Below are 72,089 nucleotides of genomic sequence, written 5' to 3' on the forward strand. Positions count from 1 at the left end.
CCCATTTTTAAAAGCCCTCAGTAAAGCTAATTAAGGGTATATTACTTATTTTGGGAATTAGAGAAGTATCTCAACTTGGATTCATCTCAAAAATCCTAGAATATATATCAAAAGTGAGTTTGTTAACTTCCTCTTTCATTCCTTCTATCTTTCCTTCTCTCCCAGATACCATTTGATCCAAACTATCCAATTGCATTTATTTGACCCACATGAAAAAATAAAAACCACCCTCAGATTCTGCAAATACTATACTATCAATAATGTAAATTATCCCTATAAATGAGTGGTTTTAAATTCTCCCAACCAAGAGCAAAGAGTACTAACCAGCACAATCATTTGAGAGGGTTCCCACTTTAATGGATTATTACCCTTAAAATCAAAGTCTCTGGAGATTATGGGTATAAAACATACCCAGTCTTTTCATTGTGTTCAACTATAATGAGATAAAAGTACAGACTACTTTCTTTGCCACAAATAGAGATTCTCTGTGGTTTACTTATCCTCTTGAGGTAATTTCTTAGAGCAGTTTTCCATGTGAAGCTCAGGTTTGCCTTTAAAACACTAACCCAGGAGCCTGACCCTGCTCACTATTCCTAAACCTTCCTCTGACCCACAACCTAGATTAACTTAAAATCACTTCACTTAGGGATCTGAAGTTTTCTAAGGGCTCAAACTGCCTTGTCACCAGAACCCATTTATAGTTGACTGCTTTCTGCTCTCATCTTGACCTCCTCCTTCTCATTCTCACCCCAATACTCCTTTTCACTTGTCTTTCATGTCTTAGGGTATAATTTTCTGTCACATATGAAAGTTGTAACCAGATTCCCAAATACTATGGAGAGTGCCGCAGATTTCAGTTTTCTTCCATCCTGATTACTACCATGCAGTTTTTCAAAGAACGTTAGAAGAATAAGAATAATTTTTAAAGCCAATAAACCAGAAATTAAATTCATCACAATTCATTTTTATGCTCTTAAATAAAGGAAACACATCCAGGTGTGTTTATTTTATTATACTGAACAGAATGAAATAACAAGGACAAGAATTCATTACTTTTCACTACTTTTCTTTCTCAATTTAAACTATTTTACTGCTTATTTTTTCACATTTGGAAGAAAATGTCTATTCTAGTGCCATGTTTTCTTGCTACAGGTCATGAAATATGATGGAAGCTTTCTCTATTTGTTTTTTAATAGTACAACTAAGTGTTAATACTCACCAACAGTATTAAGTATGTAGTCAATTTCATTAATACATGTAGAATCCAAGCAGTTGAAAGGGTTTCAAAGATTCAATAGATGTCATTTTTCCTGCATCCTCCACCTCTTCAAATGCAAGGTGAAATAAAGTTTTTCAGACTTTATCAGTGGTGGGAGGAGCTGCTGGAATTGCCCTTGGAACTTGCGATAGCCACAGCACCAGTAAGAAGAGTAGCTACTAATCTTGTTTGGACTTAGTCTTCCTCATCTTCCAAAGCTTTCTTATACCAGCGGGAAAGGTACTAGGACTGGTATTGTTGATCTTAGCCAAAAATTCAAGCACTCTGGTTTTACTTGTTTCAGCATGGGCTCAAGGGCCTCACAGGAATTGGTAGCATGGAGGATCACTGTTGCACACCTACTGTTATTCTAAATATCTTTTCTGTACCAAATATTGAGTAACGACCTTCTTGACATTTCCATAGGCAAAGTGACTTACTTCATTACAGATCCCCATTGTATTAAGCATCTCCCAGATATTCTGTTCACTGGAAGTTTCCTTTAATGAAGATTACACTCAGGATGGACATCAAGAGGCAGTTTCTTGACATAATCTCACTATTTGGCCTTACATCACAGATGGGATGCATTTTTTTGACAAGGACAAAGTAGTGCCTGGCTGGATCAATTGCCTTCACATGAGTCCCACAATTTAGCACCATCAGCTCTGAGGCTTTCTTCAGGATTGCAGGGAAGTGCTCACGTCTTCTTGGATGAAAAAAATTGGTCATGTCTACATTTCTTATAGATTCCTTCACATAATACTTCTTCAGTATGCACTCCACCCATGATATTGCCTTCTCCTCTATCAGGGATAAGTTTGAAAAACATCAGTGTTGAATTATGCCTGAGAAGTGCTTGGCATTCCCTCACCTTGGCTGATGGCACCTTTATCAGGTTTGTGGTGTGAAACACCTGCAGGAATAGTGGTATCAGCCTTCTGGGACTGTTGGGATTTGCTACATGACCCAGAAGCAGTTCCTAAAAGAAAGGAAGAAAGGGGGGTTCTCATCTTCCTCTGTCATAGTGACCTGTGTACCCCAGAGACCATGGGCCTCTCTTCTAATCTTGCTGCATTTCTCAGTAGCACACAACTTCTGCCTCCAAGGCATGACTGTGGTAGATGCAGGTGTGCACCAGGAGGAAGGAGAATAAGACAGTATTTGTATCTTCACTGCAGAGAGACCACCTTGGTTTTTACATGACGTCTCTCCAGGTTTCTCCCAGATCACTGATCTGATGAGGTTCCTGTTGGAATCACTGGAGAAAGAGTGAGAGCGAGTGTGTCTTAGGCTGCAGCCTGACAGCTTTGTGTTTGACTAAAAGCAGGGGCTGGTAGGTCTGAGCTTTGAGAGGTAGGAGGAGGTCCTCTGAGTTCACATACACAAACAACATGTCCATTGGCCCCTACCCTCTGTATCTGAAGTTATATGGATGATCCCTGAGAAGGAAATGAAGGAGGGGCCCAACCAAGCACCCCTTCCCAGACACAACAACAGAAGTTACATGATTTTCAGTCCTCACTCCCAAATGTGTCTGTTGGACCAAGGCCTCTTCTCCTGAACCCCTTCTCCCTGACAACCTTGCCTGGGGGACCTCCCAGGGGGACCACCAGGGCAGTGGTCTGTGTATCTACCCTCTGTTATAGTGTAGTGAGTCCCCTCTTTCCTCACTCAGAATCCTCTCTTTTATTTTGTCTAACTCCTGAGACTCATTTTCCTCTCCTCACCTGAGTCCACCAGCCTCAGATAAATCTTTACTTCTTGGCAGTGGGCAGTGGAATAAGATGGGGTTGGGCTAGATCCTGTTCATACAGGGTGCTATCCATGCAGGGTGCAGTTCATGCAAGATGCTTTCCTGTGTGTCATACTGGCCACTCTGGCTACTTTTCACGCAGGATGGACTCCATGTGGGTGATGTCCATACAGAAGGCTGTGGACATGGGGTGCTGTTCACGTGGGTTGTTGTTTACTTGAGGTGTTTTTCAGATGGGATGCTGTTCATGTGAGATGCTATTCTCGTGGGATGCCATTCACTTGGGGGGCTGTACACTCTGAGGTTTTGTTCTTGTAGTGTAGAGAGGCCTGCTATTCTCTGTCCTCACCATGACTCTCAGTATCCCTTCTGCCTCTGAAGACCTGAGCCTGCCCTCCTTACACCCAGGCTATAATATTCCCAAGTCCCTATAGATGGAAATATCATGAAGATAGTTCAACCTGGAACCTTCCAGGGGTGAGGTTCTATGCTATTCCCATGGATTAGGGACTGGGAAGGGTCCCAACAGTTCTCAGGGCAGGGTGTGAATGCAGAGTAGGATGTTCTTATCTTGGCTTGTTTAAACCTTCCCTGGTAAAACACCAGTGCCTTGAAAACTCTGAGTTTCCCCTATTCTGAACCTTGCAGAGAGGGGCTCACAGTCCACATGCAGATCTGAAAGCTTCAGCACTAAGTAGATTCCTTAGGTGATTGCTTATAAAAAAAAATAAAAGTACCCTGGAAGTTAGCTCACCAGCCAAACTTAGATTTTAAGAACCTTCTGTTTTAGGTCTATTTTCTAAAATGAAAAACCTCAGGTGCAGAATTTAGTGAAACACAGATCTTTTGACATTATGCATGCTAGTCTATTCTATGCTGTGACTTTATATCTGCATTCCTAACAGATATATATGTTCCTGTGTATTTCTTTCTCATGAAAGAGAACTTAACCTTTATGTGTGATTTATTCATTATGTTTCTTATATTTGATAAATATTAACTTTTGAGGCAATTTTCAGCATGTATGAGGGTTCAGGTTGTCATCAACGCAATTTCTGAACTAATAGTCTCAGCTCACTTACAATTTTGTGCTGTCCTAATATTTCTCCCATGGTACTGGCTTAGGAGTTCAAGGTACAATCTCAGATTCTTCAGTGAGGCAGTAGAAATTCATTGTTCCATAGCAAAATACCACACATTGTGTGGTTTAAACAATAAAAATTTGGTTTTCACAATTCTGGAGGCTAAAAATTCAATATCAATTTGTCAGAAGGGGTGGTTTCTGGAGGAAGGTTCTCCTCAGGGTATATAAACACCTTGCTACCTTACTATGCCACTTCTTTCTTTTTCTTCTCTTTCTCTGGCTTCTTTTCTTCATGTATGTGCACATGCCAGGGCTAGGGCTTGAACTCAAGGCCTTGAGCTCTTCCTCAGCCTTCTTGCTCATGGCTGGCACCCTATCACTTGAGCCAAATCTCTAGTCTGGTTAATTGGTGATGAAGTCTCAAGGGCTTTTTCTGACCAGGCTGATTTCAAATTGTGATCCTCAGGATCTCAACCTGCTTGAGTAGCTTGGATTACAAGTGTGAGCTACTGGTACCTAGATTCTTTCTTTCTTCTCTGTCTAAAGACAGCAGTTGTTTTGGATTAGGGCCCCATTCCTACGACTTCAATTAACCTTATTACCTCTTCTAAAGAGCTTATTTCCAAGTAGTCATCTTGGGGGTCAGCGCTTCAAGATAATTATTGAGGGGACAAAATCCACCCAGTGTATAGATCTGTAAATAATAAAGTGGTATTTTTACATTAAGATCCCCCCATAAATCAACGTAGTGTATTAATCTTTTTATTTAAGACTTCTCTTCATTAAGTTTATTTTTATGATCATCTGCAAAAAGAGTGTATGCATTTGTTACTGGTGATTTAGATGAACTTTAGATATTTGATACTACTATGGTTAAATTATTTTCTAGTGGTGCTGGGGATATAGCCTAGTGGCAAGAACGCTTGCCTCGTATACATGAAGCACTGGGTTCGATTCCCCAGCACCACATATACAGAAAATGGCCAGAAGTGGCACTGTGACTCAAGTGGCAGAGTGCTAGCCTTGAGCAAAAAGAAGCCAGGGACAGTGCTCAGGCCCTGAGTAAAAGGCCCAGGACTGGAAAAAAAAAAGTTATTTTCTAGTCATTGTCCTATTATTGTTTTTTGTGACAAGGCTACTGTTTGTGAACATAGACTTATTATTCATTGTTACATTGAATATGATATGAATGTAATTATTTACTATACATGAGTGAGGTTGTCTCCAAGTCTCTTTTCTTGGGATGCCATTATTTGGTCTTGATATGAAGATCAACATAATTGCTAAAATGACTTTAGTAATTTCCTATCTTTTTGTAGAGTTTGGAAGAGTTTATGTGAAAGAACAATTTGTTACCCCTGGCCGTATTTGATGAATCTAGCCTCCACTTCTGGCGTGTCCTAGAAGTGTTTAAGGGAAGAATGTAAGTTAGGCTACAGTCTTGCAATTACTAAACTAAAAAACCGTCCACAGGAACTCATACAATTTAAAAAGAAAACACTTTTTTGCATCAAATGACACTTTTAAGAATATAAAAAGACAACATAAAAGATGAAAATTAATATTTTAAGTCAGAAATGTGAATTCATTCACATCAATGACAAAAAGACAAAAAATACCCAATTGAAAATGTGCAACAGACTTGAAGAGATGTTTAAAACTACTGATCTTTAGGGAAATGGAAATGAAAACCACAATGATTACCACTAACCAGAATAGTTTCAATTTCTTAAAGGTAAAAGGCAAGTGTTAGAGAAGGTGTAGAGAAATAGGAATCCTGACATATTGCTGATGGGATTTTAAAGTGTATCACTATGTAAAACAACTTAGTGGTGACTTAAATACTTAAGTACTTAAATACAGAATTACAGAAATACTTAAATACAGAATTAAATACTTTTTGAGTGATCAACTTCACTTCTAGGTATATATTAACAGGAAGTTTTACAGAAATATCAACAGCAGCAGTAATGACCAAAATGTCTATTGATAGACATATGCAAATGCAAAATGTAGTATATACAAACAAGATAATATTATTTAGCTTTAAAACTTATTGACACATGTCAGAATGTGGAGGAAACTTGAAACCATGTTAAAATATAGGATACAAAAGTTCATATACTGTATAATTATTTTATGTGATGTGTCTAAAATAGAAAAATCCATGGGAACAGAATGGGGCTTGTAGCTAGCAGGGGGCTAGGGAAAGAAGAATGGGGAATAATTACTTAATGGATACAGGATGGTTTTGGTGTGAGAACATTTACAAAAGATATTGTACAACATCATGAGCATGCTAAATTCCACCAAATTTTACATTTTAAAAATAGTAAACTGTGTATTATGTGAATTTTATCTCAATGAAATAGTACAAAAATACTTAAAAATTATGACATTTGGCATGGTTCTTAATGTATATCATCGTAAAATTTAATAAAACTGTAGCATAAATTGGGAAAGATAAAGGGATCAAATAGGCACTGAAATATCTACATTCTATGCAAAATGATTAAAGATCTATGCTCTCAGAACTAGGTAAGTTACATTTGACTAACATAGTTGCTCAGTCATTCATTCATATTTTATAAGAAATGTACTTGAAGTACTCTTCATTTTAATTAAATTATTTTTAATGTTTGTAGTAGATTTATTTAAATTGCAAAATTAAAATCACTCACAAAAATGCAAGAATAGGAAGCAGAGAAAAATAGAGCAAACAAACTTAAACAAAGATAAATGATAAAATGGCAGATCGTCAATAATTACATTAAATCTAAATGATAGAGTTACATAAATTAAAAGTAGTTGGTAGAATGGATAAATTAGATGTTCCAACCACATTCTCCCAATAAAATCGAATTCAAATTTGGTATTACAAATTCAAGTTTTGAATTAAGCATACAGAACTAGGAAAGTACGTCTTAACCAAACCATAACTAAACAACAACTGATGCATGATCTGGGCACTGCAACAAAATAAGCACAACAATAAAACTTCAAAAACAAAAACTTGTTTGGATCAGCTTTTCTAGTATCAAAATGCAGATTTCACAAGAAGGGAATTACCAATGATAAAGATATTTAATGATGACAAAGTGATAAATTCTTCAAGATATCTAAATATGTATGTAACTAAAAGCAAATTTTCAAACTGTCTAAAATAAAAACTGACAGCACTGAAAAGGGAAACAGACAAATACAAGTTTATACTTAGGATCTTAATGCCTATATCTCAGGAATCAAAAGAACCAATATAGGAAGGAAATCATCCAAGACATAATAATGAAAAGTGCTATAAGATCTAGTTAGTCCTCAAACAGCAAAATACGTACTTTTATGTACATGGAATATCTACCAAGAACATCCATGTATTGAGTCATAAAATTCTTTCTTAAATGTGATATAACATTAATTATGTTGTTTATCCCAGTGAAACTTGCTAGAACTTAATACCAAAAACCCAACAAGAAATTTTTAAAAAATTGAAAATGAGGCAACATAGTATAGATCATATGTTGGTTATAGAAGATTTCTTGATGAAAAGTTTTAAAATACATATGTATTTAAATAAAAAGGAAATTGAAAACATTTGAAAATCTTTGGAATGTAACTAAAAGAATCCTTTCAGGAAAATGCATAACAGTAAGTGTTCACAGTAGAAAAAATATAAATTGTAATGCTAAACTTCTCAGGAAACTAGAAAAGCAAACAAATGGACAGAAATACATTTTAGAAAAGATAAGAAATCCGCTAAATTTAAAATAGATAAACAATATAGAAAATCAATAAACTCAAAATCTTATTCTTTCAAAAGACAACATAAAAATGACACATGTCTAGCATGACTGCAATAGAAAAAGGCAGAGGAAAAAAATGAACAATATCAGAAAAGAAAAGAGAAGAGATTGCCCCAAACCCAAGAGATATTAAAAGGATTACAAAAAAATATTATGAACCACTCTACACACATAAATTTCACAACTCAGAAAGAAATGAACCAATTCCTTAGAAACCAGCAACTACTGAAAGTCATCCAAGTTATAATAGATAGCCTGAAGAATCTTATAACTGTTTTTAAAATGGAGTTTATCACTAAAAACTGAGAAAAAAAATTCTCTTGGCTCAGATGGTTTCACTGGCAAATTCTACCAAGCACTTAAAGAAGAAATGACACCAATTTAATTCAATCTCTTCCAGAAAATAGAAAAGAAGGGAGCACTTCCCAACTCAATAATGAGGCCAACATTGCTCTTTTACCAGTGAAAGACAACTACAATGCAATAAAGGAAAGCTTCGGAATAAAAATCTTTAACAAAATATTAGCAAACCAAATCTGACAATATGAAAAACAGCAAAGCATGAAGAGTGTTATTTATTCTATACAATTCAAGGTGGCTAAAATATTCTAAATTAACCAATGTTATCTATCATATTAACAGGAGAAAGAAGAATGCTACACAATCAAATTGAATGTTATAGAAAAAGAATTTGATAAAATCCAGCATGCATTCATTATAAAAAATTTAAAGCATATTAGAAATTGAAATGAAGAAGAAATGAACAGTAACTGTAAAAATATTATAGTGAATATTAGCCTCTATGAGAGAATGAACGCTTCTCCACTAAGTTTGGAAATAAGATGAGTTGGTTTATTCTCATCAGTCCATTTTGACATAGTACTAGATGTACGAACTACAGTATTACACAAAACAGAAATAAATCCATGCAGAATGGAAATAGGTAAAATAGAAGAGGTTTTAACTTACAGATGGTATGATTATCTAAGATCAATTCTAAGATTTTTTTAAATAATGCTATTTTAGCAAGTTTTCAGGTTGTAAGCAAGATGACAAAATCATCACAGTTTTGCAAATTATAATAATTAGTAATTAAGGGCTGAAAAAGTGGCTTAGCGGTAGAGTGCTTGCCTAGCATTCATGAAGCCCTGGGTTCGATTCCTCAGCACCACATAAACTGAAAAAGTCAGAAGTGGCACTGTGGCTCAAGAGGTAGAGTGCTAGCACTGAGCAAAAAGAAGCCGGGAACAGTGCTCAGGCCCTAGTCCCAAGCCCCAGGACTGGCCAAAAAAACAAAACAAAACAAATAATTAGTAATTAAGATTAAAATACACAATTATCATTTGTAATAACTAAGAACTAGATTTAATTTTAGGTTTAGGTAAAAAAAAAATCTACTGAATCTATAAACTGGAAACTTTAGAGCCAATGGAAAAAAAAGTATAAATAGAGAAAAGCCCTATAAGCATGAATTAAAAGAACTAATGAGTAAATATACTAGTTTGGCTAAAATTGATCTGCATGTTTAACATCTTTACTCTCAAAATATCCACTTTACTTTTTCAACACCTATTTTACTTTCAGAATATCTACTTGTGTAGAAACAAACTTTTCTAGAAATAGATTCATAACGTTTTAACTAATTCATTTTTGACAAGTTAGTCAAAGCAATTCTATTAGAGAAAGTGTAGTCTTTCTAACAGATGATGTTAGACAATTAAACTTCTAGATAATTAAAACAGGGGAATCTTAGCCTAAAGTTCTATACAAAGCATAAAATAGCAAAGGGGCTAAAGAAATACACTACAGAGATGAACTTGTTCTTAGTACACTGCACAAATCTATGTTATCACAACGAAACTCCTTGGTTTTTGTTTTAGTTTTTGTTTTTTTGCCAGTTTTGAAGTTTGAATTCAGGGTCTCATTTTTGCTCTATTGGCTTGCTTGGATGGCACTCTATTCCATGAGCCATGCCTCCAGTCTTGCTTTTTGATGGTTATTTTTGAGATAAAGACTCACAGGTATTTCTGGCTGGGCTGGCTTTGAACCTAGTCCTCCAAGTTTTAGCCTCTTGAGTAGCCTGAGCCAGTCCTGGGGCATGAACTCAGGGCCTGAGCACTGTCCTTGGCTTCCTTTTACTCAAGGCTAGCACTCTGCCAACTTGAGCCACAGCGCCACTTCTGGCCATTTTCTATATACGTGGTGCTGAGGAATAGAACTCAGAGCTTCATGTATACAAGGCAAGCACTCTTGCCACTAGGCCATATTCCCATCCTCATGTATTATTATTTTATGCTAATGAAACAGTAAAAGCAAAGTGACCCATCAAGCACCATACTTTTAGGACAATATAGGAGAAAAACTTGATGGTGATCTAGAATAAGTGCAATTTTTATAACTAAAACCAAAATAATGATCCGTAAAAGAAAATATGGGTAAGCTTAACTATATTAAATTTTAAAATGTCTAACTGTGAAGTACATTGTTAGAAGAAACCATTTGCAAATCACATATCAAACAAAGAACTCATAACTTTAAATTTTTCTTCAACACCATGTCAAACAAAACAAGTCCAATTTTCTTTTTTAAAAAATAGCATATAATTTGAGTACACAAATTTCATCAAAGATTTTGTACCAATAATAGGTAATGCTTTTAATATCATCATATTCTAGGGAGATGTAAAGTAGTGAAAATATAAAATGGCCAAGAAGTTTTGTATAATATCAAACATGTTTGTCATATAATCTAGCAAGTATCTTTTGAGTATATACCCTGGAACAAATGAAAAAAAATTCCTAGCTCCTTTAGTGCAATAGGTAAAATTACAAATCAACCAAATATATTTTCTTAGGCAACTGAAAAAATATAATATGATAATTTGTAAAATGAAATACTATCAGCAAAAAAGAAAAAAGAGAAAAATTGAGCAGGGCATCGTTGGCTTATACTTGTAATCCTAGCTACTCAGGAGGCTGAGACAGGCAATTACACCAGCCCTGGCACACATGTAAGACTTTCTCAATTGACAGCTGAGCATGGTGGAACATGGCTCTCATCATAGCTATGTGGGAGGATGAAGAAAGATTATGGTTCCAAGCCATCCACGCAGAAAAGTCTGTGAAGCCTCCATTTTAACGGAATAAACTAGACATGGTCTATACCTGTCACCCCAGCTAAAGCAGTCTATGTAAATAGGATAATGATTCACAATTGTCCAGGTAAAAACTGAGAGTTTTATCTACAAAGTAACCATAGAAAAAATGGCCAGAGGTGTGACTGAATCATTACACCTGCCTAAAAAAATGAGAGGTCCAGAGTTGAACCATGGTACTGCAAAAAGGAACAATTGGTATAAGAAATAATGACACAAAAATAACTTGGACAGATCTAAGTATATCTTGCTGCATGAAGAAATGCCAATCTCTAAAGGTTACTTTCTAATTCTCCACTTAAACAGAAATTCTGAAATTATAATAATTGAGGAGGAAAGATTAGTAGTTTTCAAGCTTAGTCAGATTACAGAAGAGTTGTGAGTGGGTCTTTCCTCTGGAATGTTGGAAAAATTTGTACTCTGATTATAATGATGATTACAGAAATCTAGATATATGACAAAATTTGAAAAGGCTATATACACCAAACACCCATGAAATAGAATAACAAAAACAATGAAAGCAATGATCGTATGTTAGTTACTTAAAAATCCAATGTATATGGTAACTCTTTATTTTAGTTGACTTAATAATATAGCAATGTCACTTTCTGAATCATCATTATTGTAATGCCATTATTTAAACTCTGGACTATGTTTGCAATATCTTTGAGTCTAACACACTGTCAAAACAAAGGGTGTTAAACTTTCTCATTTAACTCCAACAGCATGACCTCCATATTTATAAGAGATCGCTGGAAAAATAAAAACTCGAATGCTATTCTGGGGAATTTAGCTAACATATATAAGGCCAACTGCCACCTGGAAGATACAATACTTTGTCAGCAAATGTGTGTTTTTTGCTCATATGTCTATGCTAGACTCAAAGGAAAAATATATACATAAACACATACAGGATTACAGATATACAGATACAGATAGACAGAACTGTGGCCATCAGCTCCTATGGTACCGTTCTTTCAGTTCCCAGAGTCAAATCCCTCCAACGTATGGCAGGCCCTCACACTTCACCCATGATACCAACCTTACATAGTGTTGCCAGGACTCTTTGATCTACTGACCTGAAGCATCTGCATTCATCTTAAAATGAGTTGACAGAGATGAGAGTACAAAAAAAGGTCCTGTCTGTGATTCCTTCTTAGGCTGACCTCTTAGCTTTCTAAACTTGAGTACTGCAACAGCATTGGACTCCCTCTGCAGATTATAGACTAGGAGATTTACACTCAGCATTGCTTCAGCATTGCCACTCCCCCAACCCAAATGCAAGAGCGCAAAGTAATGAAGCATCTCCACCTACCAACTATAGCTGGAGTTACCAGAGTTGATACAGGAGGTCAGGTTCTAAGTAGAACACTCTGTTCTGATGTATATGAGTCCTCCAGTTCTTCCTCAGGTTCTTCACTCCCAATATATCTTGAGACAAGGTCTCACTCAATAGTTAAGGCTGATCTTGAACTTGGGCTCCTCTTACCTCAATCTGTCAATTGCTGGGATTACAGGCATATGCCACCACATGCACCTTCACCTTTATTTTTGTTAGGTGCTGGGATTTTCTTTATTGCAGGCTTTGGCTGACACTGATCCATAGCCCTTAACAGCTCAGTATAAGGTAATACCATTCACTACAGATGTTTCAAAAATGTCAAGAATGGTTGATCGAGATTTAAAATTTAAAAACATCAAGTCAAGGGGCTAGGAATATGGCCTAGTGGTAAAGTGCTTGCCTCATATACAGGAAGTCCTAGGTTTGATTCCCCAGCACCACATATATAGAAAAAGCCAGAAGTGGCACTGTGGCTCAAGTGGTAGAGTGCTAGCCTTGAGCAAAAAAAGAAGCCAGGGACAGTATTCAGGCCCCAGGACTGGCAAAAAAAAAAAAACACCAAAACAAAACAAAAAACAAAAACATCAAGTCAGCATTGTCACAATAATGTAAAGTTTTGGACCTCACTTACCATGATCAATCCTAGTCAATTTTAAAGTTAACTACTACACCATCGACAATAATTATCCATCCATCCCGGGGAAAAAATGTTTTATCTTTATGTCAGATAGTATCTGGTAAGAATATAGACCTCCAAACAGAAAAGGTAGGCTAAGTGTTTGAAAAGCACCTAGGTCTTGAGATTGTATATATAATTTGCAGTGAAGTATTTGGCCTCAGGGAATTTCCCTTTCAATTGTTCACTCATTACAGCTACAGTCTATTTCCCATTACTAGTCTGACCTCTTTCTACTGTCATCACTCACCATCCTCCCTACATATAGCACCAACTTCAGGGATGTAAGGGCACTGTGTACAGAAGAAATGTCTTTTCCCAGGGAAGTATGGAGGCAGCTCACATTTCAGACAATGGCCAGGCTATATGCAGCTCACCAAAGTAATGAAGGGATATAATTTTTTTGGTCAGTCCTGGGGCTTGAACTCAGGGCCAGGGTGTGGTCTCTGAACTGTTTTGCCCAAGGCTAGTGCCCTACCACTTTAAGGCAGAGTGCCACTTCCAGTTTTCTGGTGGTTAATTGCAGATAAAGTCTCACGGACTTTCCTGCCTGGGTTAGCTTTGAACTCCAGTCCTCAGATCTTATCCCCTTGAGTAGCTATGATTACAGGCATGAGCCATCTGCTCCTGGCTTGAAGAGATATATATAAATTTTATAAGCCACACGTAACTTCTTGGAAGGCAGAGACTGGTGGATCAAAGTTTTCCAGGACAATTTGAGCATAAAATTTCTCAAAACTCCATCTCAACTGGTACCTAGAAACAGTGGCTTATGCCTATTATCCTAGCTACAGGTAAGGCATAATAATGGTACTTCTCATTCCCAGTGACCCAAGGAAGCAAGAAATGAGACCCTACTTAGGAAATAACCAAAGAATACAAGGTCTGGAGACATGCCTCAACTGGTAGAGTGCCAGTCCAATAAGGAGGAGGTCCTGAATTCAATCCTAGCATGAAACACACATGCAGAAACATTCAGGAGAGCTAGCCATACGCTGCCTGACTAGGAGATTCTAAGGATGAATGGTGTATCAGATATTTCTGTACTCCTTTGATATAATAAATCTTAGCACTCAAATAATCTCATGACTACAAGACTGGTAATGGTAATGATGATTCAGAGGTTCCTTAAGTTAATTGTGCACATTGTCCAGGATTATTCAAAAGTCCATATCTCTCTTTTCATTTTTTTTGCTACTCCAGGAGCTTGAACTCAGATCCTGGGCACTGTCTCTGAGCTTTTATACTCAAGGCTAGTGCTCTATCAGTTGAACCACAGCCCCACTTCTAGATTTTTGCTAGTTAATTGGAGATGAGAGTTTCAGGAACTTTCCTTCCTGGACTGACTTTGAACTGCGATCCTCAAATCTCAGCTTCCTGAGTAGCTAGGATTACAGATATGAGCCACTCATGCCCACTTTCTTAAAAATTTGTAAGCACCACTTTTGCCACTTGGAATTCAATTTCAGTTACTTATATTTTTTCCTATAAGAAAATATTCATATTTACCCATGAAATCACATTGAGTGAAGTAGATATCAATTTCACTAGACATAGCAACAAATAGAAAATGTATGTGTCCATCATAAGAAGACTGGTTAAATAAGTTATGGCATGTACACACTTCAGAATTCTGTGGAATACTTTAAAGAGTGAGGTATATCTACATGTTTTCACACAAAAAAAAATCTGCATTTATTTCATTACGTGACGAGTACTAGTGTCAGAACCACATGTACATCATTATCAAAGTAGATTAAAATGCAGGTATTTTTTCTATTACACCTTTATAAGGAAAATCCCACACTATATTTTGAAATAATATAATGGGAGGATTACGAAGAGTGGTAGAGGGAATTCATTTGATCAAGGTATACTATACTGTATGCATACCTGCACATGTCAAAATGAAATGCTCTGTATAATTAAGTGATGCTAATAAAATGTGGGACAATTGCTCATATACATATATAATATTTTAAATTGTGCTTATGATGAGGGAAGAATTTTAAAGGAATGTATTAGAGGAAGGAAATTGTGATTTATCCTCATGGTCAGACGTTTTTGCTGTCATCATATATGCTGTTACTTGTGTAATTACAAAGGTTAAAAATTACATTGGAGAAAGAATAGCTATGTATCAGTTAGATAAAGTAAACTGCCAGTAAGTGGGAGAATCCTGAAATCTGAAAGTTTACCTGGCAGAAAATGGCTTTTGCTATACAAATTATAGGAGATGCACCATACTTATCACATACTATGTAACTTTATGGAGAGTCTGAAAGTGCTGATCCCTATACTGTGGGCCTATTTGTATAGCAAAAGCCATTTTCTGCCAGGTAAAGTAGCCCCAGCCTGTAATATTAGCTACTTAGGAGGCTAAGATCCAGGGATCTCCTTTTCAGGTGAATTGAGGCAGAAAGGTTTCTCAGACCCCATCTTGATAAATGACTGAGCATGGCCATGCATGCCTGTTACCTTAGTTATGGTGAAAACACAAGGGCTAGACCCAGTCAGTGGTGAGTGACTTCAATCCTCAGTGATATAGGGAAGCACAAATAGGAAGATCAGGAAGAACAAAGGCCAGATTGGCCTAGACACAGGTCACCCTTGAAATTTAATCAGTGCAGAAATGGTCTAGAAGAGTGAATCTAAGTATTATAGCACCTGCCAAACAAGCTTGAGGCTCTGAGTTTATTCATCAGTATTAAAAAAGAACTCAAAACCCTAAAACAAAACCCTTTTCATTCATTTTTTTCCAGTGCCTGCCATGCTATAGGTGTTTTCAAATACAAAGTATACCTCTGTTCTAAAGTATCCTTATTTATTTATTTACTTCCTTATTTATGGTACTAGGGCTTGAACTCAGGGCCTCTCATTCTCACTTGGAATTTTCACTCATAGTTACCGTTGTACCACTCAAATCACATCTCCATCTCCAGGCCAGCATTATTTCTCCTCTGTTAAGCTCATTTTATTTTTTAATTTATTTTTTAATTTATTTTAATTTGTTTTTTACATTCATTTGTTTTATTTTTATTTCAAGTAGTTGTGCAAGAAGATTACAATTTAGCATTTTTATTTTTGTGTACAGTTGTAAAGCATATTTTAAATGTAGAAGCCAGGCTTATTGGCACATGCCTGCTATGCCAGAATTAGGACGACTGAGGTCTGGGTTAGAGTATCCAGAATTTTTGGCTCATTAATTGGAGACAAGTGTCTCTTCAAACCTAGATCCTCAGATCTTAACCTCCTGGGTAGCTAGGAATACAGGTGTGAGCCATTGGCACCAAGTAGACCCTTTGGGAATATCAGCAATCAGGTTTTATTTTGTATTTGTGTTTTGATAGGATTTTATCTGCACTAGAGTTTGAGCTGAGGGCTTCATGCTTGCTCGGCTTGCTTAATGAGATGATGCTGTACCCTTTGAATCACAACTCCAGCACAGCTTTTTGCTAGTTGTCTTGAAGATGGAGTCTCTTGTACTTATCTTCTGCTGCTGGCTTTGAACCTTGACTCTTTGGAACTCAGCCTCCTGAGTATCTAAGATTACAGGTGTGAAGCACTAGCACCTAGCTAGGTTTTTAACCCTTTTTACTCAATAGCACTACACTTATCATTACTATCAATTGCCAAATTACATGGACAGTTTACTGCTTTGTTTCATTTTATGATCCAGATTCTAACTTTTACTCTGAGTTCGGCTCTTTTATCTTTTCTTTTTTGTCTTATTGGGGATGCTATAAGTGCTCAAACTTAGGGCACTGAGGTTTGCTGTGAAGCTTTCTGGCTTAGAGCTGGCACTGTCACTTGAGCCATAGTTCCGGTATGGAATTTTGCTGGCTAATTAAAGAGTCTTGGATTAGTCTGTCCAGGCTAGCTTGGAACAGTGATCCTTAGTTCTCAGACTTCTGAGTAATTAGGATTATAGGCAAGTCACTGCAGCCTAATTCATCTTCTCTTTTACTATACCTGAATTTAGTTTTTTTTTTCTTTTGGGGGAGGGGTGCTCGATTCTTTTTTTTCTGAATAACTACTTATTTATTGTCAAAGTGCTGTACAGAGGGGTTATAGTTTCATACGTAAAGCAGTGGGATTCCTTTCTTTAATTTCCTGGAAGGCATTGTTAGTGAAAAACATGAATTAAGGAGTCTAAGGTCAGCCTAGACAAGGAGAGATGGAGAAAATGTAGACACTAAATGAGTTCAGACCAGAAGACCAGTCTCAGCACTACCATTGGAAGCTAGTTAGACCTGGGAAAACTACAAATTCTATGAGCTTCTCTGATTCTTTGCCTTTTAAGCAGGTTTAATAAATAATCCACTGTGCCATCACTTATGCCTTTGTGAAATGGGGATGTTAGAATGTACTTAATTTATGAAAGGAACCTGATATAGTGCCTGACACATATTGAACATTGATGAACTTCATTTATTATTATAGTTTTGGTTCCCCAAATCTACTAATCACCTCAATGGGTTTGTTATTTTGTATCATATACAGGAAATGCCAAAATACGTAGCCCACATAACAGCTCTCAAAATCAGTCAAAATGTGGCTTAGCAGCTAAAACTACCTCATTACACAGATTTTTCAAAATGCATATTTTATTGTCTGTGTGGGGAAGTCTTATACTCAGAGTGTGATACAATTCAAAGCTCCTAGATATTCTGTCAAGGTCTTCTTCAATCTCTCCCTTCCATTTTCTTTGCCATCCATACCACCTGTTAGTCACTATTACTTTATCCCCATAAGTCCTAATTTTAGCTTAGCTTGCCAAATGGTATACAAGTTAAACTCCTATTTAATTGATAGGTTGCACTACTTCCAACTCACTGAAAAGTGACAGCACAGTGGCTTCTAAGTACTCCATCTGAGTATCACCATTATTTCTTCTCTTGTGATGATATGCACAAATCATCTTCTCATGCACTTAGAAAAATCTATGGGATATTTTTCATGCATGTCCCAGGTAGAGATTTATCTTTAGTATATTCATAGTTTGAAAGTAACTTGTAAAGGCATTTAGGCTGGAGTTGTGGCTCAAGTGTCAAGCGGTAGAGAGCCAGCCTAGCAAGCAAGACAAGCAAGCCTGAGACCCCGAGTTCAGAGCCCCATTACCAACTATATGTATGTTTGTGTACTACTATATATGTATATATATATGTATATATATATATATATATATAACACATACATTCACTAAAGGACCTTAAGTTTCCCAGGTCCCAAATCTCTTGCCACTTAAAGCAATTATACTTGATTGCCCACGTATGAAATCCTCAATTTGTCATACTTCTTGATTTGTCATTTTAGTTAGGAGTTATCACACTATTGTGGAGTAAATGTTTTGTGTCCCCGCACAAAATAATTCTTACATTAAAATGTAAGTTCCCCTTGTGGCACTGTTGTTTCACACCTGTAATCCTAGCTACTTAGGAAGCTGAGATCTGAGAATTGGTGTTCAAACTAGTTAGGACAGAAAAGTCTGTGAGACTGTCTCCTACTAATCACTAAAAAAAAAAAAAAGCTAAAAGTGAAGCTGTGGATCAAGTGGTAGAGTGCTTTCCTTGAGCAAAAATTCTCAGGGACAGCATGCAGGCCCTGAGTTAAAGTATCAAGATCAGCACAAAAACTAAAAGACCTGAGCTTACATCTGTAATCCCAGCTACTCAGAAGGCTGAGATATGGAGGATTATAGTTTAAGGCCAGACGGGCCAGAAAAGTCCAAAAGACTCCATCTGTAAAATAGCAAGTAAAAAGCAGTGCTGAATCAGTGCACGCTTGTAATCCTAGGTACTCAGGAGTCTGAGATCTGAGGATTATGGTTTGTAGCCAGCCTGGGCAGGAAAGTGCATGAGACTCATCTCCAATTAACCACCAGAAAACTGGAGTTGTACTGTGGCTCAAAGTGGTAGAGCACTAGCCCCAGGACTGACAAAAAAAAAAGCAGAGCTGGAAGTATGGCTCAATTTGTAAAGCCAAGCAAGCAAAGATAAGTGAACTAAATTCAAGCCCTGGTACAAGAAAAACAAAAAGCACAACACTTTAAATCACTGATGTGATGGTATTTGAAGGTGAAACCTTTGAAGGGTGATCAGGTCAAGAAGGTGGGACCATCACAAATTCATTTATTGCCCTATGAGAAAGGCTCCAGATAGATCCTTCACCCCTTTTGATATGTGAAGCAACACCAAAAGGCCTGTGGTATATGAAACAGGAAGTACCTCTCACCTGACATTGAATCTGCCAGCACTTTTTATTTTGGACCTTGCAGCTTCCAGAATTTTGAACTACATTTCTATTAAGGATATGGGGAGACCAAAGTGTACTTTGTCTACCATGTGAGAGTACAGTAAGTAGACTATAAATCAGGATGAGAGCCTTCACCAAGAACCCAATCTGGCAACCTAATCTCAGACTCCCATTGTCCAGAATTTTGAGAAATAAATGCTTGCTTAAGCCACTTAATGTATAACTTTTTTTAGCAACCTGAACTAAGTCACTCTTCATCTTCCTTTCATAATGGCTGCTCCAAGATGTTGAATTTTTATGAGCAGAAACGAGTCCTACACTTCTTGGTACTTCAGATACCAACTTGACAAGACTTCCAAAAAGTAAATGCTCACTTATTGTCTAAGAAAAATAAGACCTTGAGAAAGAGATGGAATATAATTTCTCTTATATTCTTAAACAAATATATCCACACATACATGAATTGTACAAAACAACAGACTAAAACCAGAAATTTATACTTTTATTTTTTTTCTTTTTCATGCCACAATGCAACATTGAGTTCTCTCACATTTACTAAAAAATACTTGAGTTTACTGCCACGCTATTTTGTTCTAAACCATTAACTATGAAGAAATATTTTCTAATCTGCTTCACAAAAGAATAAAACACTCTTACATTACATTCTTAGCAGTAAGTGCTCAAGCATATTCTATTTTTGAAATATATTGCGTGAAGAACAGAACAAGAAAATAACATCAAACATGTTTATTCCAGACCCACTCTCAACTTCTACTACTTAGAATACAGATGTTTTAACCACAAAATGATAAATGATTCAAACTTTTTGAGGGCAGGAAGAAACAATCTTGGAACGTGCACTGACTGTGGCATTAATATGAGCCCTGGAATCCGCTCTGGCCACAGCTCTGGCCTGTGCTTTTTCTTCCTCATCTTTCAGTGCTTCTCTATACCAGGATGGGAAGGCTCTAGGGCTGGTATGGAAGACGTTGGCTAAAAACTTCAGCACTTTCATCTTGGAAGTTTCAGCATGGGCTCTTGGGCCCCACCGGAATTCATAGCGTGGAGGATTACTTTTGTCCACCTGCCGGTATTCCAGATACTTTTCTTTCACAAAACCATCATGGATTAGCAATTGGGGCTCCCCAAAAGCAAAGTGTTCAAGGTCTCTATGTAAACCCATTGCATTCAGGAATCTCCAAATGTGCTCCTCAGAAGCACGATTGCCTCTCATGAAAATCACAGCCAAGATAGTCATTAACAAGCCTGTCTTGGGAACACCATCATTATTCAGGATTGTTTCACTGCTCAGCTCTAATTTGTTTACGAGGATATATACGTGTCTGATGGGGTCCATTTCCCTCATATCAAGGCCGAACACCAGCTCCAGTTGATAACATGCGCTTTTCAGGATCTCAAGGAAGTAGACCTTGTGCATTTGGATTACATTTCTCACCATTTCTCCCTTTGTGATAGGCTCCTTCATTCTATATTTATACAGCAGAAAGTATACCAATACAAGCACCGTATGAAATGGAAATCTTCTAGGCCTAGGGGCATGCTGAGCTTGGGAGACTCTTGGCCTTTCTGCCCTTTGGTTGAGGCTTCCTCTAGTAGATCTTGTGTTTGTAGAAGCTCCAATAGCAGTGGTGGTAAGCTGAGCTTCAGATGGCTCCTGAGGATTGCTGGTTGCCCCAGGAGCACCTAAATTCTCTAAATTGCTCCTGGGATAAGAGGAGGAAGAGGATCTAGAATTGCCTCTCTCTATTGCACTGGCCTGAGCTGCCATCATAGTCATAGTTGCTAGCTCTAGCTCTTCCTGGACCCGACGCTCTTCCTGGGCCTGATGCTCTTCCTGAGACCTACGGCGTTTCTCACGAGCACGAATCTTACTCTTCAGACCCCTAGGCATGATAGCTTCAGATGAACAGATGACTCTGAGACTTGGAGGAGAGAGAAAGAGGATGAAACTAGGAGAGAGAGGATGAAACTGTTGGGCCATTTGAGCTGGGATACAATTCCCTGGCTTTATTGAAAACAGACTGTGCAGGTTTCCTCAAAGCTACTGCTCTAGAAAATCACAATATGCCTAGTCACTAATCTGCCTATTCCCTATGGAAAAGCACTAAGGTTACTAGTTGTCAAAGCTGCCTGGGGCTTCCCGAGGTTAAGAGTAATAGTTCTGTTATGAAGCTGGGAGTCTGTATTTGTGTTCACACTAAGGGTTATTGCTTCATCACTGGTTTTGATGATGGCTCTTCATTTCAGAGCCCTCATCAGACACACCAAAGGATGAGTGGAGGGACATCTTACCTGATCTCACCCACCTAGAGACCCAGAAGAATGAACCACAGGCTTTGTGGGATTCTTTCTATCTTGGGGTATTGTTTTCCACCTCACATTTAGAAGTACTTCCTTCTGACCATAGACCCATCCCTTCTATGCAAGGCCCTCAACTCACTGGAAATACCAAGGAGATTGTTTAGGGAAGCATAATGTATCTGTTCCCAGTTATTCAGGCAGACAGATAGGTAGCATTTTCTGTGTCCTCTCAGTCCTCACAGTGACAGCTAGAAGAGCTTAGGGCCTCCTCTGTTAACATGAGGCTCAGAACAAAGAATTCGTCTCCTTGGTCCCTCCAAGTACAGTGTGAAGAAATGTCTCTCCTATCAACTTTGCCGAGGTCTTCTGGATTATTAGCAAGAGTGGAGTTTTATGAGTCACTTTGTTAGGGGCAGGTAGCTTCCTCAATCATAGCAGAGCCTGGGAATTATGCCTGTACTGGATCAATTTTAAGGCATTTGCTTCTGAAATACTGGTGGTGTAAGTTGGAATTCTTGAAATAAATTAATCTGATATAGGGAACTGGAACTATATAAAACAGTTGTGAACAGAGTTGAGACACAGAAGATAAAGTGAATCATACCCAGACCACCCAGAAATTCCCCCAAAATTCCCCTTGGTGGCTATCACCCCAGTTCCTATGGTCATCTGCATCCTGAAAATGAAAAGAGGGATAATAGGTTTTAACCAGTCCCTGAAGTATGCACAGTCTTACTAATCTGTGACCACTTTTTAGGAATTTTGCCCTAAATATTGTGTGCATCACATACATATGATTAAAAACTCAAGAATGAACATTTAGTGGATTTGTAGTATAGTCTGAGTTGCATAACTTAGACCTGTCAATCAAAACCATAATTAGCCTAATCAAATCAGTAGTGAGATGTACTCAAAACTATCTTAGGAGAATAAAACTAACACAATTCACAGAGCTCTTGTTTAACTGGAACCTACTGTTTCCCTTGACAGTGTACTTTCATTGCAATAAACTCTATTACTTTGTAACACAATCCTGTCTCACAGATCAATTCTTTTAAATTTTTTTCAGTACTGTAATTTGAACTCAGAACCTCATGCTCTCTGAGCTCATGTTCTTCCACTTGAGTTAGTTCAATTCTTTGTTCATTAATGAGTATCTGCTTTGTTCTCATAACTCAATGTTGTTCCTATGGTTTGGCCCATTGTCTACCCTCCACCCCTGACATGAGACCTTCTCAAAATTCTGCAGCCCATTCTCCAGCCCAGAATCTTAATCTAAATGTAAAAACCCACTCCCCCACCCCCTAGGTGACAGGTGCCTGAATTCAGGCAAGCAGGCCACACCTGGCTGATCAGAGGGTTTTATCAAACAAGAGTCCCAGAATGAGGACTGCACCATGAACTCTCAAAATTCTTTGAGCCCTCCAGCTACCTGCACTACCCCCACCCATGACTCTCCTTTAACTCCCTTCATCCTTGCCCCTATTACACCTCCTGCTTCCTGACTCTCCTCAGGTCATCCTAGAGTCCCTCTTCAACTTTCATTAATGTTGATCCAGTCTGTTGAAATCGGTATCTTTGCTTTTGTTGTTCTCACTTTTTCTCTAACATTCATGAGTCCAGACAAGAAGAAAAGCAGAATGAAGCAAGTAACAAAGCCACCCTCTGATCTGGGCTGGACACTTAGAAGTCACTGAAGATCTCTACTTTTATTCCTATCAGACCCTTAGCTCTTTACAGGCCCAGTTCCTTTGCCCCACTATTGCTCTCTCCCCCCACCTCATTACCTCCTCTTTCCCCCATCCTACCTCTGGTCCTAAGGCAAAATACTAGTATAGTACTCTTACCCACTGACCTGCATGCCCTTATTACAATCCCCTCAGTTCCTCCCTCTCCTAAGAAAGAATTTATTTTATGTGCCATTCCTGGAGTTGAACTCAGGCTCAAGGCTTAAGCTCTACTACTTGAGCCAAGCTTCACTTCTGGCTATTTTGGTGGCTAATTGAAGCTAAGAGTTTCATGGACTTTCCTGCCAATGCTGATTTTGAACTGTAATCCTCAGAACTCAGCTTCCTGAGTAGCTAGGATCACAGGCATTACCCACTAGTGTCCAAGTGTTCCATGTTATTTTTGGTGGGTGTTTAAACTTGAAACAAAAAGTTTGTGTGTGGATCTCCCCAACTGACCTGAGATGGACAAAGTACAACAGAAGTTCCTCAAGGTCTCTACTTTTTTTCCTGTTAGAACTTAAGAAAATACCACCTTTGGGGCTGGGGATATGGCCTAGTGGCAAGAGTGCTTTCCCCGTATACATGAAGCCCTGGGTTCAATTCCCCAGCACCACATATATAGAAAATGGCCAGAAGTGGCGCTGTGACTCAAGTGGCAGAGTGCTAGCCTTGAGCAAAAAGAAGCCAGGGACAGTGCTGAGGCCTGAGTCCAAGTCCCAGGACTGGCCAAAAAAAAAAAAAAGGGCTGGGGATATAGCCTAGCGGCAAGAGTGCCTGCCTCGGATACACGAGGCCCTAGGTTCGATTCCCCAGCACCACATATACAGAAAACGGCCAGAAGTGGCGCTGTGGCTCAAGTGGCAGAGTGCTAGCCTTGAGCGGGAAGAAGCCAGGGACAGTGCTCAGGCCCTGAGTCCAAGGCCCAGGACTGGCAAAAAAAAAAAAAAAAAAAAAAAAAAAAAAGAAAGAAAGAAAGAAAATACCACTTTTGCAAGTTCAAACCATGATCCTCAGATCTCAGCCTCCTGAGTAACTAGGATCATAAGGTTGAGGATTTTTATTTTTTGGAATGTTTGAACTCATGATTGCAAGTTTGAAGTATGTATCTTCTTTGCTATTCTGACACGGACAATTTACCACACAACTCACTCAAGGTCTCTGCCTTTTCTTCAGTTAGCCTGAGAGAATGCTGTCTCTTCAAAGGTGTCCAGTATCCTCACCCCACCCCACTCTGTCTTCTTCTTCCTTGGCCCTTTTACCCTTTTCACCCTTCCTCCCCCTCTAGTTTTCAGCCCTTCCCTCCCCAACCTTTCCTTCACTCCTCTCTCCCCACCCCACATAACTCCTCTACCACTACTCTGAACTCATTTTTTGGCAGAGGTTTGAACTTGGACAGAAAATGTGAGTAGGAGTCTTACCTGCTGTACTGGGAAAGACAAGCTCAAAACTGGCAAGATTTCAATATTACTCCTTTTAGACCACAGACAGGCTCTCTCTGGTGGCTGAAAAGAAAACCTTGAATAGTCTTATGCCACCCCATCTGTGCCTTCCCTATCCCCTCCTCTTCTCTGCCAACTCTGTACACCTTCCTCCATTTCCTGGTGTTTTTTTTTTTTTTTTTTTTAACAGAAGTTTGAATGTTAGACCGAAAATGTGGGTAGGGGTCGCTCCCACTGTCCTGTGGTAGAAAACCTCAGAACGCACGTTTACTCCTATTCAGACCTCACAAAGGCTCCCTCTGGTGGTTGCGAGGCATAGCCCCGGTTCATCCACCAAGGCCTTCCCCTCCCCCACTCTGCCTATGCCGCCGCTCCTCTTCCTACACTTCTCTATAAGATTTATTTTTACTTTTTTAGCGAAGTTTAAACTCAGCCTCTAACCAGGTAGGGCTTTGTCACTTGAGCAATAACTGCATCTGGCCTTTTTAGCTTCACTTTTTCCGCTTTTTATATGGTGCCATCCTCAGGCCGGAAGCTTCTATTGTCTCCCCCACAACTGTAATTAAAGGCCTACACCACCAGGCCAAGCCACTGAGAGGCTCCTCAAACATTGTCACTACACCAGAAAATATACTATCAAAGCTAGTAAAAGGGGCTCAATTCTCTGGAAACTCCTCCGCGGTGGGTATTGGGGTCAAATTTTACCTTAATAGAGGCAACGCCACAGCAGTTTGCGCGCGACGGCTCCGGCTCCACGGCTGTGACTTCAGGGGCTGTGACTTCCGCGGCCTCGCGGCAATAACCGGAAGTGAGCCTACGTCACTTCACCTCACCCCACTGCGTCTGCAGGGGAGGAGTGATTTTCCTGTGAGGCCCACTACTGTTTGGCTGGTGTGGTTTCCTCCTCGCAAGTTCTACATCTTTACTCCAATACTGTGTTCTAATGTGTTCACCCATGGCTGTCAACTCAAGAGTCTAGAATCTAGAAACTATTCAGAGACCATAATTATGTCTGATGATTCTGACTTTGTTTCTATTGGAGGAGATGGGAGCCCATCCATTCTTGGGTCAGTGGTCCTAACTCAAGGTCTTTACTTGAATTCCTGATGATCTGGAACTCCTCCTTCAGATGAATTGACACAACCCTTCTCAGACCAATTCCTTCTCTCTATGAGTTCCCAAAGCAGATACCAGGGCATATCACTTCTCACGAATATTGCTTGGGCTTTCCTGTAGCTAACAGACAAGGATCTGTAAAGCTAATAGTGTTCTGAGGTTAGAACTGCTCACTTGGAATACTTAGCCTTCAATCAAGGGCTTTCCTACATCACCCTTCAGTTTCCAGAAGGCAAAGTGAAGGATATTCTGATCTACACAGCCTGTTGAGGGAAGGTGTACAAAGTAAACAACAGGGGTAGTTCACTGTCCCTTTCTTCTGTTTGGGTGGTTGGTTTCTTCACAAATAGACTCCTCATTCCTTACAGCCTAGGATCCAATATTGGGGACTAATTTTCTTACCTTCCTGATTCTTCATGGAAGGGGGATATTTAGGGATAATCCCTACTCATAGTTGACCAAGAATGACATCAGAACATGATTTAGTAAGGAATCACTTTCTTCTCCTATGGGGAGTACATTTAAACCTACCAGAAAGCACTTGCTAAATGGTAGCAAGGCCTGGAACTCGTTCCTCTACTTATTTGATACAGTCCACATCAAATAAAGCAGTCAAACACTCGCTTCCTGAAATGCCAGAGGCAGAATTCAGTAGATTTCACTACTACTTGAAGAGTCTCAAGATTGTCAGCATGGGTGGATCTCTGAGTTCTTCCCTTGGTCATTTCAACCACAGGTTAGAGGAGAATGCAGCAGTAAAGTGGTGCTCAGCTGTTCAGTTCCAGTTTAGACGGGTGGGCAATAAGACGACCCAGGGGAAAGCCACTACAAGAAATGACTGAGACTAGACATACTTTCTGCTACCAGAGCAGAGCCATTTTTCAAGGAATTTCTAGTGGTGGGCTCAGAAGGATCCCACTACCCCACAGATAATTTAGTTGTTCTTAATTTCTTCTTTTTTGTGTGTGCTGGTCCTGGGGCTTGAACTCAGAGCCTGGTTGCTGTTCCTGAGCATTTATGCTTCTGGCTAGAACTCTACCATGTGAACTACAGCTCCACTTCTGGCATTTTTCTGATTAGTTGGACTTTCCTTCCTTGGGCTGGCTTCAAACCACAATCCTCACATCTCAACTTCGAGTGTACCTAGGATTATAGACATGAGCCCCCAGTTTATCTACCTTATTTAAGCCTGATTTTATTTTAGCTACAGGGTCTGAGGACTATGATGAAATAGTAAGAAGAGAAATGAATTAAAAAACACAAAAACAAATGTCTTCCATGAGAACCTGCATTCTACCACACTGAACATTCACCTCTCACTTGCAGATTCCCCTTGGACTCCTCAAGAGGTGATACTGGATGAAACCCTTGACATGATTCTGTTTTGCCAGCCTCAGTAGGAGACTCAGATCAGCAGGGTTTCTGGAACAGGAGGTTCAACCTTGGAGTCTGCTCCTGCATGATTATAATCTTGGTGAGAATTCCCTTCTCTACCTCATGTTAAACTGGCAGTTCAGGATGCCTGAGTGAGTATTGTGGATCACCAAAAAGTAGCCCATTTGCTTGGTTCTGGTGGATCCCTTAGCCTTTTAACATCATCATGAGCCTGAGAAATTTTATCATGAGGGATCCTTGTTGTTCTTATTACATAAAGAAAAAGTAAAGTATCTTGAGACAAATTCAGAGTTAGGCCTTAGGAAAACTGCATAGTCTTTACAATTTATGAAACATGAACAAGATAGTTATAATTTGTGCACCAGTGAATTACTTTGCAAGCTTGAGCTAAAATTAAAACTAATCATGCACAGCATATGTAATCAATCCCAGAATTTGGGTGTCTGAGGTAAAAGGATGGCCATTTTGAAACAAGCATGAGCAACCTAATTAATTAAGCCTCTGGTAAGTCAGAGTTTTGTTTAAATGCTTGTGTGTGTTTGTCCAGAAGAGCTAAACTAGAAAAGCTAGGTGACCAAAATCAATGCTTAAAAAATTTCTATGTTTTACTGGTCTTTAAGACAACTGGTAAGCAAAGTATTAAGGACTGGAATTATGAATCATGGAATTGCAACTTCCAAAATGGATGGGAGTAAAGATGACTTTTTTCACTTTATACATAGTATATGTGGTGTTAAAAGGACATTCTGTGGTTACACTGCCTATTTTCAAATCCCAGTCTTAAAGAGTGGTACACTTTGCTATGGTAGTCTTACTTGTGTCATGACTGGACTTTCAAGGCTCCTATCTTTTGTTCTTCCCACCCATAACCAGTAGCTTCATTTAATAAGAGACTGGCACTTGATAAGTGGCTGGGTGGTGGTGGCTCACACTTGTAATCCTTGCTAATCAGGCAGCTGAGATCTGAGGGATCAAGGTCCTAAGTCAACTGAGGCAAAAATGTCTATGAGACTCTGTCTCCAAAATAACAAAAAACAGAACTGGAAGTGTGCCTAAAAGGTAGAACAGCAGATGAAGAAGCCAGCTGAGCAAGTGCAAGGCCCTAGAAAGAACAACAACAAAAAGAAAGGCAAGCAAGCCAGCCTAGCAAGTACAAGGCCTAAGTTAAAAAGCCAAGCTCTGGTGGCTCATGCTGTTAATAATAATTACTCAAGTGCTGGTAATCCTAGCTACTCAACAGGCTGAAATCTGAACATTGCAATTCAAAACCAGCCTGGAAAGAGGGTCTGAGACACTTTTATCTATCACTAGCCACCCGAAAAGGTTGTAAGTGGAGCTGTGGCTCAAATGGTAAAGCACTAGCCTTATGGGACTTCAAGCCCCAGGACTGGCACACACACACACACACACACACACACACACACACACACACACACACACACACGGCAGCCAACCTATGGGATGACAATCATTTACTGAAAGCTGAAACACAGAGTCCTATATTTGCCTCATTGTAAGAATTAGCTAATTGATAAAATTCAGTCTGTGTTCTAGCCTCACCTATTGAATCAGCATAGATGGGTGGGTGACTGGAAATCAGTATTTTTTCTGCTAGCCTCTGACAGTACGTTAATCACTGAAAAAATTTATAAAACAGTAACATAAGTTGGTATTCTCTCTAAAGAACTTAAAATAGGAAATATGACTGGGCATTAGAGGCTCACACCTATAGTTCTAGCTATTCAGGAGGTTGAGTTCTGAGGATCTCAGTTCAAAGCTTCAGACAGACAAATCCTGGAAACTCTTATCTCTAATTAACCAGCAAAAAGCTGGGAAGTGGAGGTGTGCCTCAAGTAATAGAAGGCTAGTCATGAGTAGGAAAAAAACACTCAAAAATGCCTAGATTTCAAGCTCTAGTACCAGCAAACTCTCTCTCTCTCTTTAAACTGAATATATACTAAGGTGAAAGCAAACTGAACTTCCACAGAAGCACAGTTTGTAAGTAAAAGCTGTATGATAGATAAAGCGCAGCATGGTGGTACATGTCTAATTACAGTTCTAAGAAGACTGAGGCAGAAAATGGAGAAAGTTAGGCAAGCCTGGGCTACATAGCACTGCCCTGTTTAGAAAATAAAATGGCTTCTGTGGGTCAGGCTCCCTCTCAAACACTGGAAAGTTCAATAAGAATCAGAGTAGGGCTTGTCTCTTCATATGATAGCAAAAGGAGGAAATTTTTCAGATAGCAAAAATGCATGTTTATCAAATAATGTACCCAATATGGTCTGAAATTTTGTTTTCACAAAATTCCTATATTGAAGACCAATACCCAATGTGATAATATCAAGAAGTAAAGTTTTGAGTAGATCAAGAGGGCCAGGGTCACTTTATTAGGTTGAGTACACTTAAAATGAACTCCCAGGAAGCTTGTTCCCCCTTCAGCTATATAGCAAGAAACTTCTATAGAGAATCAAGCCCTCACCAGACACTGAGTCTACTAGTTTCTCAATCTTGAACTTCTCAGCTTTCAGATAGTGAACAGATTTTACTTTATAAGTCACTTTTTAAAGGATTTTGTTATACCACCTTGAACGAACTAAGACAGTTCCCAAATATACAATGAGTATTTTTGAATGCTTATCAGAAGTTAAAATATATAACATTTCCTACTAAACACAAAGTAATGAGTTCAAATCTCAGTACTGCCAAAAAAAGATGCAGAACAAAAATTAGATCTGGTCTGGTCATTGGTTTGCAGGAGGCTCCTCAAAAGTCTCAATATTTAAGCTGCTGTCAAGAACATTTAACAGTTAACTATGTAAGATGTAGGAAACATATGTTGTCCAATAAAATACCTTATAGCCCTATATGGCTATTGAGCAGAAATCAGATTGCTATGTTCTGAAACTGTAAAATCCATACTGGATTCAAAGATAATATAAAGAGAAGAATGTAAACTATCTCACAAGAAAAAAATTAAAGTGCATTATTATACATTGAAATGATAGTATTTTAGGTGTTGAATAAAATATACTGCTAAAAGTAATTTACCTTTTTTAAAATTAACATTCATTAGTCATACAAGAGGAGCTGCATTGTGAAATTTCTAGATGTGTATTCAAAGTATCCTGACCCAATTCACCCATTACCTTCTTCCTCCCTTAAAACTTCAACAAGCTATTTTCCCACATGCAAATAAATGACGTTGACCATAATATAAAATAAAACATAATAATAAAATAAAATACACACAATCTACCTCAGGCTGTGGGAAGAATAAGAATGCAGGCTTTAATGGAATTCAGAATAAGAGTCTCATTTTAGCTCCATTTCTCTTTATTTCTTTCTTTAGGTTGGTTATAGACCTTGAACTCAGGCCCAGAGTACTGTCCCTAAGCTTTTTTTGCTCAAGGGTAGCACTCTACCAATTGAACCATAGCTCCACTTCTGGTTTTCAGGTAGTTAATTGGAGATAAGAATTTCATGTACTTTCCTGCCTAGTCTGACTTCAAACTGTGATCCTGAGATCTTCAACCTCCTGAGTAGGTAGGATTATAGGTGTGATCCACCAGTACCCTTCTCAACCCAACTTCTTATAAATCAATGTGAACTTGAAGAAAATTACTAAATTTTATAAGCCTCATGTGTTTTTGCTGGCTACTTGGAGGTAATAATCAAGGTTTTGTCTGCCTGGGCAGACTGCGTATAGAAATTTTCAGATCTCAGCCTCCTGAGTAGCTAGGACTATAGATGTGAGCTAAGGTGTTAGGCAATTTTGTTTTATAATTTGTGAAGTGAATTTAATTTAGTTAGCTTCTTCCCTAGCTCATGTATATCTTGTGAATTATGACTGTTGGATATATATACACATTATATATAGCTTATGGAATACACATTCTCAGTGCAAGGATGTATTGAGTCTTTGAAAATCACCAGTTTTTAATATTATATTTTATTACAAACATTGCCAGTATCCCTTCTTGGATATGTTTAATTTTAACTCTATATTCATATGATTAAAATATTTAAAAATATGTATTATATCACACACACACACACACACACACACACACACACACAGAATCTCCCCAAATGGTGGCAAAACTAGAAAATACATCAATGACTTCGTGTGTGTGTGTGTGTGTGTGTGTGTGTGTGTGTGTGTGTGTGTGTGTGTGTGCTGATCCTGGGGCTGGACTCGGGGCCGGACTCGGGGCCTAGATGCTGTTCCTGGGATTTTTGCTCAAGGCTAGTGCTCCACACTTTGAACCACAGCTCCATTTCTGGCTTTTTTGGTAGTTAAGTGGAGAATAGAGTCTCATGGGCTTTCCTTGTCAGGCTGGCTTTGAACCACAATCCTCAGCTCTCTGTTCCTGAGTAGTTAACACTACAGACATGAGCCAAAGACACACAAAATAACCTATCGTATTAGTAGAAGGGACTCCCCAAAATTATGCACTGAAATCTTAATCCCTAATTTATCGTTTTGGGGATATGAAGCTGAAGGAGATATTGTTAACCCATGAGGGCTCTGTATTCACTAACCAATTAATGCCATTATTGAAGGAGTGTTTTACGTTTATTAACAAAAGGGCAAATTCAGACCCATTTCTCTTTCCTCATGTCACCCTCTCATCTTCTGCCATGAAATGCAGCAGCAAAAACACACTTGCGAAGTACCAGTATCTTGATCTTGACTTCTGAGTCACTGGAACTGTGAGAAAATAAATTTCTTTTCTTTGTAAATTTTATTCAGTCTTTGGTATTCCTTTATAGTAGTATAAAATGGACTACAACAAGCTATGTCTTTCTCAAGAAAAGCAAAAAGTGCCATTAAATAAAATTAAAATTTTAAAAATGGCTTCTGGGCATCCCATGTCAAGACAGAATTAACCAGTACTAAACAGAAACTCACTGCAGACAATGGACACATGTGCATATAATACTTAGTTTCTGCGCTGTGTTTGCTCAACTTCCAGAGAGTGAAGGGAGCACACTTTCCGTTCTTACCTCACATAGAGATTTCTTACTGGTTTATTCAGTCTTGTGCAACTACTACAAATATTTTTCCCTTACAGGCTTTCATCTCTCAACTTTTGTCTCTGGGAGGATGGCCACTACTCCTTCTTCTCAGAGCTTTATCTAAGCCATCACTCATTTTAATGTAACATTGGTTCTTACTGCTGGGGAATGGCTCAAGTGGTAAAATACCTGCTGAGAAAGCATGAAGCCCTGAGTTCAAGTCTCAATTCTGCAATAAAAGGAAGGAAGGAAGGAAGGAAGGAAGGAAGGAAGGAAACAAATGAAAACAAAAGAGGAAAGGAAAGGAAAGAAGAAGACAAAAGGAAGAAAGAGAGGAGGGAAAGAAGGAATGAAGGAGAAATCATACTGAAGGGGTTTGTAGCTTCCTTAGGATGCAAACCTACTTGCATCAAGGCATTTACACCAGACACCCTCCTCTTGGTACCCTTCCCCTTTACATTCTCATTCTTCATTTCACTGGTCCATTAGGTCTTAGGATGTCCCATATTGTTGGGCTCTGGCTATACCTTTAAGTGCCAGTCCCGAGAGGCCTGCCTCTTTTCCCACCCTGGGGCTGCTTGGCTGTTAGCCACTCCTACCCTTCCTAACCGGAAGAGGTAGCAAACCAGCTCTGCCTTCCGCCTTGGCCACGTGTGTGTGTGTGTGTGTGTGTGTGTGTGTGTGTGTGTGTGTGAAAATAGGGCCGGGCCAGGCCCAAGGGGCGGTCCTATGGGATGTGATGACCGGGGCCCATAGAGGAAGTTCTGTGACATCACTATGACAGGCAGCTTATCAGCCTATCGCTAGTATGCAGTTAGTCCCTCCCCTTCCTGCCGCCATTACTGTTATATAAACCCCTCCCCTGAGTAACACCGGTGGAAGTTCCAGAAGCTTACCCCGAGACAGCCCGTGTGACTCCTGCGGCGTTCTTTAAGTGTGTGAGGGAAGGAGGGGCATCTCGCAGCTACGCACCGCCAAGGTTTGCACATTGGGCCGCACTCCAGCTTTCTGCGCAGCAGGATGGGGAGGGATATGTGCGAGGATGAAAGGGGTCCTGACACCGTATCACATTTCTTATATAATATCTGCTTCTAGACTCAAATTCAGTGGCAACATGTAGACAATGTTTATTCTGACATTATTATAACCCTTACAATGTTTAAATAATAAATGAGTGTGTAAGAGAACTTTCTCGTGTATTCTTTAAAAAAACATTTTAATTTTCTTTAAGTAGCTTTACAAAAGGTTTAAAATTCAACAGGCCTCTTACAATGTATTGTGATCAGTCCTATAATCTAATAACCTATGCATTTCCAAGTACATACTTTTAAATTTACAGAATGACAGTAAAAATGAATAAGGATCTTTTCCTTTTATCTCTTTCTAGGTCCCAATTATTACACTGCTGATTTTTTTTTTACATTTCTAAAGATACACTGCTTCACTGCCATGGTGTTTTGTTCCACATCACTAAATTAGATTTTCCCCATTTTATATGCAAAATTATAGATCACTTTGTTTTTAGTCTGAGACCAGAATTCAATCTCAGTGCCTGATATTTTCAATCACTGGCTAAGTGATCTGACAATGAAGCCACACCTCTTAAATCTCACAATGTAGAAAAAAGTTTGATCCATGTCATTCATAAACTTTGAAGCTACTTTAACTTTCTAATAAAATAAAATCTTAAAAAATTATTCAAAATACTAGGTTGTTCAAGAATGTAAATGTGTTTATTGTATTGTCTCCAGTCCCACGTTGACCTTCTATTGCTTAAAACATGGACTGTTTTTTTTTTTTCACCTTCAACCTGGAGAATCTGCCTGAGAGATTAGCGGGGGCAGGTGAAGTGTCTGGACTTTGCCTTGCAACGTGATTTGGTCTTAGGAGCAGTACAATCCTTGGCTGCAACTCTGGATTTGGATCTTTCTTCTTGATCTATCAGTGCCTCCACGTATAAGGATGGGAAGGCAATAGGGACAGTTTCATGGATTTTGGACAAAAACTGAAGGACCTCCATCTTGGTGGTTTCAGCATGGGCTTTTGGGCCCCACAGGAATTGATAGCGTGGAGGATAACTGTTAGCTACCTGCTCATATTGCAGATACCTTTCTTTTACAAATTCACGGGTGATAAGCTTCCTAGGCTCACCAAAAAGGAAATGTTTCTTCCCATCATGGAACCCCATCCGATTTAGAACTTGCCAGATTTGCTCCTCAGTAGCACAATTGCCTTTTGTGAAAATTACACCAAGGAGAGTCATCAGCAGGCCAGATTTGGGCACAACTCTGCCATCAGCCAGCCTTTTGTCAGAGCATGTTTTCAGTTTGTTGACTAGGACATAAATGTGCCTGTTGGGCTCTACTTCCTTAATGTCAAGGCCAAAGACTAATTCTATGTGGTCAAAAACTCTACTTAGAATCTCGGGAATGTGCCTCTTAGGAGCTTGGGTTATATTTCTCAGTAGGCTTGCCTTCGTAATGGGTTCCTTCATTTGATACTTGTGTAGCATGTAATGTACTAATGTCACTACCATTTCATCTAGGGCATCATTGGTGTATTTCTTAGTGATTTGGGTGGTAATTTTTGCCCTCTCCTTCACACTGCTTTTTTTATCTTCACCAGATTTTGAGCCTAAACTAACTGTAGCCTTAGTTGTGGATGAGGTACCCCTAGCTCCTTGGTTATTGCTGGATGTATCAGCAATTGAACCATGAGGAATCCCTTTGATGCTAGCAGAAGAGGAAGAGGGATACTCATGTTCCTTTGATACAGTAGCCTGGGCACCCACCAGCCGTTCAGTTTTTTTCACAGTCTTTTTGTGTTTTTTGTGACCACGGTGTCTATTCTTCTGACTTCGAGGCATGGTGACTCAATTCAGATGTATCAGACAAGATCAGATGTTCTAGTGATCTGGAAGAGAGAAGATGAGATCATTTGTGTTCCGTCAACTGAAAAATAACACTGACTTTTGATTGGCTCCTCTGTAAGTTTTCTGGTGTTCTCAAGGAACACAGAAGGCCCATAGGCCCATTGTCTCCAATCTGCCTCTCTCCTAAGTTCTATGTGAAATACCAAGGTGTATTTAAGGTTGCTACCTACTAGATATTCCAGGGTCTTGCTGGGTGGAGGAGAGCAAGATCTGATATTTCCAGGCTTAGTGGAGTCCACTTATTCTGCCAGGCAGATGACTGTTCACATTAGAGGACATCTTGATTTTTGGCAGGTACTGGGTATCTCCACTTTGATGCTAACCTATCATTTTAATATCTTCATCTCCCTCCTAATGTGGGTAAGATGAAAAACTTTCCTGACTGTATTTGCCTTAGGACACCCAGAAAGTTAGCAATGAAAGAGTTCTGTAGGATCTTTTCTGTCCTGGGATTATCAGTATTTACATTCTTCATGCAGAGTTCTCACCTTGCCTTCAGGTAGGGCCTTGTCTTCCTTCAATACTGTTTTAACCTGAGACTAATTCCCTTATTGCAAGGTCATCTTCTCCAATATTCCAAAACAAAACATTAGTGAGACCTTATTTTCACAAATCTACTTCACAATCCATTGGGTTGATATCATAGACAGGATTTTTTATCTGGAGTGAGTAGTTCCCTTAGAACTCAGGATCTTCTGCCAGGAATGATGATACATTCCTGTCATTTCAACCCTCCAGAGTGTGAGAGGCATGTGGATCATACAGGCCAGCCAGTCTCATCTCAGAAAATCAAAAAACTAAAAATAAAATAAAAACATCAGGATCTATTCCTGTTAAGGCCTTTGCAGGCATCTTTCTCTTTTGACCTAAAGCTGAACCACTGTTCCAATGACCTCAAGTGTCTGAGTTCCAAGAGAAATGAGTGATCCCTATATTGGCCCGATTCTTTTCTAGTGGAGGTCTCCTCAAACTTAACACAAGGTCTTTACAGATAGTCTGAAAATAGTTCCTCTGACCACCAAAACCCTCAGTCACATCCAGCCTTGTCAACCTGAAAAGTACCTGCTATGACAGTAGAGTCAGTGCTCCTATATGATCTCAACATTCTCAACTTTGCTTCCGTTATGGCCTGAGATACTTCCATATGGTGGTATGGAGCCTTAAGGATGGTCCAATATTGTCCCCCTCCTTGGATTTCCACAGGAGAATTGAGAGGATATTAAATGTTCATTCCCTGGGATCTGCTGTGAGAACTGACAGGGACAGAAATAGGTGGACTATTAAGGCCTCCACCTGATATCCTGACAACTCACAAAGGGCCTTTGCATTACCTCATAGTACAGGTTAAAATCTCTCTCTTTCCTGACTTACCCTTGTCCCCCCCCCCCCACCAATTATTTCTCTGTGATATCAGAGCTGAAAAGAAGGCACAGTTATATATAAATACTACAATATAGACCTCACAGGCCTAAAAGGAGTATGGATTCTGAAGGACTCTTTTTAACTACTCCCTCAGATACTCAGGACCTTCGCCCTCATCATTGTAAGGCCTGTGCTCCTGCCTGCTAGTCTGTTACCAAAATCTGGTTCAGTGGTACTACATTAGATAATCCCTGTTCAAGACCTTCCAAAAGTTATACAAAATGTGGGATTCTCTTGGATCTTCTTGAAGGTAGGGGGTACCCGCAAGATAGACTCAGGGTATTTACCTTAATACTACACAGGGCCCAAAACTCTTCCATGGAGTTTATCTGGCATATAAACTACATCACACCAAATGCCTTCACTTCTCTGAGAAGTTGCAGACATTGGGAAACATAATTTATACCACTTCTAAATAGAATCTCTCAGAGATGAGATCAGGGTTGTAACTCATAGGAGTGGCCTCTTTTGTGGGGGTGAGGGACTCTGACAAAATACTTGTAGCAGGCTTTCACTGATTCTTCCAATGTCTGAAACTCCTACCTTGTTTTGAGTCTACCAGACTTAAAACAAGATCTTTCTTCTCAGCATTCCTAACCACTTCTCCCTGCACTCCCCCATCTACAATCTCCAGAAGATGAAGTAAAGAGGAACTTGCCCCTAACATCCAGTCACAGATTTAAAAGTGCTACCAGAAAGTCTCTTCTGAGGTACATGATTCTCTCATAAGTTCCTTGGGGACTTCACTTTTACTTTTAGAATCTGGAACCCCTCCATCTGAGAACCTTAAGACAAAACCTGGATCAAGGCCTTTACCTCATAGTGAAAGGTGACATAAACTTTACTATAGATAATAGTGCAATAGCCTTGGGAATGGCCAGTATACTTTCTCTCTCTCTCCCCTTCCCCACTCTCTCTCTTTCTCCCTCTCAAATAACTCCATCAAATTAGGTTTTAGCAATAACAAGTACAGAGATGTGGTATCAAATATATATATATATATATATATATATATATATATATAACCATCAATTTAACAAGAAATAATGGTTCTGCATGTACTTGGAATACTTTTAATTTGGAGTCAAACTCACTCCTTCAGTGTTTGGTGACAGCAAAGGCCACCAGATATAGCCACAGAAAATCCATACTGCTCTATAAAGAAATCAGGAATAATAGATGGAAATATATTATTTGCTTATTGTAAATGTCATAGCACAATTCTTTGTACAATTAAATTATGCTAATAAAATGAAAAGGAAAAAGCAACCTCTGATAAATTGTTAGAGGCTAAAAAGGGACAAGTTTGGGATAAAAATTTCCAGTGGGTTCAATCTCATGGGAGGCATGTGCACAATTTTGTTAGTTTTATCTTTGGAAGCTCTAACAAATTATCAGAGAAGATAAGAGCCAACTATCTAGGTATTTTCAACAGTAAGAGGGGGAAATTAACCATTCTCAGGTTAAAAAATTGGAAGTTAGGGCTGGGGATATGGCCTAGTGGCAAGAGTGCCTGCCTCATATACATGAGGCCCTGGGTTCGATTCCCCAGCACCACATATACAGAAAATGGCCAGAAGTGGCGCTGTGGCTCAAGCGGCAGAGTGCTAGCCTTGAGCAAAAAGAAGCCAGGGACAGTGCTCAGGCCCTGAGTCCAAGCCCCAGGAGTGGCCAAAAAAAAAAATTGAAAGTTAAACATTTGTAAATGTGCACTTACATTCTGTTCTTTAAAAGATAAGCCTTCAGAGAAACTAACTTATCAGAGTTAACTCTTCTAGTCTTCTGTGGGGAAGACTGGGTGCCAGTGACTCAGACCTGTAATCAATCCTAAATACTCAGGAGATTGAGATCTGAGGAATGAGTTCAAAGCCAGAAAACCAAAAGACTCTATCTCCAATTAACCAATAAAAATCTGGAAGTAGAGGTGTGGGTTCAAGTATTAGAGCATCATCTGTGAATAAGTAAGCCAAGAGATAACATGTGGCCCTGAGTTCAAGCCCTGAAACTTGCAAAAAAATGTAGAGACAGACATATGTGAATTCAGTGATACAGACTTCAATCATAAGATGTTTCCCTAACTTTAAACCTTCCTATTGCTTACTAAAAGTTATTTATTCCCATATATTATGTCTATTATGAATAATAATATGAATGAGTATCATTTATCAAAACATATACACATTTAGACCTTCATTTGCAATCAGTGAGGTAGTTAACCCCTGGACTTTATCTTCAATTTCCCTTCCTTGCAGCGATATATTGCTTACATTACTTATTGATAGTACCTGCCCTACTTTAACTTTCCTTAATCACTATTTCATGCATTTGCATGTACTCAAGCTCTGTGGAGAGAGGCCGTATAGACATACTGGAGAGCCAAGGCTTAGGAAAGATGTAACTCTCCCAGAATTCATTAATAGCATCACTAGATGCTGTAGAGGAGCTGGTGATACTCTACCTAACAAGTATGGGAGACTCTACAGGAAGAGAAGAGGTATGAGGAATGCCTCAAATCTTTCATCTGATTGCTCACCTAACAACATCAATCATTGTAACAATCACTGAAAGATGGCCAAGCTTATTCCCAAATACTATTTCTTCATCTTTTGTCCTCCTGATACCTTTTCACCTGATGCTGAACTCTGAATGTAGACCCTTTACTTCCGTTTGCTCTGGGATCTCTGGACTTATTTTGTTTGTAATCCATCTCATGCACTGTGGAAACTGTTCTACTCCCTGGGCTCCTAAAGTCCCTCAATAATTGTAGTTTTCTTCTGTAGGTCCGTTTCCTGGCACCTGTGCATTCTGAACAAGTATTTCCTTCTCAAAATAAAGGGAAGTATTTTTGTTGACATTTCAATGATTAATTCATGCATCTTTAGGCACTCAAGATACACTGCTGAAATTTTATTTTGTTAGGTTAGAGATTATGTTCATTTTCTGCTCAATTTATTTACAAAATAAGGCAATACAGATTAAATTAAGAGTGAGAATATATTTTCAATCAAGTATGAACAGAAGTTTGATGAACTAGCCAAGAGAGCTTATTTATGAACATTGGTACATGAAAATGAGTACATACATTTTTATAGTACTATTTGGAATAAAATAACATAAGCAATATTCATAACATTTATAGTCATTACTCTTCCCACTCAGCTCACACTTTTATTAACCTTTCTTTTAATAAAACAAACATATTTACTCAAGAATTGATATTCTATGACCTTATCAGTTGTATTTACCATAGAAATGAGTTGGAAACAATTTGTGTATCCATCAGGAGGAAATTAGTACAGTTAAGTGTGTCATATACACACATTATAATTTAGAAAAGAGTTAAAATATTGAGGTGGACTTATCTGTTACATCTCAGAAAGATATTAACTTCATTTTAGTTAGTTTTAAGAGTTAGGAGCAGAAGAACACATACAAAAGTTAATAGTATACATTAAAATTTTATACTGTATTTTTCTAGCACTTGTATGAAAAAAACCATCTCATTTTAAAAAATATTATATGCAAAAGTTTTAATGTAATTAGCTTTGAGAAGAGATTAGATTTTGGAGGAAGCAGAACTGTAATTTATATCTATTTTTAGAAGTTTCTGACAAGACTATATGCCTTTTCTCTTTGTAACTAAAATATTTAAAAGAAATACAAAAAATATAAAAAAAGAAATGTACTAATTACTGACTTATGTAGGTGTAACTCCTCTGTACATCACCTTTTCAATAAAAAAGAGTATCAACAGAAAAAATACCTGAATATTAACCAGATATAGTTGTAAGGGAAAACTTAAATTTGAGTGGCTTAATATATTCAAAGCTCATGGGCATTGGTGGGAAAGTCATACTTTTGCCTATATTTCAGTGTCCAGGGTAGTTACATGTCCTTTCCTAATTTCCAGTAGATTGACAATTTAATATTGTATAAACCAAGAATAGACTACAAGACACAAAGTAGATAAGCAATTACAGACTGTCCAGTTAAGTGTCATATTGTAGTAAGTCAATAAAAATATTATAATTTGTCATGACAATCGACCTCTTTGTTCTAGAAGTTTCTGAAAATAAAAAAAAAACCTTGCTATTCAACAGCATTATCTAGTGCTCATAGGTGACAGATGTTTTCAAATCCCAGATTACACTGTTTTTTCAAAATGATCTGTAAATCTCAATAGGCAGGAGTCACCCTTCTTTCACTTTTCTTTTTTTTTTTAAGTGTGAGACGGGGATTTGAACTCAGTACCTGCTGTTATCCTTCACTGTCTAGCACTCTACCAACTGAGTCATATCTGTAACCCCTCAAGAATACCTTTGTACACTAATTTTTTCATTCTTTTGGTCCCTGGTCAGAATCATAACTTGCCACTCTCTGCTACTAGTCACCTGATGAACACACCTTAGTATGTGTGCAGGTGCCCTCGGGCAAAATGATAAGCTGGAACATTCCCCTAGAGAAGTTACAGACAAACATCAAGAGAATTATAGTGAGTTATTATTTTCTTTTCTTATCAGAGCTGGCATGATTGCTAAGGAGATCATTCTTACCTTTGTTGTTGACAAAAAAAATTACCACACAAAGATTTCTTTATCCTTATTTTCTAGCCCCATGAATGTTATGTTACATGGGTCTTTGTAAATAAAATTGAAATTATGGTACTGACCTTAGAAAGAGGTAAGTTATACTGGATTGTCTTCACAGGCCTTCTCTAGTTACATGAGACTTTACAGGCAGAGAAATTTTATCACCTGAAGACAGAATAGACCGGTATCAGGAAAGCCGTTTGAAGCATGAACTAGGGCCAATGTGCCTTTTCTGACTCAAATGAGAGGATTATTCAATGTATTACAAAGTTATTTAACATGATAGGGATGCTTTTCCTTGTGGTGTGTCTGAAGAGGGCAGGGAGTGTGATGGGGGAATTAGATTGATTAAAATACAATGTGTGGAATTGTAAACAAGGAAATGCCTCTATAATTAATATAAAGTAATAAAATATAAAGATCCACATGCAAAATTAGAGACAGTTTTCAAGGGAACATGGTAGGTTCCACTAACTGACCACAAACTCATTCCCCTCTTCAAATGAGTAAAAACTAAATTTCTAACATTAAGTGGATTCCAAGAACAACCTAAATAAATGATTGAGTGAAAATCTTCCCAACAAGCTGGGCACCAGTGGCTCACATAGATAATCCTGTCTACTCAGGAGGCTGAGCTCTGAGGATTGCTGTTTGAAGTCAGCCCAGGCAGAAAAATCCATAAGACACTTGTCTCCAATTAAACACCAGAAAACCTGAAGTGGTTCAAGGGGGCAGAGCGTTAGCCTTGAGCAAAAGAGCTCAAGGACAATGACCAGTGCATGAGTTCAAGCCTCACAACTGACAAAAATAAATAAAAAAGAAGGAAGGAAGGGAGGGAGGGAGGGAGGGAGGGAGGGAGGGAGGGAGGGAGGGAGGGAGGGAGGAAGGAAGGAAGGAAGGAAGGAAGGAAGGAAGGAAGGAAGGAAGGAAGGAAGGAAGGAAGGAAGGAAGGAAAAGAAAGAAAAAGAAAGATCCCAGCGCTGGTGGCTCACACCTGGAATCCTAGCTACTCAGGAGGCTGAGGAGATCTGAGGATCACGGTTCAGCAGCAGCTCAGGCAGGAAAGGCCTGAGACACTTATCTCCAATTAACCACCAGAAAACCTGAAGTGGCACTGTGGCTCCTGTGGTAGAGTGCTAGCCTTGAGCTGAGGAGCTCAGGGAAGTGCCCCAGCCCAGAGTCCAAGTAACACGACTGACCAAAAAAAAAAAAAAGGAAGGAAGGAAGGAAGGAAAAGAAAAGGCTGAATCCTTGCTTTGAAAGGTTGGTTTAAGTTTCTGTAACTAAGAGAAAAAAACTAACAAAACCAACTCATAATTCTCACCTACAAAACTGTGAGATGATAATTATGTGTTGTTTTAAATCCCTTCATGTATATGGTATTTTGTTGCATGAGCATGGAAAACTATTACATCCTCTTGGAAGGACACCAGATTTTTTAGAAATCCAGCTTTCTGTTAGGGTGGCTATACAGTGATTTCTTAAATCTTTCTTAATATACTACTCAGGAGACTTCAAATATTTCCATTTAATTAAACTCATTCATCAGTGTATGGGTCCAGTGTCAGTTTCAGATGTCATAAAATTACATTCACCTTTTTCTCCCTAACCTCATCTTTTTCCTAACTTAACTCGTCTTTCAAAAACCAGTAGGGGAGCTGGGAATATGGCCTAGTGGCAAGAGTGTTTGCCTTGTATACATGAATCCCTGGGTTCAGTTCCCCAGAACCACATATACAGAAAATGGCCAGAAGTTGCACTGTGGCTCAAGTGGCAGAGTGCTAACCTTGAGCAAAAAGAAGCCAGGGACAGTGCTCGGGCCCTGAGTCCAAGCCCCAGGACTGGCCAAAAAAAAAAAACAAAAAACCCCAAAACCAAAAAAGAACCAGTAGGGTTTGTGCCAAATATAACACTACTTACAAGCTGATCTGTCAAATGCTTAGGTAAAAGCACCCAGAGCTGATGAGCAGAGAGTAAAGTCCATAGGCAGTCCCCAAATGATGTTTGATTATTATTAAATGATTATTACTTTTTTCATTATAAATGTGTTCAATTCCTTCGCATTACATTCTATATATTCATTACCTAGAGTTACCATGTGAGAAGAAATGAACTAAGAATCAGAATACAACTAGTGGTATAGCTCAGGTAGTAAAGCATTACTTGTCAGCAAAAAAGCCACATGAACACAAGTTCAAGCCTTGGTAATGGCACACAAAATAAATAAGTAAAAGAGATAGAATATTTGCCATGTGAGTTCTAAACAGCTTTAGACCAGTACTCTAAGTTTGACACATAGGAGCTGTGTGAAATAAGGAAAGTTGCAAAGCTTTAAGGCTCAAAATCTTTGTAAAGAAAGTTTGACAAATCCCATCTTATGAAATCTGAAATGTACACAAAGTATAAAAGTTTCAAGCTGAGTGCTGGTGGTTCATGCCTGTAATTCTGCCTACTCAAGAGGCTGAGATCTAAGGATCCTAGTTTAAAAGCAGCCTGGGAAGGAAAGTCCATGAGACTATTAACTCCAATTAATCATCAGAAAGCCTAGAAGTGAGGCTATTCTCAATTGGTAGAGGACTAGCCTTGAGCATCAAAGCTAACAGACAGTGCCCAGGCCCTGAGTTTAAGCCCTAGTACTTGCACGTGCACACACATGCACACACATATTCCCTGGAGTAGTGACTGAATTTTATTACACGCTTAATATTTGTCAGTTAATACTATTATTACCTTGACTCAGATCTTACAAAAATATGCATATTTTTGGATAGGAATTGGACTCAGGCCTCTGACACAACACTGCAGAGCCATGCTTCCAGCCTGGCATTTTTTTCAGTACATACAGAGGTATCAGAAAATCTGCAGCAATTCGGCAGCACAAAAGTTATCTAAAAGGTAGTGAAACAAATAAAATAAAACTGCTTCCCATGAAAACTCTAATATTTATCCAGGGTGTAGGGTATCTTTGGCTAGTTATATGAAACTTTTGGCCCCAAAAATTTCTATAAAAGACTAACTCTTCTCATCCTTTCCTACTATCCTTCCATCCAGGAAACCCATTATTTTTATTCATTTCACTCCCATTCAAAACTTATCCATCAAGTAAGGGGTTGCTAAATTATACTACCTGTGAAAATGCCCTTTTAATGTAATGGATTGACTTCTCCAAGCCAGAGAAAATACTGCCAATAGAATGGTTTCTGAACACACTCATATTAGGTAATCTCACTGTCACTTCTCAGAAACTCCCTGGATATAAAACAGGTCTCTTGTGCACAGTGTTAACTGTACTTGAGAAAAGGACACTGGGAAAGGAAATCAGTCTCTTGTTCCTTAAGAAGAACATGGATTTGCTTATTACCCATGACCCTAAAGAAACTGATAAAATTTGTTTCCATTCCAGGCCCTATTTTTAACTTAGCTTGAGGAGTCAGTCCCTTTTCATCATTTTCCCAACTATATCTAACTCACAGCCCATCTTAATTCAAAAATAAACCCACCAAATAACTTTCCTAATACCCCAAACCCACTTTCCTCAGAGAATTTTCACCTGGCTGTTTTCATGGAATCCACCACCCCTTTTATAAGTTGAATTTAAGGCTTTGTACTTAATTTAACACTTGAGCCACTGTGCCAGCATTTCTGCATTGATTGTTTTCAAGATAGGGTTATGCTTTTCATGCATGGGCTGGTCTGGACTACAGTCTTATTTGTGTTTTCTTCTGTTGAAAGGGTGATGAAATTGTGCACTGTGCCTAGTCTTTGTTATCCCTCTCCTTTCCCCAACTTGAGATAAAAGCCATGGCACAGTGCTCAGCCACTGGTTGAGATGGAGTCTTGCAAAGTTGCATGCCCTGGCTGGCTTTGATTTCTGATTCTTAAATGGCTAGGAATACAGTACCCAGCCCCTCCTGCCTTAATTTACCTATTTCTTTACATCTTAGGATATGTCACTCTATCTTCTTTAAATGACAGCTTTAAAATTCAGTGAGCATGAGTGAATCTTTTTTATTCTGATATTTCCTAATGTAAGCACAGAGCCTTCCAAAGAGCAAATGCCTGGTAAAATTTGATTTAAAAAATAAGACAATGTGCAAACATGAAATTTTATTATATAATTTCCTAATACTATATACCTTATACCTGATATACATTTAAAATATCATAGAAAAGGATAAAAGTGATATAACATTTGATGTTTTTCTCTATTTGTTCATCTTACCTATTTTTCTAAATCCCATCACAATTTCATAGAAATATCTAATCTGCTGTTATACTGTCTTCTATATCTAAATAACAGGAAATTTCTCAATTGAACAGATAGTAAAACTCTTATGAATGTCTTACTTACATATCTTATAAACTTGGATTCTAAAGCCACATATACTTTCTATTAAAAATAACAACAATTAAACACATTTTAAAGTTACTACACAGAGGAGGAACAAGTATTACATACTCTGTTATTCCACCTTCCCCTAAAGAGAACCCTAGCTACCCTTTTCAAAAGCAGGGAGCTACCTTTACTAGGTTTTACTTAGGACAAGAGCTGCTGGGCATGACCTTGGAACGTGAACTGGCCATGGCAGCAGTACGGGCCCTTGCAGCAAGTCTGGCTTGGGCTCTTTCTTGCTCATCTTTCATTGCCTCCTCATACAAATCTGGGAAGGAATTAGGACTAGTATTATGGATCTTAGACAAAAACTCCAGGACTTTCATTTTGGTGGTTTCAGCATGGGCTCTTGGGCCCCACATAAATTGGTAGCGTGGTGGATTACTGTCAGGTATCCTTTCATACTTCAGGTACCTATCTCTCACTAAATCTTTGGTAATGACCTTCTTAGGATCCCCAAAAATGAAGTGATTTTTATTTTCTCGTATCCCCATCATATTTAGCACTTCCCAGACTTGCTCCTCTGTGGCACAATTGCCCTTTGTAAAGATCACACTCAGCACAGTCATCAGCAGGCCAGTCTTAGGCACACCCCTGCTATCACTGCATTTTGCATCAGGGCCCATTTCCAGTTTATTGACTAGAACATAGATGTTCTTGATTGGATCCAGTTCTTTCACATCAAGTCCAAAGATCAGTTCCACATGCTCAGAAGCTTTCTTCAGGATTTCAGGGAAGTGATTCTTACATGACTGGATTATATTTTTCAGCATATCTGCCTTTGTAATGGGCTCTTTCTTTTGATATTTGTACAGCAGATAATGCACAAGCATAGCAATCTTCTGGTCTATTAGCTCTTCCAAACGAGGCTCAGGGGTAGCCTGTGAAGCACTCGGCTTTTCCTCAACTTGGCTGCTGGCATCTTCATTAGATCTTGACTGACCAACAACTGAAATAGCAGCAGCCATGAGAGATTCAGCTCCTCCCAGATCTAGCTGACTACTGATTGCTTCATCAGTAGATGAACTTTGGGGAACACCTTGAATATCAGGACTTGAGGAAGAGGGATGCTCTTTTTGTCCTACAGTAGCTTTATCATTGGTCACATTGTCTGGTTCTTCTCCTCCTCGGACCTGGCGGCGTCTCTCTCGAGCACGAAGCTTACTCTTCTGACCCCGAGGCATGATGATACTAGTCAGAGACAGCAGACAGGAGTGTAGGGGAGAAGACAGATGATTTAGTAACCTTCAAGAAAAAAGGTGAGATGGTGTGATTCCATCAGTTTTATATTAGGCTGTCTCTCTAGGTTTCCTTGACGGTACTGCATAAGAAATCCTTCTCTGAAGAGCCTTTCCCCTGAGGGGCCTTTGCAAACAACTATAGTGTCTTTGGCTTCAGGTCTCCATTCTCATCTGTCTTCCTGGGGCTGAAACACTCCAGATAATGTAGAGCCTCCTCTGTTCTGGGCAGGGTATTTTTTTTTAATCAATACACATTCAGGGTTATCATCTTGCCTTGAGGCAAAATATGTGATTTCTCTGGTTAAGTGTATTGATAAAGACTCCCATATTCCCAGATTCTCATCTCCCTGATTTCCAAGGAAATGAACTAAGGAGGGATCTCTCTTGTTTATATCTGCCTGGGGATGATCTAGGATGGTAGCAATGGAACAACTATGAGGCTCTCTATCCTTGGGTAATTACAGCTATCAGTCTTCACAAAAAGTCCTCATCTTTGTGTGTGTTTCTGTGCGTGTGTGTGTGTTTGTGTGTGTGTGTGCATTTGTGCTGGTCCTGGGGCTTGAACTCGAGGCCAAGATGTTGTCCCTGAGCTTTTAACATCTATGCTCAAAGGTAGCACTCTCTCTCTTCTGGCTTTTTTTTTAGCTTACTGGAGGTAAGATTCTCATGGACTTTCCTGCCTGGGCTGGCTTTAAACCTTGATCCTCAAATCTCGGCCTCTTGAGTAGCCAGGATTACAGGTGTGAACCAGTGGCACCCAGCTTTGATTTTTATAGGGCCAGATTCCCTATAAGAATTTTCTATTTATCTGAACCCTGGTGTTTCAAATTAGAACTAACATAAGATTACTGAATAGGAAGTTAAGGAGACCTCAGATTAACATATCCTCCCCAGAAACTCCTATCCAGAAAGACGCATTTATTTGACTCTTCAAAACCCTGTTTTATTTCAAGGCCTTCATTCAGCTCATATCCTAAAGTATGGAAGGTATCTGTGGGGGACGGTGTGCATTTCAGAAGACCAGATCTTTCCATAGCTTCTAATGACTATTCACAAGGACAGAGGCAGCATCTGTCCTCTCAGGCCTTGCTTGGACTTACAGACTGAATTGGTTCCCTCCAGTGACCTGCTATTGTCCTGTCATACTATGGCACTCATCTTGTCATCACTAAAGGTAAAGTGAAGAATACCTTAATATGTTAGTCCTCTTGATACCTCGTATTTGTAGGGCTCTCCCCTTGTCCTGGAAGAAAATGTCCTCTCATTTATTCAGATTACTTTCTCTCTTGATGGACCTGCACTGAGAACCTTAGACAAAGTTATTTTAATTTTTTTCTTTTTTAAGGCATGTGCTCTACCAGTTATGTCATGTACCCAGTCCTTTTTACTTATTTTTCCATTTCATGTAGTGATTTTCTCCAATTTATGCCGGGGGTGGGGGGATGTAGAACAGGGGGCTTGTACCAATACTATTTACTCCTTCCATATATCTGGGATAACAGTCTAGATTGTAACAATCTTGTTTCTTTTTGTCTGGCCTGATGTGCTCAACAATCCTTCGGATCTTTTCCTCCTGTATATATGGGATTACAGATGTGACCCACCAGTCTGCCTAGACAAATTTCTTATGCATTCTATTCCCATTATAAAGTTAATTAAGTGGGGGGCACCTCTACCTAACAGTGGTGCCAGTGGCTTCCTGACTCTGGCATCTATAAATCCTCCATTGTTCTGGGAGACAGTTTTCTATAAAGTTAACATTGAGATAGTTCACTGATTTGTGGGTGAGCCCCAGAACTTTTTTCTTTACCAACCTGAGGCTGAAATTTTTGACTTTCAAACCCTTCCTTAGAGTTGTTAGAGGAGCAAGTAGACTATTTTACTGCCAGCCACTCATGTATGGAGCCTCCTAGTGCCACTGGGGGTGTGCTTTGCTGTTTCAAGTCTGGGGGGGGGGGACATTTCCACAGCACTCAGAAAAGAGCCCTCTTCTAGCTCTAAAAAGACACCATGTTCCCTCTCTCTTTTAGATTGATGTTAAAACCCTGGACAAACTCTCATTTCTGACTTTTGAGCCCCCAGAAGTTGAATTTGAACGACAGTAAATAACGTAATTCTAGACCGAAGCATTCCAAACAAGATGGCGGCAAGGGACTGAGGTAAAAGAGGGTCAGGGCATCTTTTTGGAGGGTTAAGGTTTCCCTTGAGCTAAAAATCAATGTCCTTACTTCCCAGGAGGATCTGAAGTCCTATTTCAGGAGCCCAGGAACCCAGGAACCCAGGAGCCTAGGAGCCCTGGAGCCCAAGAGCCCAGGAGCCCAGGAACGAAGCAGCCTAAAGGCAAGCTGACTATCGTTACCGGAGGATGCGTAATATTGGAAGCGGAAGTTAGTGACAACTTCCGGTTCTCTGTGCTTGATGGATCTTAGGACTGCCAATAGGGCAGCATAATTCAGTGCAAGCTTCTTTTCGCGCCATTTCAGTTGTGAAGTGGGCGGGACTAGAATTCCTTTTGTCACTGGTGGACTTACGTTTCCTAGGCTCGAGCTTGGTGAATTAAAGGGTCTGTCTGTGAGGAAAACAAAAACAAAAACCACCTTGTAATTTCAGGACAGTTTTGCAACTTGAATTGTTTTAAACATTTTTCCCCACTTATTTTTTAATTACTGAGTTTGCTTTCCAACTATGAGGTAAGATGGATACATTATGGTATGTTGTACAGGACAGGTTTTGAGCTTCTAATGAATATAGTGTTCTGGGACTTCTGTCAGGCAAGTTTAGACTTTTGAGTACTTTTCATTGTGGAAGATCTACATTTGGTAGAGATTATAGATACAGATGTGCATAAATTTTGTCTTTATTCAGCATTGCCTTATCTCGTGTGTTAAAATTGACTTCAATTTGCTCCATGTCTGTGCCCACAAATATATGCTTGGTGGGTTTTTTTTTGGTTGTTTTTTGTTGTTGTTGTTGTTGTTTTTGCCGGCCCTGGGCTTGAACTAAGGGCCTGGGCACTGTCCCCGAGACTCATCAAGAGTGCTCTATCATTTGAGGCACAGTGCCACTAATAGCTTTTTTGGGTAGTTTATTGGAGATAAGTGTCTCATGGACTTTCCAGCCAGGCTGCCTTTGAACTGTGATCCTCCAGATCTCAGCCTTCTGAATAGACAGGATTACAGGCCTGCGCAGCCAGCACTCAGATATGCGCATGTTTTAATATTACTGCTTTGGGAAATAAGATCCTGATTTTGGGTCTACCCATTTTTTTCAGAAGTTATTTTTTTGTGGGAATGGGAACATGTGGTAGAGCTCCCGCCAATGAGCGAAAAAATCAGATAGTGTTTGATTCCCGGTCTTAGACAAAAATAAAGTCATTTATGTGATATTTGAAAAAATCACATTTTTTCTTAGGTTGTCTAAATTGATCATATTTTCACCAAACAGCTTATTAGTCTATGGGGTTTATATGGTTACATTTAAGAACATTTTTTTTTTTTGGTCCTGGGCTTGAACTCAGGGTTTGAGCTCAATCCCTGGCTTTTTTTTCCCTCCAGGCTAGCACTCTACCACTTGAGCCACAGTGCCACTTCTGGCTTTTTTTTGTGGTTAATTACTGATGAGAGTCTTACAGACTTTCCTTCCCTGTCTAGCTTTGAACACTGATCTTTCAGATCATAGCCTTTGAGTAGCTAGGATTTGGGAGTGAGACACTGGTCCCTGACTTTTCATGTATTTTTGTGTATGGTATTCATTGTATTTTTATAATGTTCCTGCTTCTATATTTAATATATTGTTTAATAGAATATAACATGATATTATGATACTTATATCATTTATTTTTTTACTTGTCTTATATTGATGTTACTTATAAAGAAAAGAATTTTGTTAGGTAATGCCACTACCTTCAAATTAGTCAATTTACCTTCATTATTTCTTAAACTGTATTTTCTTGGGTTTAATGTTTAGCTATTTCATGCTATTAGAGGCTTTTACTTCACTTTGTTTTGGTTTCATATGAGGTAAAATAAAATATTTGAACACAGTTAACATTTAATCATGGAGAACTCAGTGACAATAGACAGGCAGTCACTCAGGGATGTGAAACTGCAAGTTCTCTCTCCCTTTAGAGAGTATATGTATTACTCAAAAAGAATGGTGAACTGAGCAATCCCAGTGCCTCACACCTACAGTCCTAGCTTCTCAAGAGGCTGAGATCAGAGGATCAAGGTTTGAAGTCTGCTCATGCAGAAAAGTCCACCAGATTCTGTCTCCAATTAACCAGCAAAAAGTTGACTAGAGATATTGTTCAAGTACTAGAACACCAGCCACCAGCTATGACCAAGCAAGCTGAAATAGTGCAAGAAGTGTAAGGCCCCTGAGTTTAAATCCAAGTATTGGCAAAAAAAAAAAAGGTATAGCTCAAGTTATAGAGTGCTAGCTAAGCAAGAAAGCTGAGGAAGCACCTAAATAAATAAATATATAAATAATGAAATAAAATTTAAATTAAACTGAAAAGAAAAAAATTGTGAAAAAGAGATAGGTTTGTGATAGAAATTCATGCAAATATACAGTGGTTAGTTGTCTTTTTTACCTGTAATCTTAAATATAATTCTGTGAGAAAGTTCTATCCAACTATTTTACAGTTACATGAGATAATCAATGCAAATTATGATTATCTGAATTTGTTTTCTTTCTAATTGTTCATGGAAAAATTGCTCATTTTCTTGTTAAGTATATACACACACAAAAGAAATCAATTCATATAAATAGTTTGTAAAGGAGCTTAGAGTGCTATGGCTTAAATATTATCACGTTGTTCTAATTTTAAATTTATATAGCAGGGGCTGGGGATATGGCCTAGTGGCAAGAGAGCTTGCCTCGTATACATGAGGCCCTGGGTTCGATTCCCCAGCACCACATATACAGAAAACGGCCAGAAGTGGTGCTGTGGCTCAAGTGGCAGAGTGCTAGCCTTGAGCAAAAGGAAGCCAGGGACAGTGCTCAGGCCCTGAGTCCAAGGCCCAGGACTGGCCAAAAAAAAACAAAAAACAAATTAAATTTATATAGCAGATAGAAATACATGTAACAATATATTATGATTCATATTTATATATGTAGATAATCTGACATTTACATAAAATACAATTGAACATAAAATAATATTTCAACAACATAGAGTTAACTTTTACCATTACTTAACCTTAGTTGATGTTTCGCTAAAACATAATACTATGAGAAGCAAAATGAACATATCACTTTTGTTAATAACTATATAAAAACTTTATTCTTTATTTTACTTCCATTCTTCACCATTGTATATCTCATACTTTTTGTGTTTATTTTATGTTAATTAATTGATTTAACTTCAAACGTTTGTACTAATTTTGTGTGTGTGTCTATGTGTGTGTGTGTCTGTGTCTTGAACTCAGGGCCTAAGCACTGCAAGATGGCTCTCTGCCCTTTGAGCCTCAGCTTCATTTCTGTCCTTTGGTTGGTTGATTGGAGTTAAATGTGTCTTGGACTTCTCAGATCTCAGCTTTCCTGAGTATTTAAGATTACAGGCATAAACCACCAGTGTTAGGCAAACTAATGATGCTAAATTTTATTGTAAAATAAAATAGAGTAAATTGAATGCTACCTGTTTCATACCTTTATTTTGTGCTGACCCTGGAGCCTGGCCACTGTCCCTGAGCTTTTTAGCTCAGGACAGCACTCTCACTCTACCACTTGAACCACAGGTCCAGTTCTGGCTTTTTTGATGGTTAATTGGAGTCTCACAGGCTCTCCTACCTGGGATGACTTAGAATTACAATCCTCACATCATAGCTTCCTGACTAGGTAGAATTACGGATGTGAGTTACCAGCACTAGAAAACTAATGATGTTAAATTCTATTATAAAATAAAATAGGTAAAAAAAAAAAAGGAGTAAATTGAATGTAACCTGTTTCATACCTTTTAGCAGCAACTGTGGAATTCTGGAATTTAACTCTTCTTACAAGCTTACCAGGTAGCCGAAATCAGTTTTATACAAAGCAGCAGAAGACACAAAGCTCTTGGGTAAGGGACAAACAACTTTATTCCTCATACCAATAGTACCAGCATTTTCTTACACTGGCTTCCAAGCCCCTGTTCCAATATGATGTGAAAAGTTACAGGTGATATAGCATTATAGGAGAGGACAGTTTAGTTTAGAAACCTTGCAAACCTTCCTGTTACTCTAAAGATTTTATATTCATTTTCCAAGGTTTAAACACGAATTTTGTTGAAAAGACAATATGCAACAAAGGGCAATTGATGTCTCATTTGCATGACATAAATTGTAAAGGGTCCATAAAAATTATCCTTCAACTGTTAACATGTTTTATTTATAGTTGAGGATTTTTGTATAGTTAATTATCTCCTGCTTAACTGCAACTTTTGGTGAATAATGAATGGATCAATTGGGGAGACCACCTTTACAAAAATGCTAATATCATCTATTACATACGCCCCCTACTTTTTATATTACTTGGGTTTTAACTGATAGCCTATACTTGCTTGGCAGGCACTCTACACTTGAGCCATGCCCAATCCTCTTAGTCTATTTTGTTGGCATCCATATTAATTTTAAATCCACATGAACAAATTGATTTGAGGTATTGTTTGGAGGGGTGAATACTGGGGCTTGAATTCAGGAACTGGGTACTGTCCCTTAGCTTTTATTTTTTTTTTTTTCTCAAATTTTTATTTTCAAACTGACGTACAGAGAGGTTACAGTATCATACGTTGGGCGTTGGATACATTTCTTGTACTGTTTGTTGCCTTGTCCCTCTTGCCCCCTGTCCCTTAGCTTTTATGCTCAAAGATGGTATTCCACTTTCCGCTTTGGGGGTGGTTATTTGGAAGTAAGAGTCTTACAGACTTTCCTGCCTTGGCTGGGTTCAAACAGTGATCCTCAGATCTTAGCCTCCTGTACAACACCGATCTTCTTTTATTTTCTCCCTTTTTATTTTTCTGGTGCTAGGATTTGAACTCTGAGCCTTGAGATTACTTGGTTTGTTTGCTTGGCTTGTTCTCTGCCACTTGAACCGTTTTTACAGCCCTTCATTTTGTTAGTGATTTTGGAGAGGGTTTTTTTTTACCATGCTGGCTTTGAACCATAATCCTCCAGATATTAGCCTCCTGAGTAGTTAAGATTACAGGCATGAGCCAGCCACTGGCCAGGGATTGTAGTACATATTTAATTGACAAATTTCTCATCCCCTCCCCCCAGTTTGGCAGTATTGTATCTTATTCTCAGGGCTTTCTGCTTGCTATAAACATGCATTGCCATCACATCCATGTTCCAGTGGATTTTTCTCTGGTCAGTTTTAAAATAGGATCTTTTTGCTTGGGCTGGCCTGTACTACATTCCTCCTATTTAGGTTCCCCATAGTAGCTGTAATGATATATGCATACTATCAGGGCCGTCTTTACTCTATTTTCCTTTCCTGTATTAGTACTGGGTTCTACTGCCCTTGCTTGGCTTGTTTTCATTCATGGTAACTTGAGCCATACCTTCAGTTCCAAAAGTATGCAGTGGGGGGGGGGGGGGGGGGGGGAGACTAGGCATGAACTCCGTCTCTCACAATCTTGCTCAGCTTTTTCATATATGACTGGTGCTCTACAATTTGAGTCAAAACTTCAGTTCTTTTACTCATAACTGTAAAGTCTATTCAAGATCCAATTTCTTTCATAGGAATTTGAAGTTTAGGCAAAATTGAGTGAGAACTGTTCTGCTTTCATTATGTATATGAAATTTTTCTCTGAAAATATTCCACTGTACTCCTAAACAGAATTAATTGAGGTTATAAAGGACAGATAATTGAATATAATGAAAGCTATAGGGTTAGGACGTATTTTCCTTTTAATAACACACCATTAGTATGTGACAAGTAAATGTTCTTGATTGTTCTGACCCCAAGGTCCTAAGCTTTTCTTTTTTTATATTTTATTTTATTTTTTCCATGGACACAAAATGACTACACAAGGATCTAAGTTTTGCAGTGGTATAAGTGTTTGTTCTCTTCCCTAATTAAACACATTTTAATGTCTAAAATCTTATGAAAAATGAATCAATGAGGCTTTATAAGTCTTTATTTGTGTTCTGATGGGTATATCTTCCAGTTACAAGAATAATTTTGAAGCACTAAATACAAAATTAGTTTTAAATATTTATCATTTGACGTTGTATGTGTAGTTTCAATTTTATAGAAAAAGCTTAAGAGTGATTATGATTACTTTAGAATTTGGGGGGAAAAGTCCTACTTATATTTTCAACACAGAAGTGACTTTAATAGATGAAATTTCTTGATGTGGAGGATGGGTATGCTTTTGAAGCAAATATTCTTTAAAATCTACTCAAATCACAGACATACAAAACTGCTAAAGTATCTTCTGGTTATTACGTCACTTATCAGAATGTGTTGAAGCTATGTTTCAAAACCAAATATAGTCATATTAAAACTGCCTGTAAAATAGTCCAAAACATATCGGCTCTGCTTCTAAAAATTCTTGAGAGTATAAAAATAAAAAACACTGGATATGCCATGTTATATTGAAAATTACTTACGATTAATTTTTCTTAGTACAAATTTGTGAGTATGGCAATCACTATTGCACTAAAAATCTTATGAACTGTGATGAAAAGAATACAAAAACTCACATTTAAAAAACATGAATTCAAATTTCTCCTTAACATTGACATAAAAACAGGCAGTGACTAGATTTGCATCAATCCTTTCCAACTGTCTCAAAAAATATGTGCACTGTTACAATAAAAACAGTTCACCAGCTGTTTATGTAAAAATTATTTGATGAAAAACAAGCATGGCCATATGGTGCTCTAGCTCTGCTGTGGGAGCATGAAGAATAATTTTGTAGGCTGTAGTACATAATGGTCATGCTAAGTGGGGTGTCAACTATTGAAGACACATTACATTAATAGTTAATCTGTCCTTTTATCCTCTAAGTGCTTACATTTCTTAACAGCTTGTGAGTTGGAAACAAGTTAACAATTCATTGATTAAGAATTAAGTTTTTTGAAATGACAAAATATTTGATGTAATGTAGACATAAACAAGATTCCTTTGCTAATTAAAGATTATTTAAATAATGCATTAATTAGGTGATATGAATGTAATAGGGCAGCTGGTTCTTATTTCTAACCTTCAACGTATTCTAAAAGAATGAATATGTTAAAGGTACTACACCATTTAATTTAGAAGGAAGTATTAATTAGAAGTGGTATTTCATGTAAGGGCAAAATCAACATAGCCACTTGCATCCCTAATATGTAAGAATTATACCATGTATTTATGTTCTTTGCAATTTCTACTGCTATATCTTGCATACAAAAAGAATATTCTCAATGTTTGTTGAACAGTATTCTTTTGAAAAAAGAATGAATTAGAAATGCCATCAGATCTTTTTTTTTTTTTTTGCCAGTCCTGGGGCTTGGACTCAGGGGCTGAGCACTGTTACTGGCTTCTTTTTGCTCAAGGCTAGCACTCTTTCCACTTGAGCCACAGCTCACTCCTGGCCATTTTCTGTATATGTGGTGCTGGAGAATTGAACCCAGGGCTTCATGTATATGACACACTCTTTGCCACTAGGCCATATCCCCAGCCTCCACCAGCAGATCTTTGAATCTTGGGATTTATTTAAAACTTTCATATCAAGGAAGGACTCTTATTTATTATAGAGACATCATACTTGAATGTGTAAAGTTAAGAAATTCTGGCATTTAACTTTCACATTAATTTTCCTTTTTAAGCTGTTTTCATATTTAGACATACATTCAACTGAAAAACAAAACTAAATGACTAACTTAAAGTCTTGAGCAGAAACCAAAGTGGAAAAAGAGAAGCCTAGTTAGAATCTAGTCATTCATATTTATGTGTTTTAGTTGATATTATGGCAAAAAGTTTTTCATTGACATATGGCTCTGTCATTTATAATTTCCAAATGTCAATTGAGTTTCATGGTGACATTAATAACTGTAAAAGAAACCATAGCAGAGATATTCCTGGAATGAAATGTTACAAACGTATCCTTATTATTAAAATCCTTATTCTCTATGGTTTTCATGGTTTATTTGATTCATGAATACTTAGTTTAAACTCATGACTTATGTGGTTTTCACCCTCATACCAATTCCAAAAAATATATTAATTTTTCTTTTTGTCCTAAAGATTTAAAAGTATACATTGAAGAATTTCAAATAGGTAGTGATTTCCTCATTTACAAATGGTAAATACAATTTACTGTATAAGTGATGTCTCAAGGGACATAGTCAAAAGTATTTAAATACTCTTGTGGATGTACACCTGGTATTGGTTCAGAAAATGTGAGTCATAATCAAAAACAAGTATAAGGAAAGCCATTTGTAAAAATATTCTAGGAAACAAAATCATTATGTTAATGTAGACACAGAGTACAAGGCTTAATATATGAATAATGAAATTAACTGCAAAGTCACAGAAGTATCAATACTTTGGTCAATGACAGTAGGAATGGAACAAAGCTCAGAAGATTAGAAGAGACTCTGAGTTGTTATTATCCCTGTGTGATAATAATATTTATGTATACTAAACTATTTTTAATTAATTTTTTCTTTATTGTCATTACGAAGTACAGATGGGTTACAGTTTCATATGCAAGGCAGTGAGTACATTTCTTATTCAATTTGTTACCTCCTCCCTTATTTTTCTCCCCATGGCCTCCCTCCTCTTCCCCTCTCACCCCCCATGAGTAGTCACACAGTTGGTTTACACCAAATGGTTTTGTAAGTACTGCTTTTGGAATGGTTTGTCTTTTTATCCTTTGTCTCTAGATTTTGGTATTACCTTTCCCTTCCATAGTTCTAATACACATATATACAGTATCCATGGTACTAAGATTAGATAAAGTGATACCAGGGGGATACAAGAGAAAAAAGAAAAAAAAGAGGGTACGGTTTCATATGGTCTTTGTTTCATACATCACATAAAATCTATCAAAAAGTAATTATCATTTGGGCACAGTACTTCACACTTGTAATGATAGCTACTTAGGAGGTTGAGATTGAGAGAATAGAAATTTGAGGCTACCAGGGCTAAAAGTTCATGAAACCCTCATCTCAACCAATAAAAGTTGCTGTGGTTGCCTTCACCCTGCCATGAGGGACGCATACATCGGGGGGCTTATGGTCCAGGCCAGCCTATATAAAAATCAGGACCCTGTGCTGGGAATGTTGCCTAGTGGTAGAGTGCTTGCCTAGCATGCATGAATCCCTGGGTTCAATTCCTCAGCACCACATATACAGAAAAACCCAGAAGTGACGCTGTAGCTCAAGTGGTAGAGTGCTAGCCTTGAGCAAAAAGAAGCCAGGGACAGTGCTCAGGACTGAGTTCAAGTCCCAGTACTGGCAAAAAGAAAAAGAAAAAATCAGGACCCTATTTGAAAAATGAAAGCAGGAAGGGTTGAAGACATAGCTCAAGTGGCAGAATACCTGCTAAGCAAGTATGAGGTCTTCAGTTTAAACCCCAGTACCACAAAAACGGCAGATGTGCATATTAATTTATTACTTTGTATAAGTATGTTATTAGATTAATTGATTTTTGTAAATTTAAAATGTGTTTTATGAAGCAGAATACTCCTTTATACTATGTGTAGTGTAAAATGCATATGTTATATTTGAGCAAAATGTAAATATGACATATATGTGTATGTAAAAGATTTCAAAAGAACAAGCAAAATTTGAGAGGGCAAAATAATGAATATATAGATATAATCACACCCAAAACAGGATAGTGTGAGGGAAGAAATGATTAAATTTATTAATTAAAATGTAATCTAGTATTAAGAAATAAGAATAAAGGAAGCCTGGCCACAGTGGCATACACAAGTACATATAATCCTAGCTTCTCAGGAGGCTGAGATGTGAGGATCATGGTTCGAAGCCAGCCGGTGCAGGAAACCCTGGGACTCTTATCTCTAATAAACTACTCACAAAAGCCAGAAGTAGAGCTATGACTGAAGTGATAGAGTGCTTGCCTTGAGCGAAAGAATCTCCAGGGCAGGGCCCAGGCCCAGAGTTTAAGCCCCAGGACGAGGGGAGGGGGGGCGGGGGGAAGTGGGGAAGACAAAAAAAAGACCCGACTACATGCTGGTGTCTGGTGACTCATGCTTGTATCCTAGCTTTTCAGAAGACTGAGATCTAGAGCATCAAAGTTTGAAGCCAGCACATGCAGAAAAGCCTAGGGAACATCATTTCCAACTAACCATCAAAACAACAGACTAAGTGTGTGTCTCAAGAGGTAGAGTGCCAATCATGAGCAAGAAAGCCTAAAAAAATCCTGAGTTCAAGCCTAGGTTACCACTCATATATATATATATTTGAAGAAGTAACTGAAATATTTATATTTAATTACATATATGTATATATAACGAATATTCTAATACATAATAATACTATTCTAATTATAGTTATAATTCTAATACACAATAATATTCGAATACATATGTATATATAATATTCTAAATTATTCATTACATGCTATTCAGTTATTTGCATTCAAGTGTTTTATTTAAAAAACTAAGGAATTATCCCCACAATCTACAATTTCCTATCAATTTTAATTACAATATTTTAAATTATCAGTAATATTAGTTGTAATTTCCTGTTTATATTTCTACTCTGTTAGTTACTTTATGTAGTGAAGTATATCGTCTATATTTTAATCGTTTCTGTATTTGAAATTACATTTTACAGGTGTTCTCCCTCAAGTAGTCTTTAATATTCTTCCAGTGCTTTCTCAGACTTTTAAATATTTATTAAATTTGCCAGATGAAATAATAAACAGGTGGTCTGATAGTTGGGTTTGCCGAGGTTTTTAAAAATTCCCACAGTGAAGGTTTTGTGGCTGTTGCTGTTAGTTGTGTGTGAGTATGTGTACTCATAAACTTATTCAAATATAATATACATGAAGGAAAAATAAGAACAAGTCATTAAAACATTTATTGAGCTTGATGCTGGTATCTAATGTTTGTAATTCTAATTATTCGGGAGTGAGACCTAGAACACTGTGGTTTGAAGTCAGCCCCACACAGAAAAGTTTGAGAGGCTCTTTGTTGTTAATAAGCAAAGAGCTAGGCTAGAGGCATGGTTCAAGTAGTAGAGCACCTGCCATGAGCAAACAAAGGCAGCACCAGGCCCTTGAATTCAATCAACAATACTTGAAAAACAAAATTCAAAAAATGAATAAACAACTTCGTAGCACAGCATAGGTCAGTAGTAAATGCTTGCCTAGCACTGTGAGGCTCTGGCTTTGATTTCCCTCTATATAGCACTATACAGATAAAGTCAATTTGTCTCTAAGTATTTCTTTCTCAAAATATGAAAGTTTGCTTATTAACTTTAAATAATTTGTAGATTCTTTAAAACTTCTCTGTGTGTGTGTGTATTTTCATCTCACTGCACTGGCTGAGTTAGCCTTTAAAATACTAAAGGAAAATGAAAATAGTGCTATTAACAAGCATATGTTCTTATTTCTTAGTTCAAGAGGAATACTTTCAATATTACACCATTCCCTTCATTTGTGTTCTAAATTCATAGTTTTAAAAAATGACGAAGAGTAAATTCTGTGAGATGCATTTTGTGCTTACGTATATGTTTTTATTCTTCTGTTCCGGTTTCATTTATGAAGTAAAATGTCTGCTATTTTAATGCTATATTTTTTGCCAGCCCTGGGGCTTGGGGCTCAGGGCCTGTCCCTGGCTTCTTTTTGCTCAAGGCTAGCTAGCTCTCTACCTCTTGAACCACAGCGCCACTTCTGGCATCTTCTGTTTATGTGGTGCTGAGGAATCAAACCCAGGGCTTAATGCATGCTAGGCAAGCATTCTACCGCTAAGCCACATTCCCAGCCTTATTTTAATGCTATTTTTAATGTTAATGATATCTCTTGATTCTGTAATACATCTCTGATTTATCCTTTATTTAAATACTCATTTCTCTAAATGTATTTAAACACACTTTGTCGTGATGTATTATCTTTTTTGCACACGTTATTTATTTTGACTTTTTATTTACCACTGGATTTAATTTGCAGACAATTTATTTAGGATTGTTGCATCCATGGTTGTGAAGTGAAGTAGTTGTAGTATTAGATCTTCATAATGTTCTTGTCAGGTTTTGGCATTACAATTATGCTGTTCTTGCAAAATATATGAAGATATCATTTCTTTATGTCTTAGAAATATTTTTTTAGTAATGTAGATTTTGCTTCTTCCTATCTAATGAAGCCAGCTGATTCCAGAGTTTGCTTTGAAAATTTTAAATTATGAGTTTGAGTTCATTGTAATACTTGTTATTATAGTACTTTCTACTTCTGTTGAATGTATATCCCTTCCTTATTTCTATTTTCATTTCATTTTTCTTCTCATCAGTTTAGTCATTTAATTAGTCTTTTCGAGAAAGAACTTTTGGTATAGGATGCTTTCTTTTGGATTTAAATATATTAATTTTTTCACATTTCCTACGTAGGGTCATTTTTATATACTTATAACATCCTTTAGTATTTATTATGTTGTGAGATGATTAGTAATTATCATGATTGTCAGGGTATATCATTATTTTGTGTCCCTAGTTGAAGAATTATTTTTTTGTGGAATGAAATGTAGTGTCTTTGTAGAAAATAAAACATTGGCATCATAATTCTATCAGCTTTTGGATTTCAGTTGTTGATGCTTCAAATCCCCTGTACCTTTAATTACTGATCCTTTAACTATGATGTTCTTACTAAGTGTGTGTGTGTGTGTGTGTGTGTGTGTGTGTGTGTGTGTGTGTTCTGTGTGCTGTCTTAGAGAATTTTTGCTCAAGGTTATCACTCCACTTTTATCAGCTTCATTTTTGGCTTTTTTTGTGGGTAATTGGAGATAAGGGTCTCACAGACTTTCCAGTCTAGGCTGGCTTTAGACTGTAACCTTTAGACCTCAATCTTCTGGGTAGATAGAATTACAAGCTTTACTAGGTGTTTTTAAAATGTTCTCTTTTCCCTCCACAGTTATAATGTAATATATTTATGCATAATTTTCTTTTGTCTATATTTCCTGGAACTTGTTGGAATTGTTAAATATTTGTATTTATATGTTTTATTAATTTTGGAAAGTTTGGAGTTTTGCCACATTTTTCTCATTTTCGCTATCTAAAAGTTCAATTAAATGTATTTCAGAACTTTCCATTTTATTTTTCTCTTAGCTATCAAAATTTACTTTTTTCCCTTTGTGATTTATTTTGGGCAGTTTCTTCTCACCTATTTTTCAAATCACAGATTTTGTAATTGTGTTAAATCTGCTGTAAAATCTGCACTCTATGTTCTTAATTTTGATATTTGTGATTTACAGTTTAAGAATTTCTGAGTATTTCTTTTAGAACTTATATCATTCCTTGTTACACTTCTCTGATTCTTTGTGATTATTTTCACTTCATCTGTTACTTCTTGGACCATGATTAACATAGCTGATTTATATTCTCTACACCAAGTATTATGCCTATCTTAATTTCAGATCTGTTTGTTTTCTTCTTTCTTCATTAACTGGGTCATTTTTGATTGTCTGCTAATCATTTTTGAACACTTGTTTATACATTTTATTGCTCTCTGAACAGTCTGGTCCTTAATTCACATACTTGTGTTCACAATGTCCAGAGACATTTTATTCTCCCACTACCAACTATGTGATCTAATTTCTCTTACCAGAAGTAATAGTGTGTGATTTATTTTGTTATGGACAAATGACTTGAAACTGGGCTTCAGTCCATGATAACACTGATTTCTTCCTAACTTATATTTATTCCTAGTATACAAGCTTGTAGGAACTACTCTAAATAAAGTGTAGGTTCGAAGACTTTTCTCAATTTGACATGATCTGAAATTCATATTTATATCATTTAGCCTTCAGATCTATCACAATCATTGTTTGCCTTTCAACAACTTTCAATCCATGACACCAAATATTGCTTTTACCTCTAAATTTCTGTCTTCATCAACATATTAGCTTTTCACTTTCTCACCATCTTTGTCGCCTTTTTCTTGCCCAAATATTTTGCTTATGTTTATTGCTGTGGAGATTCTGGCTCATGTAGTTCACCAACTCAGTAAACTGTGGGAGTTTCTTGGTCATCATTTTGTAATACAGACACATAATTATTCTATGTTGAGTAATACTTCTGCTCATAGAGGTTTTAGAGAAATACTTGTATGAAAAATTTTCAAAGCCATACCAAGTAGACAGGTATGAGAGAGACTATCTCTAATTAATCAGAAAAATGCTAAACTGGAGGTGGCTCAGTAGTGCACCAAACATGAGTGAAAACATTAAGCAAGAGAAAAAGGACCTGAGTTCAAACTCAGACATTGGCACTCATACAAAAGAATATCACTTTTCCAGTATTAGTTATTACATTTTGTTTATGTTCTTGAGGCTACATAAAGGATATATTGTTGCAAGTTTTTGTTTTATTGTGGGTTTTTGTCTTGGGCAGCAGTAAGATTGAATTTAGGGCCTCAGCCTACTAGGCCACTGTTCTTCTGCTTGAGCCATATCTGCAGGTACTTTTTCTACTTCTTATTTTCAAGGTATGGCCTCAATTTATGCCTCAGGTGTTTTTCCATATGAATGATAAGCAGGAGCCACTGTGTCCAGCCATTGTGCCCCTCCCCCTTAGTTGGAACCAACAAAAGAAGTGGATGTAATAGGCATCCCGAGAAATGAATGATATGTTTATTACCTGAATATTTGTAAAATATTGTGATAAGTATTTGTGATAAATAATATCACATTATTTAACAGTTGTATTAAATATCTATGATATGACTGTCATGATCTTATGGAAGGGAGATCTTGAATATCAAGTCTCTAACCTCAAAGATGCCAGTCTCATATTAGTAAATGTTTAATAGAAAGCTACTTATAAAATAGTGCAGTAAGTGATCTGAAACAGAAATGATATTAAATCCTTAAAATTCAGAGAATAAAAGACTGGTTGACAGCAGAACAGCTTTCAGAAATGTGTGTGTCTTCTTCTAACTAAGGATATGTGTGAGGAAATATGCCAAGGTCAGTTCCTCCTTTTGCACTACCTTTTACTTCCCAAGAGTGAAAGAAATTACTCCTAAGCTTTTATAATTAATAGAAGCAATATCCATAAGTAGAATATATACAGAATTTCAAAAAAAAGTTGCTCAACAATAGCATTAGAAATATGGAAAGAAAAGTGAAAGAAGTAGAAACAATCAAATATATATTAAAAATCATCCAGGAAAGAGAAATGCATTAAGGAAATGAAGCAATTATTTTTCCTGATGATCTTATGATCTCTAAAATAACTCTCAAATATGTATATGAAATACTTCATTTTATTTATTTTTATGCATTATGAAAAATTACATGCCAATCACATTCTCAAATTTCTTGACAATTGTAACTAGATAATGAATTTATTAGCATGCACAATATTGTTCATGAACATACTCTTAGAATTGAACCTTCAAGTAAAAGTGAAATTTCTGGAATAAACTAACTCTGACTACTGGTTCTGAGCCTTTAAAGTATGTTGTAGCATTTTTCAGTATTTTAATTAGTTTTGAACCCAGGAAAGTTTTATATATATATATATATATATATTTCATTATATATAATGAAACATTGTTTCATTGTTCACTATTCACTTAACATGATGTTAAGTGAATAAAAACAGATACCTAAGAAGGTACCACAAATTTGTCTCCTGTGGAAACATTAAAAAAAATTGCTCTGGTATCAGTGTTTGAACTCAGGTGTCATGTTAACAATCAGCTTTTTTTTTTTCCACTCATAGTTGGCACTTTGCCCCTTCATCCATACTCCAGTCCAGCTTTTTCCTGCTGGTTAATTGGAGATAATAGAATCTCTTGCATCTTTTTTTTCCTGGGCTAGCTTTGAACCACAATCCTCAGATCTCAGTATCCTGAATAGCTAGGATTACAGGCATGAGCCACTGGAGCCCAGCAGGATAATTATTTTTAAAGAATTTTATTGAGAGCACCTGTTTCCCCAGATCCCCATTGCAGAAACAGAACTGCTGAATGTGATCAATTTTGCTCTCAGATTAAGTCCAGAAAAATTCCTCTTGACAAACTGATTTTTTATAAGGCATCGTTACTAGTAAGGCTATTACGGTTTGAGAAGGAAAATAAATTGAAATTGAGGCAATCTGTAAGAGATATAAGAAAATATTAGGCAAATAAGATAGAAACATATTAGATATTTTTATTCTCAGAGAATAAAATTCATTTCCCAGAGGACAGAACTTGTTGGTTTGGCAATGAGACTTCTGGCATATGTGTGTGCTGGCATACCACTCATATGCAGGTTAGTGTCCGCCACAATATGCAGCTTGTTTCCTTACACAGAATCAGTAGTGAGCTTTAATTATGGGAAAGTCTTTTTGAAGAAACAGCCTACAAACATTATGCAGTCCAACAAGCTCTGTATAATTATCAACTACTGTTGCAATGTATTTGTAAATATTAACAGACTGACACGCATTGAGAGACCTTTGAGTAAAACACAAAATGAAAAGGAAATGGACAAGGAACAAGCAGAATAATATAGTTGATGTTTAAGAAAATGAGAAGCTGGAGGTGTGGTTCAAGTGGTGGAGCAGGAGCCTTGAGCAAAAAAGCCAAACAAGGATGCAAAACATTAGTCCAAGCCCCAGTGCCAGCACACACACACACACACACACACACACACACACACTCACACACACCATGTTTTGGAGATTGAATTGTTAATGACCTTGATTTAATCGTTAGACATTGTGTACATGTATATTTAATTACTACAGTGTATTCTATAAATACGTACAATTATAATAATAATTAAAAATAGGCAAAAAGTCTGAGGAAAAATAATTCAATTCATTTTTCTAGAATAGAAATGATGTAAATATTGCTTCAATGAAACAATAATACTTGACCATAAAAACAAAATATATAAGACCTACAAAACATTTTTTTGAAATTTAAATTCAGTTAACCACATAAATAAAAATAAGTACACTTTATTTCCAAATCATATAGCTAGAAAAATCTCTCTGATTATCAAAACAAAAACTAAGGAGAACTATAAAATCTCAAAAACAAAAGTCAGAAGTGGAGTTGTGGCTCAAATATTAGAGTGCTAATCTTGAGCAGAGAAAACAGAAAAGCTCAGGGACAGTGCCCAGGCCCTGAGTTCAAGCCCCTAGACAAGAACACACAAAAAATAAACTTGTACATTTCAAAATGTTAAGAGAAAATGTAATGGAAAATATAATCATAAAGGAATGATGAATAATTGAGGAATAAATGTGGCTTTTGGACAGTACTAGAGTCTGAATTCAGGGTCTTTGTGCTTGTTATCTCCTTTGCCATTCACAAACCCCCTTTGGTTATGCTTGACATAGGCTCTTACTTTATGTCCAGGACTGTTTGAACAACAATCCTATTTGTGCTTCTCTGTGTTATGGGGATGATAGGTATATACCATTGCACTCCAGTCTAGACACGTATTGGTCTAGATAGTCTTATGAACTTATTCCATCCCCCAATTCAATCTGGCAATCTCTTGTCTTTGACTACTGTGTAACTAGAATTATAGGCTTGTTGAATGTGTTTTATCTGATTTAAATATTCTACTAGATATGCATGTATCAAAATTACACATGATACTCACTTGGCACACACACGTTTTAAAGATGTTCATACATTAGTTAAAATAAATTAAGGGAAACTTTAACACTAAATTTTTTAGACATAATTAAATGTTCATAAACAAAGAGAAATTTCAGGGAACTAACATTTTCATCAAAGTATCAGGTGCTCAAAAATATAGCAATATCTTTAAATTTCTGTGAAAAATAACATTTTGAGACAAGAATTCTGTACACACTCATATAATTAATAAGTCCAAGAATGTCAAGTAAATATGCTTTCACACACTTAAGAACAGAGAAATCTAACACCTATGAATACATTACTCTTGAAGACATTTCAACAAAACAAAAAATCTGGCAACATGCAATGGGACAATTATTAGAGCCAGGCATCAGTGGCTCAACTCCTTTAATCTTAACCACTTGGGAGTCAGGGACTGGAAGAATGGCAGTTTGAGGCCTAGCTAAGGCAGAAATGTTCATAAGACCTCCTCTCAACTCATATCTGTTCCCAGAGGTTGTTACTGCAAGCTGAGTGGGTGTCAGATGGGAAGAGTGTGGTGTCAGTCCAGCTCAGGCAATAATGTCCTTGAGACTCCATTTCTGTGAAGGGAAGCTGGACAGTGAACACAGAAGCTATGATCCTAGCAATGATTGGTAGCCTAAAATATGTGGATTGTTGCTCATGGATGTTTACAGGTGGGGAATGAAAACTTAATCTTTCCATTTTGTTAGGAATGGAACAATGTTATCCTTAATGATGAAAGCATAGAATTCCATTGTGTATATATACTACATTCTCTTGATCAATTCATCCACTGAGGGGCATCTGGATTGATCTCATGTCTTAGCTATGGTAAACAATGCTTCAATGAACATGGTTGTGCTAGTGGTGTTAATGCAGGCTGGTTTGTGGTCATTTGGGTAAATGCACAGGAGTGGGATTGCTGAGTCAAAGCTAAGCTTTATGTTTAGTCTTTTGAGGAACCTCTGTAGTGCTTTCCAGAATTGTTAAACAAGTTTACATTTCCACAAACAGTGTAGCAGCATTCCCTTTTGGCCAGCTTCTGTTACTACTAGTTTTCACAATAATGGCCATTCTAAATGGGGTGAGATTGAATCTCATTTTTGTTTTGATTTGCATTCCTTTTATGGACAGAAATATTGAACATTTTTTCCTGTGTCTATTAGCCATTATTATTTCTTCTTCAGAGAAGTCTCTCTTTATGACTTTAGCCCACTTATTGATGGGGCTGTTTCCTTGAGAATTTGCTTTTGGAATGTTTAATTTTTTGAGCTCTAAGTATAATTTAGGTATGAGGCCTTTTTCTAAAGCATAGCTAGTAACAATTTTCTCCTATTCTGGGTGCTTTCCATTTATCTTGCTAGCTATGTCCTTTACCATGCAGAAACTCTTCTGTTTGATGCAATCCCATTTATCCAGACTTTCTTTGATTTGTGTGTTTCTGAATTTTTACTTAGGAAGTTTTGACCTGTGCCAAGGAGCCCTAGTGCTTCCCCTGTCCCTCCCCGTAATATTTTCAGGGTATCTTGTCTTACATTGAAGTCTTTGATCTATTTGGCATTTATTCTGGTTCAGGGTAATATATAAGGATCTAAAGTCAGTTTTCTGCACATGTATAGCAAGTTCTGCCAGCAACATTTGTTGAAGAGGTTGTCTTTCTTCCAGCATTTGATTTTGGCTCCTTTGCAAAGATCAGGTGGCTATAGGTCTGTAGGACCAAAGCAAAATAAGCAAGACCCAAAGAAACATGGGCTGCATGGTTTCCCTCATTTGTAATAACGTGATTGTAATAATCATATATTAATATAATAATAATTACAATGATAATGAATATGTCTAAAAATCTACAAGTTAATCCAATGGACAGTAAGAGACAAATACTCACACTTGGACATGATTAATTAAACAGCACTCTAAGCATTCACACACTGGGAACAAACGAGGATGTTCTTAGGAGAGGATCACAATGACTCAAAAGCTATGTGCATATGAACATATAAAATGATGCTTACTTTGGAAAGAAACTTTACAACTGTGGGTAATGGGATGGGGATAAGTGAGAGAAAATAAAGGAAGGGGCATGTACTCATTACCTTACTTATGCAACTGTGACTCATCTGTAAATCATCTTTAAAATAAAATTTAAGTTAAACAAAGGTAAATTGAAACTAACAAGTTAATCCAGGTGCTGGTAGCTCCAACCTATAATTCTAGATAATCATAAGAGACAGAGACTTGAAGGATTATAATTTGTAGCCAGCTCAGGCAGAAACTGAACTGGAGGTGTAACTGTGAATGAAAAAGTGGACATAAATAAAAAGCCAGTTGTTGAAGCCCCAGTAACACATACATAAACATAACCAATGAAAATCAGGAGTAGAAGGGTGCCTCCAGTAGTAGTATACCAACCAAGCAAGAATGTGAGATCCTGAGTTCAAAACCTGGTACTGAACAATAATTTCATTAATATCGTCATTAACATACAGAGAACAAAGGAGGCTAAGCATTGGAGTAGTGGGCAAAGGCTCAATAGCTATGGACAGATGATCATATAAGATAATATACTATGAAATGAACTCCAAAGAAAAAGAAACAAGAGCCACTCTATAGTTTGTAATTGCCATTGTTGCTGGGTTTTATTCACTTTTTCCTTTGCTTTTGTTGCTTTACTTGTATTTGGGTGGCTAAGAAAGGGCACATAAAAGGTAGATGAACAAATACAACAGTTATACTCATCAGGCACTATGTAGAAAATGAACTGGATCATATGGTTGGAGAGGGGAGGGAGTGATTAGGGGACAGTGATGGAGAAAATGGTTCAAAAAATTGTATTGTTTGTACCTGGTTCATGTTACTGTAACCCTTCTGTATATCAATTACACATGAAAAAACCAGTACTATCAAAACCATAAAGAATCACTGGCACTAAAGTATTACAGAATATTACAGTTAAAAATAAGAGGAAAATTCTCATATGTTTAATGTAATTAAGTTCCTAGTTAATTGTATTTCTTAATTTTATAATAAGCATTCTTTGGGTGATTAAATGGAAAAATGTTATTCATTGCTTTTCATGGATTAATATCAACATACAGAGAAAACCTTTAAAACTTATGGTAAAGAGATTATACATTTTTGAAATGTCAAATCAGATATTATTAACAAAAGCTGGGAGGTATAGAAAAGGAAGTTTAAAGAAGAAATCATGTTATTTTTAAATCCTTTCCTAACAACAATAACAGTTATTTTCTAGAAGTCATATATACAAAAATGCAGGTTCAAGTACATTGCTTAAATTTTAAAATCAACCACCAGAAGAACTAAATCTAATAAGTTGAAAACAGGTGGAAAGTAATGTAAATGCAATAAATTATCTATTTTCCCTGAGTAAAATAATGAAACTGTGCATAGTGTACTTGGTAAATAAAAGTATTTTTTCTGAATAATTATTTATTTATTGTCAAAGTGATGTACAGAGGGTTACAGTTTTGTACATAAGGCAGTGGGTACATTTCTTGTACAACTTGTTACCTCTTCCCTCATTTCCTTTCTCCCCCTCCCCCTTTCCCTCCTCCCCATGAGTTGTTCAGTTGGTTTACACCAAATGGTTTTGTAAGTATTGCTTTTGGAGTCATTTGTCTTTTTATCCTTTGTCCCTAGATTTTGATATTCCCTTTCCCTTCTCCAGTTCCAATATAAGTATATACAGTATCCAAATTATAACCATAATTATCATAAGAATAAAACTTTAAAGAAACCCTTAATTGTGAATTAGTCTAAATTGTGAGTGTATGTGTGTGTGTGTGTATGTGTGTGTGTGAAAGTGTTTGATGTTGGAAATACTTTTATAATTTTACTTCAGTCTCTTGTATACCACTTTATTTTAAGATACATATGTAATTTCTCCATAATGAAGTATAGTTTTGAAGTGGTGCTGGTGCTCAAAATGGTAGAGCTCTAGCCTTGAGTGAAATAGCCCAGGGACAGTGCCTGGGCCCTGAATTCAAGCCCCACACCATTAATAATGTGTCAGACTGTCTTAACTGAAAGTACATGATAGTAATTTGATGATGAAGAAATGAACTAATCTATGCTAGAACTAAAGAAAAAGACCTGGTATAAAGTCTAAAAGATCCTAGTACCACCACAAAGAATTTTTTTGTAAATTTGAAGGATGTATACTGAGAAATGTGTGGTTTGGGATGTGCTGTTTTGTTTTATTTACAAAAGAATGCCTAAGTGAAGATTAGGCTACTATGTATTTTTCATTAATAAATTAGTAGGTTCATGAACTCTTGTGACTTATCCAGCTTTTTTGATCATTAAAAAAATAATAAAACAAAATACTTGTACATTGGCAAATGTAACCCAAGAATAATCCCTGAACCCCTAGGAAAATAAATCAATATATTCCTTAAAAATAAGATTAATTGTAACATTGGAAAAGGCAGATGATAGACTTGTCAAATTCAAAGATAAACTTCTTGAGGAATCAAACATTATAGTTTGATCTAAGTGAATGGAAAACACAAGTCACAGAAAACATTTTATTCTTTCCATTCTTTAGCTAAAATATTTTGACTATTGGATGTCTACTATCATGTTATCAATGCATGGTGCAGAAAGTACAATATATTGTACTTGGTTCTTAGTACATTGACTATTTAGATTATGTCTATTTTTCTTTTAGTGAATGAGGAGTCATATATGTAACTAGCCTATACCTTTGATACCTTCTTGTGATACAATCCCCGAGGTTTATTTTGATATTTCATATAGGTAATATACATGTAATTTCCATTGACCATTCAGGAGAGTAACTTGTGACATAATTCTAATTTTGTTGGACAGAATATATCCATGCAAAAGATGTAATCTTCTATTCCCACTGTCACTGCCAGTGAACTATTTAACTTTCATTCATTTACATTACTGAATTAGCAATTTCCATTTGAAATATTTTAGTGACACAAAACTGACTTTACTGATTCAAAGGTTCATTTTAAATATGTTTTTAAAAGATTTTTTGTTACATTTTTACAGGATGTGTTTTACTTGTCAGTGTAATAAAAGCCTATTTGCTTGATAATGAACATAAGTTATGCTAAGATAAAATATACTTGTGACTAGATTCATGTGCTGCAAACTGCTCATCTTAAGAATACAATTATACATTTTATATTTCATCTTTTTTCCTTAAATTTAGAAAGCAAATTTGACCTGGTTATTATTGCAGTATGTATGTCTTAAAATTAAACTGTCAGTCCTAAGAGTAGTTGTTCTGTGCACTGTTTATGAAAAATATGACACTGAGATTAAAAGATACAAAGCTAAGCAAAAAAAAATAATTCCCAAAAGTCCATCATTCTTACAAGTTATCCAGGCCTTTAACACACACACAGTCA

At 37.4% G+C, this 72,089-nt stretch overlaps 3 protein-coding genes across 3 annotated transcripts; all 3 read right to left on the bottom strand.

Moving 5' to 3' along the window:
- Positions 1-20,142: 20,142 nt before the first annotated feature.
- Positions 20,143-21,237, bottom strand: LOC125343210 (melanoma-associated antigen B10-like). The gene has a single exon (XM_048335475.1). It carries the CDS (start codon positions 21,235-21,237, stop codon positions 20,143-20,145), a length of 1,095 nt encoding a protein of 364 aa, XP_048191432.1.
- Positions 21,238-34,177: 12,940 nt separating this feature from the next.
- LOC125343211 (melanoma-associated antigen B10-like) lies at positions 34,178-35,212 on the bottom strand. Its single transcript, XM_048335477.1, has one exon. The coding sequence runs from the start codon at positions 35,210-35,212 to the stop codon at positions 34,178-34,180; it is 1,035 nt and encodes a 344-aa protein (XP_048191434.1).
- Positions 35,213-45,822: 10,610 nt separating this feature from the next.
- On the bottom strand, positions 45,823-46,866 carry LOC125343212 (melanoma-associated antigen B10-like). The gene has a single exon (XM_048335478.1). The coding sequence runs from the start codon at positions 46,864-46,866 to the stop codon at positions 45,823-45,825; it is 1,044 nt and encodes a 347-aa protein (XP_048191435.1).
- Between the last annotated feature and the right edge of the window lie 25,223 nt (positions 46,867-72,089).

The sequence above is a fragment of the Perognathus longimembris genome, chromosome 28, assembly GCF_023159225.1.
Source record: "Perognathus longimembris pacificus isolate PPM17 chromosome 28, ASM2315922v1, whole genome shotgun sequence".
Taxonomy (NCBI): Eukaryota; Metazoa; Chordata; class Mammalia; order Rodentia; family Heteromyidae; genus Perognathus; species Perognathus longimembris.

Excerpts from the sequence above, each read along its gene's own strand:
- LOC125343210 (XM_048335475.1), bottom strand. The coding sequence starts at position 21,237 with ATGCCTAGGGGTCTGAAGAGTAAGATTCGTGCTCGTGAGAAACGCCGT.
- LOC125343211 (XM_048335477.1), bottom strand. The coding sequence starts at position 35,212 with ATGCCTCGAAGTCAGAAGAATAGACACCGTGGTCACAAAAAACACAAA.
- LOC125343212 (XM_048335478.1), bottom strand. The coding sequence starts at position 46,866 with ATGCCTCGGGGTCAGAAGAGTAAGCTTCGTGCTCGAGAGAGACGCCGC.